Here is a 71,821-nt window from a genome sequence, read left to right on the forward strand (position 1 = left end):
GAAAAACAAACAATGGACATTAGACTGGTGGAAATCTGTCCTTTGGTCTGATGAGTCCAAATTTGAGATTTTTGGTTCCAACCACTGTGTCTTTATGAGACGCGGAGTAGGTGAACGGATTATCTCCGCATGTGTGGTTCCCACCGTGAAGCATGGAGGAGGAGGTGTGATGGTGTTTTGCTGGTGACACTGTCAGTGATTATTTAGAATTCAAGGCACACTTAACCAGCATGGCTACCACAGCATTCAGCAGCAATACGCCATCCCATCTGGTTCGCGCTTAGTGGAAATATATATATATTTCTGGGCCTATTTTTGTTTATTCCCTCCAGCTCCTTGAAGAACGGAAACTCACCATCCAGTCCAGATAGGCAACATTGGTATGGATGTTTGTAGTCTGTGGTAGTCTGTGTGAGTCCTTTTGAAGGTCTTCATGGCTGAACTGCCCACTTCTCTAATGGACATAGCAAGGGGAACCATCCACTTCACACACTCCTCAACGTTGGACCACGTCAGAGCTGCACAGATCAAGAGGGTCTGGTTCGGGAACAAACACTGACTAAACAACCTCGGTAGATATAGGTTATTGGTATAGGCATGCATTGCAAACCAATAGTGCTCAACTAATAGACTCATTGAATATGTTGATCGATATGAATCATTTCAAAAATGCAATACTGCATGTGGGACTATGGGAAACCTGAACACGTGATGAATATCAGTGCTATTTTTTTACTGCTACCCCCCTGCCTTGCCTCAGGGATGAAAATGTGTCATCAAGTGGCTTATTTGACAAGACAAAACACATTTCTATTGACCCTAAAGTGTCACAGTCAGCCTCCCAATTGAAAAATGTGACCAAATTTGAATTAAGAGTACATGCACCTTTTTCTTGATCAAAGCAGGATTATTACATCAATTTAGTCATTCCAATGTTGACACATGGTGCCATTTTAATTGCAATGTTTGAATGATATAAAACACAAACGCTGGCCTAAGACTGTTACTATATGTAGGTGGAATCCCTTCAACATTTTCAGTGATTGGTGTCTACTGTACCCCCTATCTAGGTGTGAACTCTTGTGCGGCTGGTGGCTTAGCCAATGGGCACCTGCTGCTGCCACAAGCGTCTGAGCTGCGAGAACAAAGGGGCCATTGAGCGCATAACAGCTGTTGTGCTGTTTCCTGCCTGGCTGCCTGAGGGTCCCATGCCCCAAGAGCCTGTCTGATGGGTGAAGCCCCCCTCTCTTTGAAGAGACAGCAAGGGCCGCTGCTGCTTTAATGCAGCGTTAATCACTGAACATTGATGCAGAACAGTCGATGTTTGTGAAGAGCACCAGAGCAGAAAAGGAACAGTCCATATTTTTTCAACAATCGTTGGAAATGGTTGAAAAATAATATAGGGGATAACTTCAGATGGCATAGTTCATTCACATTCTTGCCATTAGTAAAATAAAATAAAAAGAGTGAAGAATTGATGTAGACTGAATATCCAATTTTTTAGTAAGACAATGCTATCAATCCATTTGATAAATGCATCTGATAAATTCAGCTGGCCAAAGAAAAACAAACCCTTAGGTGATCCAATCTGGTTTGTGACAAAGTGAAGGACCAGAGAATTAGACAAGTACAAGAATTACTCCCAGCAGCATCTGTCGAGTCGTCCCCGGCAAGTCTCACAAGAGAGCAGCTTTGACAGTGAAAGCGTCATACTGACATCTAGTGGATTAGTCCTGTGCATCTTTAAGCACACACTCCTTGACTGCAAGCAGAGGGCACTGTCTGTCAGTGAACACATGAAAGAGACAGCCATTATAGAGGCCATCCCTATGCTCCATTTTGTTTTCATTCAGATCACTTTCCTTTTTGTCCCCTTTGATTCCAAATTGTGGCAAGTTACAGTGAATAAGAATACAAACAAAACGACACGGAAGATGTCTACATCTACACCTTTCACACACCTCCTCTGTTTTCTGTACTTTACATTAGCCCAGTGCACCACCTCAGATGTCATCTTTGTGACCAATCCATTAAACTTTCTACAATATTTTGTGAGTTTAAAGAAAAGCAGATGTTTCTAGTGATTTATATTTTACAGAAACATGCATTTATCGCACTCTTCTCTTAAACAGTTTAAATCTTATGTTGTGAACTTCAATAACTTTCAGCATAAACTTTAGTTTAGCGAGAGGCACGTATAAAAATGGTACGGCTTTAAAAGGAGCATCTAAGCAGCCACATTGAGAAGCATGAACACTAATGAAATGGTATAGTAAGTCAAAAGTATGGACACACGTTCTCATTCAGGGGTTTCTCTCTTTTTACTATTTTCTACATTGTAGAATAATAGTGAAGACATCAAAACTATGAAATAACACATGTAAAAAATAAAAAGTTAAAATCAAAGTATATTTTAGATTCTTCAACGTAGCCACCCTTTTCCTTGATGGCAGTTTTGCACATGCTTGGAATTCTTTCAACCAGCTTCACCTGGAATGCTTTCCTAAAAGTCTTAAATGAGTTCCCACATATGCTGAGCACTTGTTGGCTGCTTTTCCTTCACTCTGCGGTCCAACTCATCCCAAACCATCTCAATTGGGTTGAGGTTGGGTGATTGTGGAGGCCAGGTGATCTGATGCAGCACTCCATCACTCTCCATTTTGGTTAAACGGGACTTACACAACCTGGAGTTGTGTTGGGTCATTGTCCTGTTGAAAAACAAATGAGTAACACTAAGCGCAAACCAGACGGGATGTCGTATTGCTGCAGAATGCTGTGGTAGCCATGCTGGTTAAGAGTGCCTTGTCTTCTAAATAAATCACTGACAGTATCACCAGCAAAGCACACCCACACTATCACACCTCCTCCGTGCTTCACGGTGGGAACCACACATACAGAGATCTGTTCACCTACTCTGCGTCTCACAAAGACACGGTGGTTGGAACTAAAACAAATCTCATATTTGGACTCAGAACAAAGGACCGATTTCCACCTGTCTAATGTTCACCGCTTGTGTTTCTTGGCCCAAGCAATCTTGGTGTCCTTTAGTGTTTTTTTGGTAGTAATTTGACCATGAAGGCCTTATTCTCACAGTCTCCACTGAACAGTTGATGTTGAGATGTGTCTGTTACTTGAACTTTGAAGCATTTATTTGGCCTTTCATTTCTGAGGCTGGTAACTAATGAACTTATCCACTGCAGCAGATGTAACTCTGGGTCTTCCGCTCCTGTGGCGGTCCTCGCGAGAGACTTCTCATAATAGCGCTTGATGGTTTTTGCGACTGCACTTGAAGAAACTTTCAAAGTTCTTTATAATTTCCAGATTGACTGACCTTCCGGTCTCAAAGCAATGGACTGTCATTTCTCTTTGCTTATTTGAGCCGTACTTGCCATAATATGGACTTGGTCTTTCACCAAATAGGGCTATCCTCTGTATATGCCCTACCTTGTCACAATAACTGATTAGCTCAAACGAATTGAGGAAAGAAATTCCACAAATTAAAGGCACACCTGTTAATTGAAATGCATTCCAGGTGACTACCTCATGATGCTGGTTGAGAGCTTACAAATCTGTCAAGGCAAAGAGTTGCTATTTTGAAGAATCACAAATATATCGATTTGTTTTACACTTTTTTGTTAGTATGATTCCATGCGTAATTTCATAGTTTGTTTTGACAAATTTTGCACGGAAACAGTAAATTAAAAAAAACCTGGAATATGTTGGTGTACAAATTTAACTGGTACGGCACATCATTGCCAGTGACACATTAAACTTTGCTCTATATATATATATATATATATATATATGCGTTACATATCTACAAATGTTGTATGCGTTACATACAACATATTGTACATTTTTCATTAATCCAACAAAGATGTTTTGACAATTTCAAAATACAACCACATGGATAACGCATTTAAAACCGATGACAAGTTGATTTCCATTGTGGGCCTATTAAAATGGTAAAAAAAAAAAAAGGCTAGGTCTACTGTAGCATAGGCCTACTTGGGTTACACATACAGCGTAACACAAATTATAGGATGGCGTCGTAGGCTACAGCAGGATTTCATCAGTAGATTAGCAAGCTCAGGCTCCTAAACTGAATTAGATGGTGGTGCCAGATGGTGATGCTGTTGGCTAAAAAGCTGTTATTGGCCTCTCCAGGATGATGAATCATTGGCTCCATCCAGAATATCCAGACAAATCTCAAAAGTGGCAACACCCTAAAGTACAAGGCAGACCAACGCAGCCAACCAGCCAATGATCTACTGTGCACAGCCGGCATGCATGTTGGTCCGTCTTGTCCTTAAGACCCATCCCTGGCATGGCCAGGCACGACTCCAACACCATCATTAAGTTTGCCGACGACAACAGTGTTAGGCCTGATCACCGACAAGACAGCCTATAGGGAGGTCAGAGATCTGGCCGTGTGGTGCAAGGACAACAACCACTTCCTCAACGCGATCAAGACCGAGGATCGTCGACCACAGGAGAGGAAAGAGCACGCCCACATTCTCGTCGACGGGGCTATAGTGGCGCAGGTTAAGAGATTCAAGTTCCTTTGTCCACAAACTACCATAGTACAAACACACCAAGAGAGTCATGAAGAGGGCACAAAGCCTACCCCCCCCAATCCCAGGAGCTTGAAGATTTGACATGGGTCCTGAGATAATCAAAAAGTTCTACAGCTACAACATCGAGAATCCCGATTGGTATGGCAACTGCTCGTCCTCCGACCGCAAGGCACTAGAGGCTAGTGCGTCCAGCCCAGTACATCACTTCAGCTCTGCCTGACCTCTATACCAGGCGGTGTCAGGAAGGACCTAAAAATTGTCAAAGAATCCAGCCACCCTAGTAATAAACGGTTCTCTGCTACCACACAAGCTGTACCAGAGCACCAAGTCTAGGTTCAAAAGGCTTCTCAACTTCTACCCCCCAAGCCGTAAGACCCCTGAACAGCTAAGCAAATGGCTACCCAGACTAGTTGCATTGCCCTCCCCCTTTACACTGCTGCTACTGTTTATCATCTATGCATAGTCACTTTAAATATAGTACGTACATATTACCTGGACTAACTGGTGCCCCTGCACATTGACCCTGTACCGGCCTGGTAGAACCAGCCTGATCATAGAGTTCGCCAAGCTATTTCACACGCAGTAAAACAGAATAGTGAACACAGCAGTCAGGGTGTTTCAACCAGGCTACAATCCCTGGACAAGGCAAAGACCCACGACATTGTAAAACATAAAAGCTGTCTGCGACAGTGACTTTATTTAAAAAATAAGTAGCAGCATCTCATTTCAAAACAAATATCATACATTTTGGTAAAAACTCAAATGCAAGAGAGAAAGTTGCAGAGTTAATATCTTAAAATACAATCCATATTTTTGCTTCTGAAGCAGGCTGTTCCACTTGTCCATTTTGGCAGCAGAGCTACTGGTCCCCAAACCTGGCAGTATTATCTTTCTCAAAATGGCAAGCGTGAGCTACACACACACATTCATCCACTGTTCCATCAATCCAAGTCCACCTTCTTTAGCAGCACTCAGAGCCGGTGACAGCTCTGGGTTTTTGGCAGGTGGTCCAGCTTGGCAACATTCCAATTAAAAATTGTCAATCCCTCAAAAAAATGGCATTCACCTTAGCACAATAAACACCTGCACGCATGTAGAAAAAGCATTTGAGCACATGTTGGTGTAATGCCATGGATTTCTCCCAGTCCTACAATAGCTTGGTCCCCATACTAACCCAATGGAAATCAAGAGACGGTGCCCTCTGGTTTCTCGCTGCTAGGGGGCGGAGTGAGCACTCCGGACGGTATTGGGGAACTCTGGCTGCGATCTACATCCACTTGTGGGTAGGAGCATGCCTTCGCCTAAAGAAACCAACAGAACTCTCAATACAGGCTGCAACTCAGCTGTGTACCACTGAACACAAGAAACAAGCCGAGGGGGGGGGGGGGGGGATTATTCACTCTAAACAGCCTGATACAATGTCCACCATCGGCATAGAAAACCATACAAACGATGCCCTCACCATCCAGTCCAGATAGGCAGCATGGGTCTGGATGTTATGCATGTCATCTGCTGGGATTCCTTTGAAGGGCCTCAGGGCTGAGCTGCCAACTTCTCTGATGGACATGGCAAAGGGGACCATCCACCTCACACACGCCTCAACGTCTAACCACTTCAGAGCTGCACAGATCAAGACAAAAGGGGTCTGGTTAGGGCTAAAAACACCCATGGCAAGTCCACCGAACCAATACAACTCAGTGGTTGGATTGAAGACGTTGATTGACCTGAACAGCTTCAGAATGAAACTCCCTACCTGAGACTTTCTCCACCAGCTCCAGCGAGGAGAAATGGAACAGGGCAGAGGCAGCCAGCACTCCGTAGCAGAACTCCAGAGATTTCACATCCAACACACACAGGTCCAGGAGCTATAGAGAGAAAACAATATGAAAAGGAGATATCGGTGTTGTGCTCGTGTTTTCAGGCAACGAGCCATTCTGAGGAAATGTGAAAACATTTCCTTACAACACCATCGTGTATAAGCAAAAGCGGTGTAGTCTGTGAGGACATATTTTGCCTTGAGGTTCTTAGTATCTTACAACAAAATATACCTATGAATCACATGCAGTGGCGGGAAATCAGTTGTAACCTTTACCTCAGCAATCTGTACAAACGTGGTTTGTGGGTACTGTGGGATGAGAACCTCCTCGGACTCTTTCAGGTAGGCAATCTGCATGTAGATGTTTAGCCAGGACACAGATGTCAGGGGACTCAAACGCCACTTCAGCTCCTGAGGAAAAGGGGACACAGTAGGAAGAAGAGCCACATGATGATTTCATTCCACAGAGAAGAGTCCCCCAGCTCAGATAGTAGGAGACTCGGTACACATGGTTCTTCTATCAAGTTAAACAGGAACTACCATTAGTGACAGAGCATCATTAGGAACACATGTGGTCATGTTTTACCAGTAAATGGCTAAACGTTGATCACATCTCAACGAGCTTCAGACAACAATAAGGCTGTGTGACCCATCCGTACTGAGAAACACTGGGACGTAAAGCGTTTGAGGCATACCTTCATAATGATTAGCTCCATACATAAGATATCATCCTCAGTGCAGGCACCATCAGTAACATAGGCAAATTGATGCACCTTTGGAGGGTAGATTTCCTGAAAAGGAAAAGGGGTAGTGAACATGTAAAAAAATCTCACTGACATACAAAATGGAGAAAACGACTTAACAGGTTTGTAGAAGAGGCTTCTTCCTACCTCCATTTTGGCAGCTATAAACAGAGAAGAGATGCCGATGAGCTGTAGTGTTGACTTGAAAACATTGGTCTGCGTGGCCATGAACCTATCAAAGTAATCCTGAGCCAGGTAGAAGGTTTCTCTGTGTAGCTTGTACACCTCGCACACCTGAGAGAGAAAACAAGGTTGAGAACCCAAGGTGTAGGCAATGTCACAGAGTAGCTATGGAAGAGATGCCCCACATAAAAGCATTGATCATGGTTCTCTATACCATAGGTCTAACACGACCCAACTTTAAAGATCAATGCTGATTCAGAAGAATTGGGTTAAAGGCGGACGACATTTCGTTTTAATGCATTCAGTTGTGCCGCCGACGAGGCTTCCCCTTAGAATATGTTAGAGCTTAGCCAATACGCATCACCTGACAGCCATATCTTCTGTCTAGCCACAGTTGACTTAGATAAACTGGGGCCATACATCTATTGGTAAAACTAATACACTCACCACCTTAAGATAAACATGGATGACACTGATCAAGTAACATGAGGGTTTTGATCAAAGTAGTAGATACACTGTGGGAGACAAATTTAGGCGGTTGCTACAGAGAGCAACAAACCTCTATTAGCCAGTCCAGAAGAATAGCCCTCATCTTGGGTTGGAGGTGTGGGTGTTTGGCCATGATGTGGATGTCTCGAGAATACGTCTCGTCTTTCCTCAACAGATTGTTCCATACATCGTCCCTGCTTGCCCAGCTACAAAGAGAAACATCTATTTCAAATGTGTAATTATCAATCTAAAAAAAGGGGATCAACGAAGAACCCCTCAACTTGATTCAGAGTGCAAATAGAGCTGTGAGGTTTAGTATACAGGTACACATAATGAGTGTCAAGGAGGGAGCTGTTCTTATAGCAGCAGACTGTACTCTTAGAGAGACGATAGCAGTGAGACTACATGGTCTGTTACATTCAAATGAAACAGGTGAACACATTGGTTATCATAATGCTTGGCCTTGGACAGTGTAAGTGCAGAGCTTAAGGTAAAGAGGCCGTGCAATCTCCTAGTGAAACATGTCAAGTAACCACGCCTGCTCTTTAGCAGCGTCACTGCATCTTGCCCATGTTGTCCCAGGTACCAGAAGTGACTCACCATAGCACAGGAAGAGGGGAAGACCTGGTGGGGGTGACAAATATGTTTTTGAAGGTGTACCGAGCGGAAAAGCCAGTGGTATTCAAGGCAACTGGTTGATCGACTTCATTGTCAGGCGCAGGGGATCCGCCTGCACGGGCTTGTGAAAACCGACTCAGGATTCCAGCATACCTGCACAGGAGAGGGATAAGAAAAGAGAAGAAAGTCCAACGACCGATAAAAACAAAACAGCACGAAGAGGATTCCGAGACTGACACCGATAGCAACCGATTAAAACACAATTGTGTCATTTATTGAACAGTCCTGATTAACCTGTGTAGGTCACTGACTGGTGTGTGTTGCTAGCTAAAGCCAACAAGTGCATGGTCTGCAAGGGAACGCATGTAGTTACCGGAGTTCCACACTGTTTCTTTTTGATCATCTCTGCCACTTCATCTGGGTCTTGCAAATACTGAGGATTGAATAAGGAAAAATGTTCATTCTGATAAAACATATTAAAAAGACATAGCCAGGTAACCCATCTCGCCACAGTAGCAATAACTTACAATGGCAACGTCTGCTTTTCTTTTCCTGGACCTCACTGTAGTTTCCTTGGGCATCTCATGATCAATAGACTTGGATTCCACATTTGTCCTGAAATGACACAGTAAACATTGAATTCTAATATGCATCCTGCTGAAAATGCTAAGAAAATTGTTAGTTATTGCTCGCTAACTACCTAAGCCGCGGCTAGTTAGTTAGCAAGCCAGCTAATGTTACCTAGCATCAACTTTTTGTTCGTCACCTAGCTACATTGACTGACAAGATCAGGTCAAACTGCAAAACTGAAACTTACCCCTTTCTTAGCATTATAGCCCACGTGTATCACTCCAATATAGAGGACCTGCAAACATTAAACATTTTATTTGTTCAGATTTTTTTTAGGTAATAACACCACAACCCAACCCCCCACGTAAGACTCACAAAGCCAAGTCGTCAAAAGCTCTGGGCGGGGGCAAATGGAAGTGGGACAATGTTAAAGGACGACAAACCATATGAAATACTGCAACAATTGTCACAAAAACCACGAATACATCGACAGCAGATTCCACACTATCGCCTAAACCTAACAGTTTGACATACAGTCGATGGAAACTAGTTCATTTATTCTAAATGAGAGAGAAGCTGGACAGAAAATGGCCGAGACATCAAGTATGCCATTTTCCATTCACCCGCTCTAACAAGCTTTCTCACAACAAAAAAACGATCCATCCAATGTTGTCCACCGCCTATCAAATTCAGGATATTTACAATCGTATCACTTTTTTTCGAATCACGTTAAGGGAGTTTGATTGAAAAGTTGCAAGACTACTAGCTAACAAGAGATGTTTCAATTATTTGCCAGCTTAACATTACCTAAAAATATCCCCTGCGAAGAAGTCCACACTTGGCTGAAAGGATCAGACAAAATATAGCTACGGTTACGAGCTAGCTATTTCAATTACTGTTCGATTCGTGGCCTCTGTCATCAAAAGGGAGATGTGAACTTTGCTAGCTACTTGTTCTTCGCTAGTGCGGTGAGTTTTGCGCCTTGGCTTATAAACTGCTTGCTGTCTACAAATCATAAGGGGCGGTCCGAGCGGGTGATTTAAATGCTTGGCGCTGTTCAGTAATCATTCGCCGTTACATTTCAATGAACATTATTATTAGTCATTAATTGTTCAGAAGTGAAGAGTGAAATCACCTGAAATCGTATGTTGTGTGAGAAATGTACATTATAATGGTGTTCCAAATATTGCATATTTATCCGGCAAACGGAAGGCGTGGCTTGTGCGGGGGCGGTGCTTAGAATCCGGAACCACAAAGTACCGCGTGGCTAGGGAAGACGGATGTAAACAAAGACTGTGTCCTTCTCAAAAACCTGCAAATCCGGACGTTATGCTGATTTTTCCTGACATTTTTGAAAATGTTTCTCTGTCAAGCCGACAGAATGGACCTTCGCTGTCCATAATCCAAGAGGTATGTCATTATTTTAAAATCAAATTAATGCCGCGCAATTTGCTAAACGAGAATGGTGATGGCGCCCTGCACTAGTGCATTAGCTACGTTTAGTGGCTTCCTCTTGTCTACACTAATGATTTGTTGGAAAATAACAGTGCAGGTTTAGTAAAATACATTTTAAGCACCATCTTATGCTTTCATATATAATTCATACATGTGTGTTTTCTTATCAGAAGAGGAGGCTAAATCTGCACATGTGCCTTTTCTCAGTCATAACTGTTATTTTAATATGTTTCATGAGCCACACGAAGAAAACACTGGATTGGCTGACAATCACTCATAAATCTCGAAACCTGCATAAACGTATACTTTGACCAGGAACGTGATCAAGCTAGCAGCTATATGGGAACGAGTCTCATTGCAAAGCCACTGTGCCTCCACATTGCAACTGGTTTGAAACAATCACAGAAATGAAGTTTCTGAAACTCGTTGGACGTGCCAAATCTGTGGTTATTGGAATGATTAATGTTCAAGCCTTACCAGATAAAGATTATTGAGACGCATATGTCGTTTTTTACTCTCTTTTTGTTTTTAACTTTGATTTTTACGTTTTTCAGGCACACCTTTTGGAAGCATGGCCTCAAATTATTGAGGAAGCACGCCACGAATCTATCACAATGCAGGAATTGTAAGTATAAGCAAAGACAGAAGAACTCCTTACTTTTTGATGTTACTAATATTGTAGCCTATGTAAACCACAATAGTCATCCTCAAGGGTAACTGGAAATTAATTGTCTGTTGATCTTTTGAACAGGATGGGCTGATCATTGAGAACATGCATGACGTTCTGTACACATTCTCAATTGGACCAGAGGTGTGTGCCTCTATGACAGCAGTGTGTGCAGTGGTGAGGGGGATCTGTCCATCTCTGTTCAGATCCTGTCTGCAGCAAACAGCTCTTGATGTTGCACTGGCTTCAGGTTGATATAGCTGGCTTTGCTTATTACTGATTAATACATGCAGGCAAGAGTGTGTCAGGCTAGCCTGGAATTTTAGTTTAGTAGAAAGATCTGTATTAAGAGGTTGGGAAAATCAAATGTTTAGCTACCTATTTCGTTGTCTATTTCCAAGGTATGGATTTTATCAGGGCAGAGGGATATGTCTTCTCACATGTTGCTGATTGAAGGCCTTTTGAATGCATGTGTCGGAGTCCTTTTGCAATACGGCAAGCAAATAAAGGCTGAACATGTACAGATCTTCACTGATATAAAAAAGAAGCACAACAGGTGAGCAATCGTTCAAAAACATTCCAGTCAGACAACCCCACTGGCTAGCCTAATGTCCTGATATGGTATTTCAGAAGGTTTTCAACGTGCAAGTATTGCAGCTAATATTATCCGTACTGCAAGGAGATGAAAGGTACCATTTCTGACTTTTTTGTAGTAAGTGTAATTGGATGTTTTATGATTTGTGGGTTTGTGTTCCAAGCTCCCATGTCCTTACTTCAGATGTGAGCATAGTGGAGACGGCCAGAGCAACTGAGTTTTTTCCCTCTCTGACGGGGTCATTATCACTGGAACAGCCACAGGGGTTCAGGCAGATCCAGTGGAACTCAGAGGTGTGTCCTGTCTCTGAATGCTTTGACACATACAGACATGTATGTACGGTATGACACATACACACATGTATGGTATGACGCACAAACATACTGACACATACAGTAATATAAAAAGACCCCCAACTCGTTATAATGAATACCAAAAAAACAAATAAGGCATAGGCTATTACTGTGTAATCACTATTTTACCACTTGGATCAAAGGGCAGCCGACACTCACATACACACATACATTATATATCTGGGGCATAATGCTAGGTGTATCATTTTAGGAATGCTCAGCGTGCACCTTAGTACAAACAGTTTTCACATCTCTAGATAGTTTACTTTCCCTTTTTAATTTTCTCTCAAACATGCCTGTAGTCTTGGTTAATAAGGGAGTGCCCTTTTTCTAAATGTCATCCATTCTCCCTAACCATAACACACACCCTAACAAAAGTATGTTCAGTCACCTCACTCAATTCCATACCACTCCCACTGCATACGAGTCTATGGCATACTTCCTACATACTTCCTACATTTGAAAGGGCAGATAGTTCCTGGCGTTAGTTTTTCATGTAACCCAGAGGTTAAGCTTCCCTAAAGCCCATGGAGCCTCTGAGACTCGCTGCTGGCCTTGTAAAGAGCAGACTCGTCTGGGGAGAGGATGGTGGCCTCACAGTCCCCCCAGTCTGGATCATGCTGACCATGGGCACACAGCCCGGTCCTGCCCTTGCCTGCTTGGCTAATATAGACACCAACATCGTCTGCTATTTTTAAGCAAAGCCTACAGATGGCTGACTTAGACAGAAGGCTGTAAACACAGGCAGGCTCTGGCCAGACTGCCGCACAACCCTGCTGCCTAGTTCGGAGGTGCTCCTACAGTCTCCCAGTACGATTTCATTGGGCTGGCTCTGTTGTCAGATTGGTATATGGAGCTGCCAGAGTCTGGATTGATCTCTTTCCTCATGCGTTTTTCCCATATCATCTCTGAACATACTTTGACCATTTACTTATTAGAGATGATGCATGACACTTGCAATGCATTCCTGAATCTAACCATTTAGGTATTTGTTTCATATAAGCTCTTGCACAGCTTTCCAATATAATGAACTCAGTAAACTTAATGTAACATCTCAAAATATTTACTCAACAACCTTTTATTTTCTATTTGCAGATGTTGCAGAGTCTGTAAGACTCCTAGTTCTTATTGGCTCAGGAGTAACCCATGACAACGTGGAACAATACCTTGATTCTATTGCAATGACAATTGGCTCTCATTTCAAGAGGGGAAGCGTTTGGGCAGGAAAGCGTTAAGAAGTTCATGGGGAAGGTGCGTTTTCTTCGAAAATGAAATCCACTAAATGTGCTACTAAAATAATTTAATGCAGACCAATGAAATACATTTGGTGGTAATAATACATGTAATTACTGAAGTTGTCTCATGCTATTTAATAAAACACAAATAATACCCAAACAAAACAGACTTGTTTAACAATTTTTAACATTTAAATATACACCAAAATAGCAAAAAAAAATCTGAATATATTTACAAACAGGTCTTGTAGCAGTACAGCAAACATAAGAACACACTGGGAATAAATGTATGAAAACAAAGTGAATCACTCAGTACAAAACATACATTAGAAACAGTGTCCATCATTATTTGCTAATCCTTCCATATATTGTATTTGTTCCGAGGTCCAATTACTCAAGAGTGATGTTTTCTATCGTAACATATCATATACAAAATAGCTTTTCATAGCTATGAAACTTAACAACTTTTCCTTCAAGCAATATACCCACAACGTATCTAAATCTAAGGCACAAAAAATAATAGCAAAAAGTATACCATATCCAATAAAATTCACATTTGCAAGTGCTATAAACCTTTTGCATTTCATACACTAAATACAAGTTTATCAGAGCCATAAGACTTAACAGTAACAAGCCAGTTATAATACTTTTCACATGCGCACACACATCTACTCAAGGCTATTTCACTCTCAAACTGGGCTCAGCATGTTAATAACATACTCAGCAAAGGGGGGGGTTTCCTTGATCAGGGTAAAGAAATTGACACCGGTAATATGTCTACGGTCTGTATGTTAAGTGGCTTCAGACAGTGACGTTACTCAGTAGAGTTACTCAGTAGACTACCGTAGAGTTACTCAGTAGAGTTACTCAGTAGAGTACCGTGCGGCTACTCAGTAGACACTCAGTAGTTGTACAGGCGCTGGCAGGGTTGTTTGAAGTGACCAAAGCGTCTGTCAGAGGGGGAGAATCGCATCTTGGCAAGGTTCTGTCTCTGGAGAGCACTCCTGGTCAGCTCCTTGCACTCCATGTGAGTCCTGGCTCGCTGTATGGCAAGCAGTTGGACGTTGCATGGAAGCGGGCTGCCCCAGGCAGCTAACCTCCAGGACACGTGCTGTTTCACTGGCACAGGCCTGCAGGGAGGGGGGGAAGGTCAGAATACGTGTAAAATGTGGCGCTCCTTTCTCTAGGATAATGGTTGTGTTATCACACTGACTAAGTAGATGGATCCCCTGGATGAAAACTGACCTGGGAGAAGCATCCTCTTCATCTGAGTCTTCCTCATCACTGGTCTGGTGTCTGATCTGGTATACAGACATACTGGGATGCTCAATCAGCAGGTTCTCCAAAGGGTCTTCCTCAGGTGGGGTCAAGGAGTTGTTCTCTGGAAACAGACCACAAATGTACTAAACCGAGACCAAAGAGGAAAAACACTAGTGAGACCTCTAATAGTGACCATTAGATCTACTATCCAAATAACTACAATTCTACCATTTACAAAAAAAAGTAACCGCAGACAACAATGCCCATACCAGTTTAACAACTAACTTGTGATTTCAACTTTCAGGGAGCATAATTATCGGCTTACCTTGAATGTTGATAATGACCCATCCTCCCTCCTCAAACTCAATGAGCTCCTCATAGGTTTCATTGTCATCTGTGGAAAAATCATCATCTGTGCTACCAAGGAAATGGGCAAATATCTTTCCAATCATTGTGTATATGTTTTGCCTCCCTTGGCCCTCTTATTGCAGTCTGCAAAGAAAATGAGTTAACATAGTGTTACAATATGTCAACCCCATAAGGTAAACAATTGCATAACAGATGCACTTATTGCTAAACTGATCGTGGTAAAACATTGCATCAAATGCAAGAAAACAGCACAACCTGAAATGGCATGTGTAGTTTAATGGCATGTGTAGTTTAATATCCACATTGACAGAAAATAGATCAGAAACTATTCCCGGGAAGCAGACTCTGAACAACACCTTACATTATGACCTTTAGTTTTTAACATTGGGTCCTGGGTTAATGACCCTGCCAGCACAGCAGAATGAGGAACAGCATTCCCCTTGGAAGCTATCTGCAGACTGGAGGACATGGTATCCTTTCCGACCAGCAATCTAATTTCAAGACAGAATCTGAATCTTAAGATATGTTCTGAATAAACTAATGTAGTGAATATGAAGCCAATTGGCCAAACTATGGTGAAAACAGCTGGTTTGTAAAAAAATAAATAAATATATATATATATACATTTTAGTGTATATCATTTGATTCAAAGGGCTTACATTTCTAGTCAAATAGGCCTATTAAAAACATAATCAGGTATAAACAGTATGTGTATGTCGTTCAGGCTTGATGTGTCATAGACTAGACAGAATAACACAACGTCCACTTTTAGACCTTGGGCTGTCCAGACAGCCATGGTCTTTGAATGCCTTGGTGTACTTGTCAACCTATATTGTCAATAAACAGCTACACCCCAGACTGCCAGCAAGGGAAGATCCAATGGTGCCCAGACAGAATTAACTCATAAGGTGCTATATGTATTGCATATCTTTTCTGGTGTGCCATCAAAAAGTCCGTAAGTCAGAAGTTGTAAGACAATCCTTACATTAGACCCTATTCAAGATATATACATGTGTGATAGAAACTATTAAATCATGAGAAAAAAACATAGGAGAGTAGTTTGGGTGGACTTGATATGGCATTAATTGCGTTTAGACTTCTTCAATAAATAAGTCAATAATTAAGAACTGCATTTACTATATGTAATTCACTGACAATCAAACAAAAAAACCTACATACAAAATTACACATGACATGATTACAATTACATGGTAGTCTACCAAACTAAAAAGTTGGTTTAATAGGACACTTTGGGAATGTAGAAATCAATACAAACACCCAATGGATAGATAAATTAGTAGGCTAAAGAAAAGTGTCTAGACAACACATTAACAAAGGCTGCTACACGGATACAACCTCTCGCACAATGTTGAAGGCTACGATGTATTTTGTTTCTTACCTGACAAGTGTATATTTAACGGGCGGTGGCCGACGGCTAGCTCGAAACTATAACTGATCTGTAATTGTTTTGATACAGACTTGTTTATGAACACCAACTGCTTCCCTTTGCTTTGGTGGGTGGTAAACAAAAATCCCAACTCGAAGGCGGAGCTTCAGTTGGTTGCGCACTTACTAACCTTTGCCATCATATTTTGGCAACTAGCTGTCAATTTAACAAAAGTGTCCTTCTTTGAAACATACCTAGATACATGGTTTCAACCTATGTCCAATCTTTCAAATAGTCTAGGCGTGTGGTCTATAATAACAAGTCAAAATACATAAGAGTGGAAGATTTTTTTTTTTTGTACAGCTGTCTGCAGTCCGCCACAGTGGTCGTCTTCGTTTTGCATGGCCCGGTGCCCCGTAAGGGCGGAGTTGGTTATTTTAGATTATTTCATTGATTCTTAAGAGGAGTCTCCACCAACCTTGAACACTGGGCCTTGCAAAACGAGCCCCAACAATATGACGAAAAGGGGGGAATTGTATCAATTACTTTTCGTGCAACTTTGTTGCAAATATTTGTCGCGTAAACGACTTTTATGCCAGGTTGCCCTACTGAGACCTATTCATTTGGCTGTGTGTTGTTTTGTGCTTCTAACAAACCACAGCGAATCGTTTTAACAGATGTGGGCTTGTTCTAAACGAATGTCCCGTCATTCACCGCGGTCCTATTTGTTTTTTACCAACGCTCATTATACACAAACAGTTACACATCATCGAAGTGCGAGATCTGACGGTAGGGATTCACCACCAATGTTTACTTTAGGCTATTTTCATGTAGGACAACGTGAGAGTCCGTCCTGTGTATTGGGGACAACTATGTCGTTATGTAAAGGTTATTGCCGCACTTTTAACGGAGAGAGAAAGCTGATGGCCACACGATGACACACACTAACAATATGTCGTCTTAACGCCATTATAAAAGGCCTACATATCAGAAGTGAAGTAGAATTATTGTTATCTGCGGTCGTTATTATTGTGGTTATAACATAAATCCGAGGGAAGCATGTCGAATATCTTGTGTGAGAAGTTTTTGACTCATGGCAATGGTCTGCATTAAGTCATCCGTTATTTTCCCAGTTTCTGTATGCTAAATATGATAACTGAATTGATTACAATAATATAGTTGCCTGGTTTCGTTAACATTTGGAGTGAAAAAGGCCTATACCATTCATGAACAATAGTTTATTTTACTTTCGGTATAGGCTACTCTCAGCAGTGTAAATGCAGTTCATTACCAGAAGATGGCATACTCCTAGTCTTAAGGGCATTTCACAGAAGCCAAGTCATACATCTCTTCCAGTGTAGTGGCTATTTTTACTCGTATACTAGAGACAGATGAGTTGGCTTGGTTGCATGTTGATCTTCAGTGTCCCTCTTGCCATAACACCAGGGAGAGAAGCTACAATGGCTCCACGTATGGATGATGTCATGCAACTATGCTGTGACCTGTCTGCAAATCAGCAGATAAAAGCAGCAGTGAAGAATTCTGGGAAAGGATCAGCAGTGGCAGGAGGGACTGCATTTTTAGGAGGTCTTCTAGGTGGTCCCCCAGGGATTGCTGTTGGTAAGGATCCTATCAATTAAGTAACTATAATTATAATTGTCTGCATTTCCATACTTCAACCAGAAGGTGGAGCCATATCCTTTCTCAAACCAATTGTATTGAGTGCAGCTATGAGATGTTCAGTGTATATGCAGTAGGCCTATAAAGTATGGCATTTAGGGTAGAATAATTCTCAGCCAATGTTGTGTTATGATTGGTGAGGTAGATTTGGATAAATATGGGTGTTTATTTTTATTTAAGGCAGCAGCCACTCTTCCTAGGGTCCAGCCAAATTTAACTCTCCTTCCAGACTCACATTAAGCATCTCCAATCCAAAATTCAATCTAGAATCGGCTTCCTATATCGCAACAAAGCATCCTTCACTCATGCTGCCAAACATACCCTCGTAAAACTGACCATCCTACCGATCCTCGACTTCGGTGATGACATCTATAAAATAGCCTCCAACACTCTACTCAACAAACTGGATGCAGTCTATCACAGTGCCATCCGTTTTGTCACCAAAGCCCCATACACTACCCACCATTGCGACCTGTACGCTCTCGTTGGTTGGCACTCGCTTCATACTCGTCGCCAAATCCACTGACTACAGGTTATCTACAAGTCTGCTAGGTAAAGCCCCGCCTTATCTCAGCTCACTGGTCACCATAGCAGCACCCACTCGTAGCACGCGCTCCAGCAGATATATCTCACTGGTCACCCCCAAAGCCAATTCCTCCTTTGGTTGTCTTTCCTTCCAGTTCTCTGCTGCCCATGACTGGAACGAATGAAGCTGGAGACACATCTCCCTCACTAGCTTTAAGCACCAGCTGTCAGAGCAGCTTACAGATCACTGCACCTGTACATAGCCCATCTGTAAACAGCCCATCTATCTACCTACCTCATCCCCACACTGGTATTTATTTATTTTGCTCCTTTGCACCCCAGTATCTCTACCTGCACATTCATCTTCTGCCAATCTACCATTCCAGTGTTTAATTGCTATAATGTAATTACTTTGCCACCATGGCCTATTTATTTCCTTAACTTACCTCATTTGCACTCACTGTATATAGACTTTTTGTTTTCTTTTGTTCTACTGTATTATTGACTGTATGTTTTGTTTATTCCATGTGTAACTCTGTGTTGTTGTATGTGTCGAATTGCTACGCTTTATCTTGGCCAGGTCGCAGTTGTAAATGAGAACTTGTTCTCAACTAGCCTACCTGGTTAAATAAAGCTTAAATAAAATAAAAGGCAGTTATACATTTAAAAAACATTACAATACATTCATAACCGATTTCACAACATATTAAGTGTGTGCCCTCAGGCTTCTACTCTACTACCACATATCTATAACACAAAATGCATGTGTACATGTGTGTATAGTGCATATATTATTGTGTGTTTGTATGCATGTGTCTATGTTTCCTTGCTGTTCCATAAGGTGTATTTTATCTGTTTTTTAAATCTAATTTTACTGCTGGCATGAGTTACTTGATGTGGAATAGAGTTCCATGTAATCATGGCACTATGTAGTACTGTGCGCCTTCAATAGTCTGTTCTGTACTGCATGGGTGTCTGAGCTGTGTGCCAGTAGTTGAAACAGACAGCTCGGTAAATCATCAAATCAAATTGTATTAGTCACATTCACCTTACAGTGAAATGCTTACTTACGAGTCCCTAGCCAACAATGCAGTTTAAAAAAATATGGATAAGAAATAAAAGTAACAAGTAATTAAAGAGCAGCAGTAAAATAACAATATCGAGACTATATACAGGGGGGTACCAGTACAAGATCAATGTGCGCTAAGTTGAGGTAGTATGTACATGTAGGTAGAGTTATTTAGCGAGCAGTTGCCATACCAGGCAGTGATGCAACCAGTCAGGATGCTCTCCATGGTGCAGCTGTAGAACCTTTTGAGGATCTGAGGACCCATACCAAGTCTTTTCAGTCTCCTAAGAGGGAATAGATTTTGTCGTGCCCTCTTCACGACTGTCTTGGTGTGCTTGGACCATGTTAGTTTGTTGGTGATGTGGACACCAAGGAACTTGAAGCTCTCAACCTGCTTCACTGCAGCCCCGTCGATGAGAATTGGAGCGTGCTCGGTCCTCTTTTTCCTGTAGTCCACAATCATGTCAATACCTCTCACAAATACAAGTAGTGATGAAGCCAATCTCTCCTCCACTTTGAGCCAGGAGAGATTGACTATGTTAGCTCTCTGTGTGTGTGCAGCTATGAGATTTTCAGGGTATATGCAGTCTGCTTATAAAGTATAGCATTCGGGTAGAAATGTTCTGTGCATCCAAGGGACAGCTGTGCTGCCCTGTTCTGAGCCAATTAAAATGTTCCATCTTTTTAAAAAGTCCCTCTTTGTGGCAGCTGACCGCACGACTGAACAGTAGTCCAGGTGCGACAACTTGGGCCTGTAGGATCTGCTGTGTTGATAGTGCTGTTAAGAATGCAGAGCAGCGCTTTATTATAGACAGACTTCTCCCCATCCTAGCTACTGTAGTATCAATATGTTTTGACCATGACCGTTTGCAATCCAGGGTTATTCCAAGCAGTTTAGTCTCCGCAACTTGCTCAATTTCCACGTTATTCATTACAAGATTTAGTGTAGGTTTAGGGTTTAGTGAATGATTTGTCCGAAATACAATACTTTTCGTTTTTTTAAATATTTCGGACTAACCTATTCCTTGCCACCAATTCTGAAACTAATGGCAGCTCTTTGTTAAAGTGTTGCTGTCATTTCAGTCGCTGTGGTAGCTGACGTGTATAGTGTTGAGGCATCCGCATTCATAGACACACTGGCTTTACTCAATGCCCTGGGGAATTCCTGTTTCTACCAGGATTTTGTTGGAGTGGCTTCTATTGTAGAACACCCTCTATGTTCTGTTAGACAGGTAACTCTTTTTTTAATTTTATTTTTTTAGAGGGTGGATCAGCTTAATATTGCGGAAAGAATGTTGCTTCCAATGTAATTGTCTGCATCATTTCCAATCCCCCATATTTTTTGGGTAAATATATATATCCATACACGCATGCATACATATATACATACACATACCTATATAGACATACATACTTTTTTAAAGAATATACTTTTATTATTATTCCCTGCAAACCCTACCGCCGATCCCCCCAATTGGAGTAAACGAATAAACACTTCTGCTTCGACCTTCAATTTATACATCTTATACACATTTTACAGAAACAGTCTACTTTACAATAGTTCTCTCTTGTTTGTTCTTAGTCCTTCCTCTTCTATTTGTAACTATATATTTCACAAAAGTTCCGAACCTATATACATTTTACAGATCCCGTATGCTTTACATTGTTTATCTTGTTATTAGTCTCACCCTTCAGCTCCATTCAACCCCTCCCATCTATATCTCAATATCATCCATTTCGGATTTCTATTTGCCATATATTTTTCAACTGTGCTGTGATGCTTCACAAAATAATTGAACCTTCCTATTCTCATAGATTCTACAGATTGTAAATAAAAAATAAACATTTTTGCTAAAATAATAATTATATTATTGATTGATTGACTATGGCTTTTCAAATCACCCAGTATTGCTATCTGTAGCGTTAGTTCTAGGCAAATGTTGCAATTCTTCAGTCATTCCTGGATATGTGACCAAAAACGAGCTACATATGGACAATACGAAAATAAATGATCTAATGACTCTGCCTCCTCACAGCAGAATCTGCAGAGCTGGGAAGATTGTATCCCCCATATATATAACATTCTATTAGTTGCAAGAATTTTGTATAGTAATTTATATTGAAAAATTTGAAGTTTTGAATCCGGCCTTGTTTTGCATATTAATTCAGAAACCATGTGCCATGGAATGGGTACATCGAAAATCTCTTCCCAACTATTTTGCCATTTATATGGCACAGCTGTCAGTTTTTTGGTCCTTAAATGAAATTGGTATATGTTTTTATTTATCACACTTTTCTTTAACCATTTATGTTCTGTAATACATGGCCGACATACAAGTTCCTTACTTTTTCCCCCTTCTACTTGCCTCTTCCATTTTTGTGGTAATGCTGCAATTAATTGGTTGTAATTTGGGGTCGCGCAATACTGAATTAACACTTATTTTAACTTAAAATAATACATCAATAAAATCAATTTAGCCTCAAATAAAATGAAACATGTTCAATTTGGTTTAAATAATGCAAAAACAAAGTGTTGGAGAAGAAAGTAAAAGTGCAATATGTGCCATGTAAAAAAAGCTAACGTTTAAGTTCCTTGCTCAGAACATGAGAACATATGAAAGCTGTTGGTTCCTTTTAACAGGAGTCTTCAATATTCCCAGGTAAGAAGTTTTAGGTTGTAGTTATTATAGGACATATAGGACAATTTCTCTCTATACGATTTGTATTTCACTGACAATTGGATGTTCTCATAGGCACTTTAGTATTGCCAGTGTAACAGTATAGCTTCTGTCCCTCTCCTCGCCCCTACCTGGGCTCGAACCAGGAACACATCGACAACAGCCACCCTCGAAGTAGCGTTACCCATCACTCCACAAAAGCCGCGGTCCTTGCAGAGCAAGGGGAACAACCACTCCATGTCTCAGAGTGAGTGACGTTTGAAACGCTATTAGCGCGCACCCCGCTAACGAGCTAGCCGTTTCACACCGGTTACACCAGCGTAATCTCTGGAGTTGATAGGCTTGTAGTCAGAAACAGCTCAATGCTTGAAGAACAGCGACGAGCTGCTGGCAAAACGCACAAAAGTGCTGTTTGAATGAATGCTTACGAGCCTGCTGGTGCCTACCATCGCTCAGTCAGATTGCTCTATCAAATCATAGACTTAATTATAACATAGTCCCACACAGAAATACGATCCGTAGGTCATTAATATGGTAGAATCCGGAAACTATCATCTCGAAAACAAGACGTTTATTCTTTCAGTGAAATACGGAACCGTTCCGTATTTTATCTAACGGGTGGCATCCATAAGTCTAAATATTCCTGTTACATTGCACAACCTTCAATGTTATGTCATAATTACGTAAAATTCTATCAAATTAGGCGGCCCAAACTGTTGCATATATACTGACTCTACGTGCAATGAACGCAAGAGAAGTGACACTATTTCACCTGGTTAATATTGCCTGCTAACCTGGATTTATTTTAGCAAAATATGCAGGTTTTAAAATATATACTTCTGTGTATTGATTTTAAGAAAGGCATTGATGTTTATGGTTAGGTTCACATTGGAGCAACGACGGTCCTTTTTTGCGAATATGCACCTCATCGATTATATGCAACACAGGACACGCTAGATAAACTAGTAATATCATCAACCATTTTTATTTCACCTTTATTTGACCAGGTAGGCTAGTTGAGAACAAGTTCTCATTTGCAACTGCGACCTGGCCAAGATAAAGCATAGCAGTGTGAACAGACAACACAGAGTTACACATGGAGTAAACAATTAACAAGTCAATAACACAATAGAAAAAAAGGGGCAGTCTATATACAATGTGTGCAAAAGGCATGAGGAGGTAGGCGAATAATACAATTTTGCAGATTAACACTGGAGTGATAAATGATCAGATGGTCATGTACAGGTAGAGATATTGGTGTGCAAAAGAGCAGAAAAGTAAATAAATAAAAAACAGTATAAAAACAGTATGGGAATGAGGTAGGTGAAAATGGGTGGGCTATTTACCAATAGACTATGTACAGCTGCAGCGATCGGTTAGCTGCTCGGATAGCTGATGTTTGAAGTTGGTGAGGGAGATAAAAGTCTCCAACTTCAGTGATTTTTGCAGTTCGTTCCAGTCACAGTCAGCAGAGTACTGGAACGAAAGGCGGCCAAATGAGGTGTTGGCTTTAGGGATGATCAGTGAGATACACCTGCTGGAGCGTGTGCTACGGATGGGTGTTGCGGAGCTGCTCTTCCTCCCGGGGAAGGACTGCCCGTTCCATGATCTCGCCATCACGGTTGACAACTCCATTGTGTCCTCCTCCCAGAGCGCTAAGAACCTTGGCGTGATCCTGGACAACACCCTGTCGTTCTCAAATAACATCAAGGCGGTGGCCCGTTCCTGTAGGTTCATGCTCTACAACATCCGCAGAGTACGACCCTGCCTCACACAGGAAGCGGCGCAGGTCCTAATCCAGGCACTTGTCATCTCCCGTCTGGATTACTGCAACTCGCTGTTGGCTGGGCTCCCTGCCTGTGCCATTAAACCCCTACAACTCATCCAGAACGCCGCAGCCCGTCTGGTGTTCAACCTTCCCAAGTTCTCTCCACGTCACCCCGCTCCTCCGCTCTCCACTGGCTTCCAGTTGAAGCTCGCATCCGCTACAAGACCATGGTGCTTGCCTACGGAGCTGTGAGGGGAACGGCACCTCAGTACCTCCAGGCTCTGATCAGGCCCTACACCCAAACAAGGGCACTGCGTTCATCCACCTCTGGCCTGCTCGCCTCCCTACCACTGAGGAAGTACAGTTCCCGCTCAGCCCAGTCAAAACTGTTCGCTGCTCTGGCCCCCAATGGTGGAACAAACTCCCTCACGACGCCAGGACAGCGGAGTCAATCACCACCTTCCGGAGACACCTGAAACCCCACCTCTTTAAGGAATACCTAGGATAGGATAAAGTAATCCTTCTCCCCCCTTAAAAGACCTAGATGCACTATTGTAAAGTGGCTGTTCCACTGGATGTCATAAGGTGAAAGCACCAATTTGTAAGTCGCTCTGGATAAGAGCGTCTGCTAAATGACTTAAATGTAATGTAAATGTTGCCATAAGTGGGTCTGGCCTATCATGGACTTGTAGATGACCTGGAGCCAGTGGGTCTGGCGACGAATATGTAGGAGGGCCAGCCGACTAGAGCATACAAGTCGCAGTGGTGGGTGGTATAAGGTGCTTTGGTGACAAAACGGATGGCACTATGATAGACTGCATCCAGTTTGCTGAGTAGAGTGTTGGAAGCCATTTTGTAGATGACATCGCCGAAATCGAGGATCGGTAGGATAGTCAGTTTTACTAGGGTAAGCTTGGCGGCGTGAGTGAAGGAGGCTTTGTTGCGGAATAGAAAGCCGACTCTTGATTTGATTTTCGATTGCAGATGTTTGATGTGAGTCTGGAAGGAGAGTTTGCAGTCTAGCCAGACACCTAGGTACTTATAGATGTCCACATATTCAAGGTCGGAACCATCCAGGGTGGTGATGCTAGTCGGGCATGCGGGTGCAGGCAGCGATCGGTTGAAAAGCATGCATTTGGTTTTACTCGCGTTTAAGAGCAGTTGGAGGCCACGGAAGGAGTGCTGTATGGCATTGAAGCTCGTTTGGAGGTTAGATAGCACAGTGTCCAATGACGGGCCGAAAGTATATAGAATGGTGTCGTCTGCGTAGAGGTGGATCAGGGAATCGCCCGCAGCAAGAGCAACATCATTGATATATACAGGGAAAAGAGTCGGCCCGAGAATTGAACCCTGTGGCACCCCCATAGAGACTGCCAGAGGACCGGACAGCATGCCCTCCGATTTGACACACTGAACTCTGTCTGCAAAGTAATTGGTGAACCAGGCAAGGCAGTCATCCGAAAAACCGAGGCTATTGAGTCTGCCGATAAGAATATGGTGATTGACAGAGTCGAAAGCCTTGGCGAGGTCGATGAAGACGGCTGCACAGTACTGTCTTTTATCAATGGCGGTTATGATATCGTTTAGTGCCTTGAGTGTGGCTGAGGTGCACCCGTGACCGGCTCGGAAACCAGATTGCACAGCGGAGAAGGTACGGTGGGATTCGAGATGGTCAGTGACCTGTTTGTTGACTTGGCTTTCGAAGACCTTAGATAGGCAGGGCAGGATGGATATAGGTCTATAGCAGTTTGGGTCCAGGGTGTCTCCCCCTTTGAAGAGGGGGATGACTACGGCAGCTTTCCAATCCTTGGGGATCTCAGACGATATGAAAGAGAGGTTGAACAGGCTGGTAATAGGGGTTGCGACAATGTCGGCAGATAGTTTCAGAAATAGAGGGTCCAGATTGTCAAGCCCAGCTGATTTGTACGGGTCCAGGTTTTGCAGCTCTTTCAGAACATCTGCTATCTGGATTTGGGTAAAGGAGAACCTGGAGAGGCTTGGGCGAGGAGCTGCGGGGGGGGTTGGCCGAGGTTGGAGTAGCCAGGCGGAAGGCATGGCCAGCCGTTGAGAAGTGCCATGTGTAGTTAACTAGTGATTATGATTGATTGATTGTTTTTTATAAGATAAGTTTAATGCTAGCTCACAACTTACCTTGGCTTCTTACTGCATTCGCGTAACAGGCAGTCTCCTTGTGAGGCAGGTGGTTAGAACGTTGGACTAGTTAACCGTAAGGTTGCAAGATTGAATCCCCGAGCTGACAAGGTAAAAATCTGTTCCTTCTGCCCCTGAACAAGGCAGTTAACCCACCGTTCCTAGGCCGCCATTTAAAATAAGAATGATTTCTTAACTGACTTGCCTAGATAAATAAAGGTGTAAAAAAATAAATAATAATCAGTGTCCAAAAATACCAATTTCCGATTGTTATGAAAACTTGAAATCGGCCCTAATTAATTGGCCATTCCTATTAATCGGTCGACCTCTAATGTGTAGTGTCAGCATTTGTTGCTGGCATGTCATGCCTAAGTTTGCTAATCTTGCCAAAGAAAAAATCATTAAAGCAGTTGGCATTATCAGATGGTTTTATGATGGACTGATTCAATCTGATTCAATGAATGATGGAGCGGGGTTTGCCTTTTTGCCTGAAATTTCATTTAAGGTTCTCCAAAGCTTTTTACTATCATTTTTTGTAATTTATCTTTGTTTTATAGTGTAGTTTCTTCTTCTTTTCTATTGAGTTTAGTCAGATGATTTCTCAATTTGCAGTACATTTGCCAATTGGTTGTACAGCCAGACATATTTGCAATCTTTTTGGCCTCATCCCTCTCAACTATAACATTTTTTTCAATTCCTCATCAATCCATGGGGATTTAACATTTTTACAGTAATTTTCCTAATGGGTGAATGCTTATTATTAACTGGGATAAGCAATTTCATAAATGTGTCAAGTGCAGCGTCTGGTTGTTTGTCATTACACACCACGTACCAACAAATATTCTTCACATCAACAACCTAGGAATCACTACAAAACATATTGTATGACCTCTTACACACTATATTAGGCCCAGCCTTTGGAACTATGCCTGCTATATTGTGATCACTACAGCCGATGGATTTGGATACTGCTTTCAAGCTCATTTCTGCAGCATTAGTAAAGATTTAATAAATACATGTTGATGATTTCATTTCTGTACTGTTTGTAGCTAGGTTGACTTACAACCTGAACCAGGTTGCAGGCACTTGTTACAATTTGAAGCTTTCTCTTGAGTGGGCAGCCTAATGAAATCCAGTCAATATTTAAATCACCTAGAAAGTATACCTCTCTAAAGATATCACATACATAATCAAGCATTTCACACGTTATCCAGATACTGACTGTTAGCACTTGATGGTCTTTAGCAGCTTCCCACCAGAATGGGCTTTATGTGAGGCAGATGAACCTGTAGCCATATTACTTCAACAGTATTTCACATGAGATCCTCTCTAAGCTTTACAGGAATGTGGTTCTGAATATAAACAGCCACACCTCCACCATTGGTATTTCTGTCTTCTCTGTAGATCTTAAAACCATGAGTGTTTAACCATCTGTGGGCTGCAGCTCTTCTCCCCTCTTGATCTTCTAACACAGATCTCGTTTGTGTGGCTCTTTAGGTGGTGCAGTAGGTGGCCTGTTGGGATGGTGGATGACCAGTGAACAGTTCAGACCTCTCCCTCAGATCATCATGGAGCTGCCTCCCCACCAGCAGCAGAGGCTCTATGCTGATATCATGGCCGTTTTGGGCTCACTGGACTGGACAGACCTGGCCCAGCTGACCGCTCTGGTCATAGGGAATGCTACTCTCCAGCAGCAGGTTACTGCTGCCCTACTCAGTTATATCACAAAGGAACTGAGAGCAGAGGTGAGATATGGGGACTGATCTACACAGACGGAATATCTGGAGGAACTTAGAACACACATTTGCTGCCTTTTGAAAGAAACAACTTTTTGTACTCATTCAACTCCAGCTTATTTTTGGAGACTGAAATAACCTTCACTGGAAGAGGCCTTATGGAGTTAATACATTGAGGCTCATGTCAGACCTGTCATGTCACCCAATATCTGATCATATTCTTTGATAAAGCACTTAATGGGCAATTCCACCACTTTTTCACGTGATTTTCATTATCTCCAGACCAATACCAGTGTCTACATATGTGAAAATATGAAGTTAAAAGTTCTACCCAATGACATCATCCAAAGTTAGAACATATTTAAAAACAGTGATTTTCAAACACTTTGAGACTCGCAGTGACGTGAGGAGCAAGAAAATACCCTCTGGCTAGAAACTTTTTTTGAAAATCACGGTTTTGTTACTTTTACTCCTAGCCTGTTATGTCATAGAGAAGCATTTTTTTTATGACCTTTCTTATCTTTTTAACCACAGATCATAAAAACACGCTGGTTTTACATACTGCATGTAAGACACTGGTATGGCACTGGAGATAATGAATGTGAGGTGGAAAAGTGGTGGAATTGCCCTTTAATGTACACATTTGTTTGGTTTTAGATGAGAATGTTTTACCTCTGAATGTAGCGGTATGATTGAATCTTCTCTTGTATGAACAGTCCAGCAGTTAATCAATATGGTGCACTTTATTTGTACTGTAGGGCATCATTTGTTGCCAATATTCTGCACTGAAATGACATTTATTTGCAACAAAGACAATGACAAAATAACCCTGATCACTCCTCTTGTAAGTGTGCCTGGGATCTCAAGCGACTCATGTGTTGTGAACATGGTAAGAGATGAGTACTTCTGAGAAACCGGCCTTGATACTTCTGGCGCATAATGGTGATAAGTCCCACCTAGTCCTAGAATGAACTAATTGGGAAAATCTTGGACACTTTTTGTAATGCTCTGTACTGAAGTGTTTATATGAAAATCATGATAAATTAAGTAAAGGTCAAAGATGACTTGTATGATCACCACAAACTTTTAGTATGACATCATTAAGCCAGAAAACATGTTGTTTCAGTGAATCCACTGACAGTTTCGTAAAGGGAAATTCAACCACTTAACACGTTATTTGGAAGAAAAGGAAGACAATGCTACGCAATGTAATCTCGCCTGGACAGATGCATGCACGTAACAGAATGGTATCTCATCTGACGCAATTACGCAGTATTTTTGTTCTGGCTTTCTGAAATGGTACGCAATGTGACATAGTTCCTCTTTTTCAATGTTTCAAATGTAGACTTTTGAATAATACTAGAATCTTAAGGTATCAAAGCACTTTTTGAAGTATGTGCAAAGGTTGTTTGTTATGATGCCTCTGTGCATTTTTCTTTCCTAGACGTTTCCTTGTTCCTTCTTTGCAAGCAAATGTAGTCATGGAGGTTGTCATAACATCATACAGAGAAAGATATGAAATTTCTCCTCGAGATTAATAATCTAAGAAGTTATGTCATTCGTTTCTGAGAGATGGTTGTTAGTCTTGTAGGAGTGGCTTACTAATAAACAGTTTAATCGCAGCTTTTTCAAATTCCAATGGTTTGAAGTCTCACGATATCATATTACATCACCACTTTATTGGTAGTCTGGGATGTGAGAGCAGTCTTACATCTTCGTTGAAAAACCTTTTAGACAGTAGACAATTTAAACTGATTTTGTTTGAAATGCCTTTGAAGTGTTATTTTGTATTTTTTATTTTATTTCACCTTTATTTTACCAAGTAGGCCAGTTGAGAACAAGTTCTCATTTCCAACTGTGACCTGGCCAAGATAAAGCAAAGCAGTGCGACAAAAAAACAACACAGAGTTACACATGGAATAAACAAACGTACAGTCAGTAACACAATATAAAAATATATATAGAGTGTGTGCAAATGTAGTAAGATTAGGGAGGTAAGGCAATAAATAGGCCATAGTAGCAGAGTAATTACAATTTAGCAAATTAACACTGGAGTGATAGATGTGCAGATGATGATGATGTAGAAATACTGGTGTGCAAAAAAAAGTAAATAAAAACAATATGGGGATGAGGTAGGTAGTTGGATGGGCTATTTACAGATGGGCTGTGTAAACTGCTCAGATAGGTGATGCTTAAAGTGAGTGAGGGAGTTTTGTCTCCAATTTCAACCCCCAAAAAATCATTTTTCCTACTGGTGGGTGTTGTTATGGTGACCAGTGAACTAAGGCGGAGCTTTACCTAGCAAAGACTTCTAGATAAAGTGTTCATGATAGACATGTTGCATTTGAATGTTCTTTCCAAAATGTCATTGGCAGTTGGCCTGAGTATTGCCAATGACAACACTAGAGTTAGGAAAATCAAGTGACGGAAGAACTTTCTCTGAAGGCTTATTTACTGCACCTGTTGCCCCAGGACTGTTTCATGTGTCTGCTGGACTTTTGTAACACTAAGCACTTAATAGTTTGATTACAGCTGTTTGGAGGTCAACAAAGCAGTCTTACCAGGTGTTCGGGACAAGGATGACAAAAGGTTGCTATCAAAATATTTTTTATTTTATAGGTAAATGGTTGATGTGAATGTGATAAACAAGTATAGGTATTGTCATTTAGAGTTATAATTGCAGGTACACATAATATGGGCACGTTATCTTAGTCAACATGCCTTTTTTTTAGAGAAGATAAGTATAGGATGAATATAAAAGTATTCAGTGCAAAATATTTCATGTAAACAAAGATGCTGCGTGTGTGTATATTGGACAGTCAACAATGCATAATACAGGTTAACATTTATCAAACGGATCACACAAATAAGCCCCCCCCCCCCCAATACACTCAAAGGTATATTAACAGGAATATATTGATCCAGTAGTGTTCATATTTGCACAATATTTCTGATTACATGTGATCATGTAACGTCTTGATTTGACACTTCTCCACCACATACTCATTCAGTAAATACTTTTCAGTGTCCTCTCACATTGTCCAAAAGTCCAATTCAAGTCAAGTCAAGTGGCTTGACAAGCCAGTGAGATTGGGACTTTGATGGTGCGGTTTTAAATAGTTATACGGGGACCGAGAGTTGATCTGAGACTCAACCCACTTGTGTGGTGCGTGGTCATCTACCCGCTCATCTGCCTCATTGACGATAGTCGCCTCGTACTCAGGCATGACCAGTTCGTATTCATCAGAGCAGTTCCTCCCATCACTGTCCCCCCGTAAACGCACCTCGTCCTGGGTCAGCGCCCCATGGTCCTGGAGACTGAGGTGACACAGTCGACATACCCTCACAGGCTTAGTAGAGATGTGGCAGATTACGGCCCGGTTCTTGGAGCAGGTGTTGCAGACGACGAAGCCGCAGCGACGACAGTGGTGGCGACGTTTGTTGACCCGAAATGTTTTAGAGCAGCGCATGCAGATGGCGGACGCCCGGTCAGGGATCCAGGTGGTGGCGAAGGTGCATCCGGGCTGGCAGCCGGCATGCTGCAGCTGCTTGAACTTGCAGTCTTCGATGTGCTTCATCCAGGCATGCTTCTCCTCAGCAGAGGCAGCTGACACGTAAAATGACTTCCGTGGGGTGCGGATCAGCCACTGGTTCTCCATGCTGACCCCGTCCTCCAGGTCCTCTAGCTGGATATCCTCCAGGGAGATTATCTGCTGGTTCTTGTGCCAGTGTCCATGAAGGATGATGCTACCGTAGACCAAAATGTCATTAAACAAGTAAAATACTTTGGGCTGTGGGCGGCGTCGACACAGCTTCATCAGCCGCCCCTCGCCTATCAAGACCCGGCCAGGTCTGAACAGGGACTTCCCAGAGGGGCCAAAGGAGTTCTCCACTGCCTGGATCCGCTCTCTGTTCTCTTGCGTGAAAGCCAGCTGGTCCACCATGATGAGCTGGATTACAACACTACAGGAAATTCACAAAACATTCACAAATTGTAAATACAATGTAAATAACAATAAAATGACATTAAGTTTACACATGAGACAAAATGGTAGGCCTATGTCACTAATGATCGAATAAATGTATAGTGAAAAATAATAAATTGTACCTTTTACTTTCTGTTTTGTGATTAATATCTTGTTTACGCTGCAGCAGTCTGTGTCTCGGTAGTAAATCGCTTAGTTCCCGTTTGACCACCATACAGTAGGTTTTGTCAGTGTCAAGTAGTAGTTTCTGTAATGAAGAGTGAGTTGCCACAAGAGGTCCTTTATATGTGAAACTCACATTTCCTGTTGAGTCGCACAGCATGGGGAGTTCCAAAACAACTTGACTGGGAGCGAGAGAGAGAGAGAGAGAGAGAGCAATTAGAAAGAAGGAAAACAGGCAAGACCAGATTCCAAAACATGACGGGATGTGACTCGGGCATAGAGATCCTGTTAAATTACAGTAAATACAAGTATTGTAAATGCAAATTCTATGACTAGGACTATGAATACAGGAAAACCCCTGTTGGACAGCATTAGAGCTAGCATCCTTAATTGAAACAATAATAAAGCTGTCTTCCCGCCAGTGTTTTGGTAAAAAGCTGAGGGATGGGCCTTGGAGAAATGTAAACACTCTCACATTCATAGAGAGAGCTATGGATGCAAGGACTGATCATCCATGATATCACCATGTTTTGAGGCTATACGGTGTTTGTTTACATGTACAATGTTTACAAACACTGGAGTAAAAAACAGTTAACCTAAGCTCATGTGGCATTTATAATTCTTCAAGAATCAATGGATATGAGTGTACAAAACATTAAGAACGGTTCTTTCCATGACAGACTGACCAGGTAGATCTAGGTGAAAGCTAGGATCCTTTATTGATGTCACTTGTTCAACCCACTTCAATCAGTCTAGGTCCAAAAGTATTAACAGCTTCTACCCCCAAGTCATATGACTCCTGAACGGCTAATCAAATGGCTACCCAGACTATTTGCATAGAACTGCAATGCTGCTGGGTTTTTCAGAATCAACCTTTTTCCGTGTGTATCAAGAATGGTCCACCACCCAAAGGACATCCAGTCAACTTGACACAACTGTGGGAAGCATTGGAGACAACATGGGCCAGCACCATGTGGAACACTTGACACCTTGTCGAGTCCATGCCCTGCTGAATTGAGGTGTACAAAACATTTGGAACACATTCCTAATACTGAGTTACACCCTCTTTTGATGGACCATTCTTGATAAAACACAGGAAACTGTGGAGTGAAAAACACAGCAGTGTGCAGTACTTGATACACTTAAACCGGTGCACCTGGCACCTACTACCATAACCCGTTCAGTTTATCATCCATTTATAGGTCCAAAAATGTACGTAGCAACCAAGGATTCCAGCTTTAAGCAGAAATATGAATAACAATATAATGATAGGAAAAAAATCACATGGCTATAAATTATAGGAATATAATGACGGTTAGTGATACTAGCTAATGGTTGCAGCTGAAAAACAAAACAATGAACTTGCTATAATTGAAAAGCAGCATTGAATGGAAAATCACAAATGATTTTGCTGCATGTTGATCAGACACTCGCTCTGGGGAAAACCACAAATATTCGGTAGTATGAGAAAGTGTTCTCTTGATGGATCACTCTTATGGAATGTTGTTTAAACTAGGACATAGGCCTACACAAAGACCAACTTCTGATAGGGAAGCATTGAAAACATTTAATGACTTCACAATCACAAGTGATCTTCTCAGGCCACCTTACGATGGAACACGCAGATTAAAAAAGCAAATGCACAAAGTGCCATTTTCAGAGGCCATATCTTCTTTAAACACAACTATCACAACTAAGAATGAGTAAACAATGTAATAGTGTTGTGTTAGCTCAAATGTGTGTATCATTGAACTAGGTGCAAGAGTAGTTACAGCTAACAAGGTTGGCCTTTTTTCAGTAGAAAAAAAACACATGAAAGTACAGTTTAACTGTGCCTGATGTTTACCAAAAAGGCATCATTCTATTTTTAAAACAGACCATCATCAACTGACTGTCAACAACCAACATTTAAAGAACAACCCCAATTTTGTCTGTCTGGTTGAGCAGAATACAGCAAAGACTGTACAGGTGGAGAAAAAGATTAAGACATTGTTTCAAGGAATACTCTTACCGGCCATTATACCATGACAAATATGACAGATTTCCAACCAGCTCTACGCTTTACAAGAATACAGAAGTAGAACAAAAGAATTGTGAAATCTGGTTAATGTGCATCCTGTGTTTTTTTTTTAATGAGGGAACACAATATGCCCCAGTATGGCTATTCTTTAGCATGGAATGCCAAGTCACCAGGGCTGAACAAATAAACATAGCACATGCATGCTAGAAACAGTGGACTTGAATATTACACATACAAGGTTGAATAAAAAATTATGCTTTTTGCAGCATCAAATGAGGTCATAGACGCATGTGTTGCATTGCACGGACTGATTCACCAGCCCTCTTGACCAAGACCTTACACCCTGTGAAAAGAAAGTAGAAAGCATATTTGAAGTCCCAGTGAAGAAGGAAGTGATGACAATAAGTGGTTCCCTTCCAGTCAGTCTCATACACACCACCTGCCCAAAAAACTAAATATCTCATGCATCAGCACACTACTTAGAACAGGGATAGGTTTTTTACTGGGAAATGAGGGAAATAAAATGTTACAATATTTTACAAGACAGACAGCAAATGCTTTGTCTATTAAATTGATTAAAAGATATATATAAATTCAATTACTCAGTTGTCATTATTGTAATAGCATAAAAAGTTGACAAAATCACACTCATGGTTAAGAAACAAATATGAGCAATCCAAACGCCAACAGAGATACCTACTTGTCAATGCAACTCAACTACCAAATGAAAATTTCAGGTCAGCAATGTTTAGTATCTACGCCACTTCAATTGACAAACCAACATCCAAACCAACAATATACAACAGGTACCTCATAAAAAGTTGAGCAACTAGGAAATTCCCAAATTATCGGGAAATTAAGCATCTTGCATGCCAAAGACAGGCACATTTTCAGTTTCCACATAGTAGTATCATTGTATTGTAACTCATTGTGTTACTTCAAACTAGGTGATCAAGGAAATGTAATCTGTCATTTGACAACAATTTATAGAGATAGATATGTTTATTGTACATACATTGAAGCAGATTGATTTAGTGCCACCTTGTGGACATAGGTAGTGTTGCTCAAAACAGATCAATGTATTTACAATTAAATCATTGACCAATCAATGGACACGTTTACAAAAAAAGAAAATACCAACACAAATGCTCTCTAATCACAACTATGTTCTGATTGCTTTGAGTTTGTCAGGTCTTCTGTCTTTGCCACAGTATAAAATGCTATAGAACAGGACTTGCATCCAAAACAAGAAGCCGAGGTTCCCGTATGACTTGAAAATAAAATTGAAGATGGTGATAGTCCTTATTATAGATCCTGACAGGAGTTGTTTACTTCTCTGTCCTTTGAGCCTCTGAGCTCAGTCTCATTACTACACTCCAACAGGATCACAGGTCTATGGTTCCTTTGACTTTAAATTTCTTTGCGGATCGCTCGCTTGAGCGGAGTTCAAACTTGCTACCGTAGATATGGGAGACAAAGCCATCGATCTCCACAGCAAACACACTGTTTCGCTTCGGTATGACTGCAGAAGAAGGAGAGATAAGGAAGAAAATAGAATGTCAGTTTGGCAGTTGAAAAACAGTTCAATAACAGCAGACTTAACGAATACCTAAACAAAAAGGTACTGAAATGTGGCGTACAAACCTTTCAGTTTGTCCTCCTTTGTGATGATTTTGAAAACATGTTTCATCTCCTGCACTAGGATTCCTGTGGTGCCTACATACGAGGGGCATTTGGACCTGGCCACTGTTTCACACACGCAAAAACGTTGGTGATCATTACATACACATGAATATATATACAATGTGCCATAGATGTGCTAATTAAGATCCTGAAGACTGGCATCGATTAGTGACAGTAACAGCAAACGTTTTTGGACCAAATAAACAAACTCTCACCTGTAAGAATGGCACCATGAAAATCAGCCTTCAACAGCCTCTGCTGAATTGTCTGTGGGTTGCTTCAACATAGATGTCATGTTATTAGGATTTAACATTCTAGCCATACAAAAAGCTTTGTCCTACATGAACCAAACAAAATGCTTTTCTTACCTCTCTGGTTTCAATCCGTTGCACAGATCTCTGATGTACTGTTCCCATAGCTCATGCAAGGGCAAGAAAAGCTCATATCTGCAGAGATAAAAAAAATAATAACAAGCGTGTAAAAAAATAAATACGCCTTATTAGGATGTAAACCTCTAACATGTCTGAGAAGTATAAACAACATATTTAGTCCTACTACAAGGAAAAAGCATGTACAAACTTTTGATGCTCTGGTTTCAGCTGAAAGACCTTCATCTCTCTCCTTTGTTTAGCATTGAGACCCTTGGCTCTCTTTTTGTTTTTCTTTTTCTTCTCCTTTTTCGCATACTTTAGAACCACAGCCTTGCGAAGCATGAAGTCGCCGATTTCCTTCTTGCTCATACCCGGTAAACTGTTCTTCAGAAAGCCATTTGTGAACATCTCTGCCTGCTTATCACTCTGAGACTGTATGGGCACCAGAACAGACATATCCCATCATGAGACAACTATAACTAACAGGCTAGTTAGGCTATGTAGCTAGCTTGTCTGCACAACTGAAAACACTTAGGCTATGTGACAGCATATTTAAGTGATAATGCCTGAGAAGCTGGTGTTTGAAGGATATATTCGTAGAGGGCCCGGCAAACCATGCCATTATATCCTCCAAACACTGGCTTTGAAAGCATTATCACTTTTATACAACGGGTTACCAACATATTCAAATAATGAATGACATAGTATGAATTTACTCATACTATTCCATCCTTCCACAAGATATAGTTCCAACACAAATCTAGGGCTGCTACCCGTTCATTCTATTGGTTCGTTTGCGAACCACCCAGTTTATAATGGTGAATATGTTAAAGAGTGTCTGTGATTAGATCCTAACAGCAGACTACCTAGTTGCAGTGGAAGGCTTTCTATAAATGCCTGTCTCAGGTTGTGTCCAACCTAATTCCTGGCTACATAATGATAGCGAACACGACAGTATCACAACAGCACCGTAGGATACCCACCACTATACCCAGAATGTGTCCCTGATCAGGAGGTAGGCTAGCCTGCACGAGTCCTAGAAGATAAGAGAACAAATGTTACGTTATCAGTTAGCATTTTAGCTAATGTTGTGAGATGTAGCTAGGAACAACACATATGCTAACGTTCGTAAACGTGTAGCTAGCTAATCTTTAAATAATGAACAACGAATGGATTCATGTTCATAGTTCGTTTAAAAAAGACAGGTTAGGATACTCACTCTCCATATTCCAACTGGTACGCAAGTATGTCTGTAGAAGCCACAGCTCCAGTTGTAAAATAGCTAGCTAGCACTCAACTTTGACAATGCATGTATTCACAACACATGGGACTACCGTACGCAGGCGCACAGCTGCAACACTGACTTAGGCCGGAGAGAGGCTATGGCTGTTGCTATATGGGATCCTTGAGACGCTCCTACCGTAAAACCTAGCCCTTGATCATGACTATTTGTTCCATTACATTACACATAAGAGTCATTGGAGGAAGGCGTCTTCTGTATGGGGGTGTTTTGTTAAAGAACCCTAATGCTTGGTCTGAACATTAACACGCACCGCTTACGGTCATAGCCGCGTGAAGTAGGTCTGAAAACTTTCTATACACTACGTTCAAACGTTTGGGGTCACTTAGAAATGTCCTTGTTTTTGAAAGAAAAACTTTTTTTTTTTGTCAATTAAAATAACATCAAATTGATCAGAAATACAGTGTAGACATGGTTAATGTCGTAAAGGACTATTGTAGCTAGAAACAACAATTTTGTTATGGAATATCTACATAGGCGTACAGAGGCCCATTATCAGCAACCCTCACTCCTGTGTTCCAATGTCACATTGTGTTAGCTAATCCAGGTTTATCATTTTAAAAGGCTAATTGATCATTAGAAAATCCCTTTGCAATTATGTAAGCACAGCTGAAAACTGCTGTACTTATTAAATAACCATTAAAACTGGCCTTTAGACTTGTTGAGTATCTGGAGCATCAGCATTTGTGGGTTCGATTACAGGCTCAAAATGGCCAGAAACAAAGAACTTTCTTCTGAAACTCATCATTCTATTCTTGTTCTGAGAAATGAAGGCTATTCCATGCGAGAAATTGCCAAGAAACTGAAGATCTCGTACAACGCTGTGTACTACTCCATTCACAGAACAGAGCAAACTGGCAGCTTCATTAGTGCTAGCAAAACAGTCCTGTAGTTTAGCATCTGCTTTGTCTGACCACTTTCTTATTGACCGAGTCAATGGTGCTTCCTGTTTTAGTTTTAGCTTCTAGGCAGGAAATCAAGAGGATAGAATTATGGTCAGATTTGCCAAATGGAGGGCGAGGGAGAGCTTGTATGGGTTTCTGTGTGTGGTGTAAAGGTGGTCCAGAGTTGTTTTCCATCTGGTTTCACATAGTGTGGTCTTCAGCTTATCATGAGATACTCTACCTCAGGTGAGCAAAACCTCGAGACTTCCTTAGATTTTGTGCACCAACTGTTGTTTACAAATATGCATAGGCCGCCAATCAAAGCTACTGTACATACAACTTGATTCGACTTCATTTTATCTGTGGCCAATGGCACTTCTAATGTAACTCTATGGCAGCACCCAAGGGGCTAGAATTTTCTAGCTCTACCCATAGACTTGGCGGTGACGTAGTGTCACAATGAGTGACAGAACACTGAGCCAATCACGGCGCAACGCTCCATATTTTCTGCTGGCTTGCCCCACCACCACAGAATACACTGAGTTAGGGTGGAACACCTGCATTTTGGAGATGCCTTACTCAAGAAACCAAAAAAGAGACCATGTTTGTTTGTGGCTTTATTAATGCAATGATATATATTTCTTTTTACATTGTTTGCAAGCTGATATATCACATTTTCAAAAGTACCCAAAATGATAAGACAAGATGCTTGCATGGGGATGTCCACGTCTCCTAGAGCTATGCTCATGCTGTAGAGATACACCTAGTGGACTCAATTGTCCAAAAAGGGTTCTCCAATTGGAACAGCTGAAGAACCATTTTGGAACCCTTTTTTTCTAAGAGTATACTGTATGTTCCCCTACAAAAGAAAAGCACATAGCCATAGGCTTCCAGACAGTATCCCAAGAACTATGGTAGAACTAAGAGCAGAATGTAATTGGAAGCTAAAAAAAAACTAAAATCTCGGCATATTGAATAGGGCCGTAATTGACACTATTAATCACATGTAAAAATGTCTAAATAATTTAAAGCTTGATATCCAAGGTCATCAATGATTTAGGAGGACTCAAATGTCTGTCACAATGAATGAGCTGAACAAATCTCCCTGACAAGCAAAATAAAAATGTAGAACCATGTGTCTGGCTATAAAAGTCAGTGGTTTTGTCTTTGAGGAATTCTTCAAATGTAGCACCAAGTAGAGGGTGTTTTGTTAACTACCTGCTCACATAAGAATTCGCATTGGTTCATTTTAAGAGCCCTGCATTTCTGTGACAGCAATACCGATGAAGAAGTGATGCAAGATGCAGGGCCTTCAAAAGGTATTCACCCCTTGACTTATTCCACATTTTGTTGTGTTACAGAATTCAAAATGGATAAAAAAACATGATTTATCCGACCCATTTACACACAATACCACATAATGACAAAGTGAAAACGTGGTTGTAGAAATATATTCAACTTTTATAGAAAATTAAATACAGAAACGTCTCATTACACAAGACTTGAGCCAATGCTTTGTAGAAGAACCTTTGGCGGCGATGACAGATTTGAGTCGTCTAGGGTATGTCTGCATCAACTTTGGAGATCGGGATTTGTTTTGTTTTTTCCCATTATTCCTTGCATATTTTCTCAAGCTCTGTTAAGTTATGAAGCAAAGATCAATGATATAAAGAATTATTGAATTTTAAATGAAATGATGGGCAAAAAGCCAAATTCAACTCTACCTTTCATTGAATCAGATGGCTTATTCATCACAAAACCATTTGATGTTGCCAAATATTTGAATGATTACTTCATTGGCAAAGTGGGCAAACTTAGAAAGGAATTGCCAACAACGAACAGTGAGCCATTGTACTCATGCATTAAAAAAACGAATAATAGAGGCATTGTACATTTGACTTTTGTAAAGTTAGTGTGGGAGAAGTGGAAAAATGATTGTTATCGATCACTAATGACAATCCTCCTGGGATTGACAACTTAGAGGGAAAGGTACTGAGGATGGTAGATGACTCTATAGCCACTCCTATCTGTCTTTAATCTGAGCCAAGAGGAAATTCTTTGTCCTCAGGCCTGGAGGGAAGCCAAAGTCATTCCACTACCCAAGAGTGGTTTAGCGGCCTTTGCTGGTTCTAACAGCAGACCTATCAGCTTGCTGCCAACTTTTAGCAAACTGTTAATTTTTTGGTTTTTGTTGTATTTGTTGACCAAATATAATGCTATTTCTCTGTAAACAAATTAACAGCAGACTTTCAGCATGCTTATAGAGAAGGGCTGTCACGATCTGACCTTAGCTCCTTTGTTATGTCTTTGTTTTAGTTTGGTCAGGGCGTGAGTTGGGGTGGGTAGTCTGTTCTTTTTTCTATGTTGTGTTTATGTGTTTGGCCTGGTATGGTTCTCAATCCGAGGCAGGTGTCGTTCGTTCGCCGGCGCTGCGTGCTGTGTCTCCAGGGCGCTGGGAGGGTGCAGTGCGTCTTATGCCTGCGCTCCGCCCATGCCGGGTGAATGTAGGTATTGAGCCTAAGGGAGAGGTGCGAGTGGTATGCACCAGATCTCCAGTGCTCACCCACAGCCTGGTTCAACCTGTGCCTGCACTCTGGATGGTCCGGGTGAAAATGGTCATCCAGCCTGGAGGAGTAGTGCCAAGGCTGCGCACCAGAGCTCCAGTGCTCCTCCACAGCCCGGTCCATCCGGTGCCTCCTCCAAGCACCAGGCCTCCTGTAGGTCTCCCTAACCTGGTGGGTCCTGTGGCAGCCCCACACACCAGGCTGTCTCTCCGTCTCCTCCCTTCAGGTCCGCCTGTCTGTCCTGAGCTGCCAGAGCCGCCCGTCTGTCCTGAGCTGCCAGAGCCGCCCGTCAGTCAGGAGCTGCCAAAGTCACCCGTCAGTCAGGAGCTGCCAGAGCCGCCCGTCAGTCAGGAGCTGCCAGAGTCACCCGTCAGTCAGGAGCTGCCAGAGCCGCCCGTCAGTCAGGAGCTGCCAGAGTCACCCGTCAGTCAGGAGCTGCCAGAGTCGCCCGTCAGTCAGGAGCTGCCAGAGTCACCCGTCAGTCAGGAGCTGCCAGAGCCGCCCGTCACTCCGGAGCTGCCGGAATCGCCCTTCACTCGGAGTCTCCTGCCTGTCCGGTGCTGCCGGAATCTCCCGTCCATTCGGGACCCATGGCAAGGGTCACCAGTCCGAGGTCGGCGGCGAGGGTCGCCTCTCCCAAGGCACCAATTAATTGGGCAGAGACTATGGTGGAGTGGGGTCCACATCCCGCGCCAGAGCCGCCACCGCGGACAGACGCCCACCCAGAACCTCCCCTATAGGTTCAGGTTTTGCGTCCGGAGTCCGCACCTTTGGGAGGGGGGTAATGTCACGTTCTGACCGTAGTTCGTTTGTTATGTCTTTGTTTTAGTTTGGTCAGGGCGTGAGTTGGGGTGGGTAGTCTATGTTCTTTTTTCTATGTTGTGTTTATGTGTTTGGCCTGGTATGGTTCTCAATCAGAGGCAGGTGTCGTTCGCTGTCTCTGATTGAGAATCATACTTAGGTAGCCTTTTCCCACCTGTGTTTTGTGGGTGATTATTTTCTGTTCAGTGTTTTTTCATCACCGTACAGGACCCCCGTTTTGTTGTTTTGTTCAGTGTTCAGTTATTTTATTATAAAATATGGACACTTATCACACTGCGCATTGGTCGTGACAAGGGCGACGATCGTGACAAGGGCACTCAACATGTTCTGCACTGACACAAATGACTGATGATTGGTTGAAAGAAATTGATAATAAGAAGATTGTGTGAGCTGTACTGTTAGATTTCAGTGCAGCCTTTGATATTATTGACCATTACCTGTTGTTGAGAAAAAGTATCTATTATGGCTTTTCAACCTCTGTCATATCGTTGATTCAGTGCTAACTGTCTAATATAACTTAAAGGGTTTTCTTTACTGGAAGCTTTTCTAATTTCAAACATGTAAAGTGTGGTATACAACAGGGCAGGCATCAAGGCCTTCTACTTTTACCAATGATGTGCCACTGGCATTAAACAAAGCATGGCTGTTGATGTATGCTGATGATTCAACCATATACGCATCAGCAAGCACAGGAAAGGAAGTCACTGAAATCCTTGCAGTCAGTTTTGGAATGGGTGGCCAGTCATAAACTGGTCCTGAACATCTCTAAAACTAAGAGCGTTGTACTTGGTACAAATCATTTCCTAAATTCTAGACCTCAGCTGAATCTGGTTACAAATCATTTCCTAAAAACTTCTAAACCATGACCTTGGGAGAGGTCTGTAGCTGATATTTTTTTTGACACCACACTTAACAAAGCAAGTCCTGCAGCCTTCAGTTTTATCTTATCTTGATTACTGTCCAGTCATATGTGACCGACTGCCTTGATTCGGTCTTATGTTACAAAATTTGAAATTGTGTTTTTTATGTAATTATGCTTTGAAAGTTGATAAACTTTTAAGAAAATGGCCTTTGAATGTTTTGGTACATACTGGAGAGCTCTTCTTTGTCTACACCCATTCAGCATGGTTCACACCCTCTTAAGCTTTAGCCCCTACCCAAACTCGGACCATTTTACTCTCCCATGCAGAGCTGGTTAGGCTGTTTTCATGTTATCCAAAGTGTTGGTGACTGTAACTGTGCTACTGGCAACAATTGAATTACGCTTTTTTGCCAACATTTACAGACACCGGCCATATTCAACGGGTGTTGAGCATTTTATATTCATCAGTTATTCTGCGCTCTGGCACACTCAGACAAGAGTACTCTGAAATCTGAGTTTCTGAATTTATGAATTTATGAACGCACCCGAAATGGTTACTTGCATAGTGGAGTCTTTTGTTAACTTCTTGGTGCACCAATCCCTTTAGCGGGATCCTTTTCGTCAACATCCGCTGAATTGCAGAGCGCCAAATTCAAATTAAATTACTAAAAATATTTAATTTTCATGAAATCACAAGTGCAATATAGCAAAACACAGATTAGCTTGTTAATCCACCTGGCGTGTCAGATTTTAAAAAAGCTTTTCAGGCGAAAGCTATCCAAGCGTTTATGTAAGGACATCTCTCTCAGCAGACAAAACATTACAAACAGCTAGCAGCAAAGTAGATTGGTCAAGAAAGTCAGAAAAGCAATCAAATTAATCACTTACCCTTGATGATCTTTGGATGTTTGCACTCCCACTCCCACAATAAAATGTTCCTTTTGTTCCATAAAGATTATTTTTATATCCAAAATACCTCCATTTGGTTGGCGCGTTATGTTCAGAAATCCACAGGCTGGAGCGGTCACGACGGGGCAGACGAAAATTCAAAATAGTATCCGTAAAGTTCGTAGAAACATGTCAAACGTTTTTTATAATCAATCCTCAGGTTGTTTTTACAATAAATAATCGATAATATTTCAACCGTACCGTAGCATTTTCAATAGGAGAGAGAGAGAAAATGTCTGCTCTAAGCTGCTCGCGCATGCAAAACACTGCTGGCACCCAGCCATCCACTGATGCGATGTGATCTTTCTCGCTCATTTTTCAGAATAAAAGCCTGAATCTATGTCTAAAGACTGTTCAGACCATGTGTAAGCCATAGGGAAAGGAATCTGGTTGATATCCCTTTAAATGGAGGGAAGGCATGCAATGGAACAGGGAGCTTTCAAAATAGAAGGCCCTTCTTCAGGTTTTCGCCTGCAATATCAGTTCTGTTATACTCACAGACAATATTTTCACAGTTTTGGAAACTTTAGAGTGTTTTCTATCCTAATCTGACAATTATATGCATATTCTAGATTCTGGGCCTGAGAAACAGGCAGTTTCATTTGGGTACGTTTTTCATCCAAACATCAAAATACTGCCCCCTACACTCAAGAGGTTAAGACATGAAGCTAGCTAGCTAGCTAGGTAAACAATTAACCATAATCCCAACTCCTGATGTTACTACACTGCATGAATCTGCAGGTAGCTAACCAAAATGTATCTAGCTAGACTTTCTTACCCATATACATCATGGATGGATGTGTCTCCCTGTCACGGGTGCCATGGTTGCACTTAGTTTGAAGATGTAATCTGGAGACATGTGTTTTCTCCATCTCCTTAGCTATCATACTCGAATTCCACTGATTTCAAAACTCAGTCCTCCAGAAAGTGGAGCGTGACACTTATGCAGTTTTACTAGGCAATATATATTTTTAAAAGCTGTGTTAAACAAGATTAGCTACACATACTGACCAGCTTAAATAGACAGAAGCGTGGTATATGGCAGACAAATCCAAACTCATCTCTTCGACATGTCCAGCACACTCATTATCTCAGTCAATTATGGCTAGCGGGAAGGTTGCTGGCTTTTTCTGTGGTTAAACCAACTAGGCTCGTAATTTAACAATTTAATTCCTATTTACAGATGGCATACAAGTTTGTTTTTAAGGCACATGAAAGTTCACATGATCGAGATGGCATTTCTGCCAAAAAACACATTTTGATTTAAAGAAAAGTTTACATTCATAAGGCTCTCCTGTGAAGTAGTGACCCGCGACACATGCCTAAATTCCTGACACGACACACATATGGTAAAGTGCTGCAAATAAAGACCTTGATAAGCTGCAACTGGCCCAGAACAGAGCAGCACATCTTCCTCTTCTTTTTAATCAGGGATAATATCAGTCAACTTTATTTATAAAGCCCTTCTTGGCCTCCCGGGTGGCGCAGTGGTCTAGGGCACTGCATCACAGTGCTAGCTGTGCCACCAGAGACTCTTGGTTCGAGCCCAGGCTCTGTCGCAGCTGGACGCGACTGGGAGGTCCATGGGGCGACTCAAGTGATGCACCCCTCCTAGGGACAGCATGGAAGAGGACCAGTAAGCCAGTGACTCAGCCCCTTTAATAGGGTTTGAGGCAGAGAATCCCAGTGGAGAGAGGGGGGACCCGCCAGGCAGAGACAGCAAGGGCGGTTCGTTGCTCCAGTGCCTTTCCGATCACCTTCACACTCCTGGGCCAGACTACACTCAATCATAAGGAACTACTGAAGAGATGAGTCTTCAATAAAGACTTAAAGGTCGAGGCTGGATCTGCTTCTCTCATATGGATAGGCAGACCATTCCAGAAAAATTGAGCTCTATAGGAGAAAGCCCTGCCTCCAGCTGTTTGTTTAGAAATTCTAGGGACAGTAAGGTGGCCTTGTGACCGTAGCGTACGTGTAGGTATGTACGGCAAGACCAAATTGGAAAGATAGATAGGAGCAAGCCCATGTAATGCTTTGTAGGTTAGCAGTAAAACCTTGAAATCAGCCCTAGCCTTAACAGGAAGCCATTGTAGAGAGGCTAGTGCTGGGGTAATATGATCAAATTTTTTGGTTATAGTCAAGATTCTAGCAGCTGTGTTTAGCACTAACTGAAGTTTATTTTAGTGCTTTATCCGGGTAGCCGGAAAGTAAAGCATTGCAGTTGTCTAACGGTAATAAAAGCATGGATACATTTTTCTGCATCATTTTTGGACATAAAGTTTCTGATTTTTGCAATGTTAGGTCGACGGAAAAAAGCTGTCATTGAAACAGTCTTGATAATATAGTCAAATATTAATACTTTGCATGCCAGTCTCCCTTGGCTAAGAGTTGTTTTTGTAAGAAACATTCATTCATGTGTTGGAAATTCCAAATGGTTTGCATAGTCAACTCATACACAACACTGACACACACACTACCCCACCAGACTTGCCACCAGGGGTATTTTCACAGTCCCCAGGTCCAGAACAAATTCAAGGAAACGTACAGTATTATACAGAGCCATGAGTTCATGGAACTCCCTTCCATCTTATATAGCGCAACACCTTCATGGGACAACGCCTCTCCCCCATGTGACCTACTTGTTGTGTGTATGTACTGACATGCATGTGTAACTGTCAGATGCTGTCACGCCCTGGCCATAGAGAGTTTTTTATTCTCTATTTTGGTTAGGCCAGGGTGTGACTTGTGTGGGCATTCTAGTTTCTTTATTTCTATGTTTTATGGCCGGGTGTGCTTCTCAATCAGAGGCAGCTGTCTATCGTTGTCTCTGATTGAGAACCATACTTAGGTAGCTCTTTTTTCCACCTGTGTTTGTTGGAAGTTGACTTTGTTTAGGGCACATAGCCTTGGAGCGTCACGGTTTTAATTGTTGTAGTGTTTATTGTTTTGTTCTGCATCATTTTTGATTTAAATAAAGAAAATGTACGCTCACCACGCTGCGTCTTGCTCCTCATCTTTCAAAAGCCGTGACAGATGCATACTACATGTTAATGTTTTTAAATGTATGTAAATTGAAAAGAATGTTGTCTGTAATGTCTTTTTCTTTATGTGTCAGACCCCAGTGAGACTAGCTGTTGCCATTGGCGTCGGCTAATGGGGATCCTAATAAATGTATTCCAAATCAAATCAAATGGGGAGCAGCGGTGAACAGCAATCTTGGGTGTTGGTGAGACGGTGGGTTGGGTGTTGGTGAGACGGTGGGTTGGGTGTTGGTGAGACGGTGGGTTGGGTGTTGGTGAGACGGTGGGTTGGGTGTTGGTGAGAAGGGGTTGGGGAGAGGGGCCGGAGAGGTGATGAACCAGGCTGGGGAGATGATGAATCAAGGGGCGAAGAACCACCTGTAGATGGGCCCTCTTTGGACTGTCCAAAACACCACCCCCTCCAACACTTACAAGCAGATGGCTCCTGAGTGGCGCAGCGGTCTAAAGCACTGCATCTCAGTGCTAGGGCCATCATTACAGACACCCTAGTTCAATTCAGGCTGTATCAAAATTGGCCCAGCATTGTCTAGGTTTGGCTGGTGTAGGCCATCATTATTAACTGACTTGTCTAGTTAAACAAAGGTTAAATATTTCAAAAATACATTAGAATGGAATGCAATCTTAAAACATATCCATGGGCTCCTTTGAGTTAAAATGTTTTTCCCAAGGAAAAGATTTCATAAATATTTCAATCTTATTGACACACAACACACTGTCTGTTTTTTGATGTTTAAACTAGCCCTGCTAATCGTTATGATAACACAGGCACTGACTATTTCCCACTCAATTTCTACCATCCACGAAAGTGTTCACATGGTCTACCTAGGTCTGCTAAACATAAGATAACAAACTGACTGTACAAAAGGGCTCGGCTGCATGACCAGTATATACCATATCATGCATACAGTGCATTCAATGTATTCAGACCCCTTTACTTTTTCCACATTTGATTACGTTACAGCCTTATTCTAAAATGGATTAAGTAGTTTTTTCCCCCCTCATTAATTTAATTAATCTACACACAATACCCCACAATGACAAAGCAAAAACCGGTTTTTAGAAATGTTAGCAAATTTATAAAAATAACATTAATAATAATAATAATTAATAAAATAAAATAAATAAAATATCACATTTATGTAAGTAATCAGACCCTTTACTCAGTACTTTGTTGAAGCACATTTGGCAGCGATTTCAGCCTTGAGTTTTCTTGGGTTTGATGCTACAAGCTTGGCACACCTGTAATTGGGGAGTTTCTCCCATTCTTCTCTGCAGATCCTCTCAAGCTCTGTCAGGTTGGATGGGGAGCGGCGCTGCACAGCTATTTTCAGGTCTCTCCAGAGATGTTTGACTGGGTTCAAGTCCGGGCTCTGGCTGGGCCACTCAAGGACATTCAGAGACTTGTCCAGAAGCCACTCTTGTGTTGTCTTGGCTGTGTACTTAGGGTCGTTGTCCTGTTGGAAGATGAACCTTCATCCCAGTCTGAGGTCCTCAGTGCTCTGGAGCAGGTTTTCATCAAGGATCTCTCTGTACTTTGCTCTGTTCATCTTTCCCTCAATCCCTGACTAGTCTCTCAGTCCCTGCTGCCGAAAAACATCTCCACAGCATGATGCTGCCACCACCATCCTTTGCCGTAGGGATGGTGCCAGGTTTCGTCCAGACGTGACACTTGCCATTCAGGCAAAAGAGTTCAATCTTGGTTTCATCAGACCAGAGAATCTTGTTTCTCATGGTCTGAGAGCCTTTTGGCAAACTCCTAGTGTGCTGTCATGTACCTTTTACCGAGGAGTGGATTCAGTCTGGCCACTCTACCATAAAAGCCTGATTAGTGCAGAGATGATTGTTCTTCTGGAAGGTTTTCCTACCTCCACAGAGGAGCTCTGGAGCTCTTTCAGAGTGGCAATTGGGTTCTTCGTCGCCTCCCTGACCAAGACCCTTCTCGCCCAATTGCTCAGTTTGGTGGTTCCAAACTTCTTCAATTTAAGAATGATGGTGGCCACTGTTCTTGGGGATCTTCAATGCTGCAGAAATGTGTTGGTACCCTTCTCCAGATCTGTGCCTCAACACAATCCTGTCTCACCCCTCTACGGCTAATTCCTTCGACCTTGTGGATTGATTTTTGCTCTGACATGCACCGTTAACTGTGGGACCTTATATAGACAGGTGTGTGCCTTTCCAAATAATGTCCAATCATTTTATTTTACCACAGGTGCACTCCATTCAAGTTGTAGAAACCTCTCAAGGATGATCAATGGAAACAGGATGCGCCTGAGCTCAATGGTCTGAATATTTACGTAATTAAGGTATTTCTGTTTTTATTCTGCATAAAACTTTTTTTTAAAGAAACTGTTTTTGCTTTGTCATTAAGGGGTATTGTGTGTAGATTGATGATAAAAAAAATATTGAATACATTTTAGAATAAAGATGTAACGTAACAAAATGTGGAAAAAGCCAAGGGGTCTGAATACTTTCTGAATATACTGTATGTGACCGACCGCCTCGATTTGGTCTTATGTAGCAAAATGTGAAATTGTGTTTTTTTACATTGGATAAAAGTAGCTAGAAAATAGTATATCATACCCTGCAGTTGAGGAACAATGGGAAAGTAATTCTGCTTTGAAAGTTGATAAAATTGTAAGCCCACATTTGAGAAAATGGTCCTTGAATTTTTTTGTAAACCTACTGGAGAGCTCTTCTTTGTCTACCCCATTCATTATCGTTTACACCCTCTTAAGCCTTAGCCCCACCTATCTCTTTAACCTTTTCATGCCTGAATTCCAAATATCTCTAACGGTCACCCAAGTGTGAGTTTTTTTATGCATGTGATGTTAGAATGTTCTCTCCATTCCAGAATGTGATTGTTACGCAACAGTACATTTAATCTGCGCTGCCCTCAAACCAAGGCACGCAGCCTGTTTTTATTTATAGGCTGTTTTCAACTTGTCACTTTCAAATGAATTTCTAAGAACAGTTTGAATTGAGGTGTGTTCCGCCTCATTCATTCACATAAAAGTAGTAATTTTTACTTTTGCGGACCAATACATTTTTTTGACATTTCTAACCCGGACAAATTTACCCAAAAACTTCCCAATTGTCTGTGTAGTTCAAGTCTGCAGTCATTTGCTCATCTCCCGTCCTGCACACACGTGTTCACATTTTCCGTCTGTTATAGTTGTTTACGTTACCAATAATAACTTTGGAAATGTGTGCGTTTCTATCAAAGTTGTGCCTTATTACGTTATAATAGTTTCTGCATGTCGTGTTATGTCGTTTCTACTGTAACATAATATTTTTGTGTATATTCCTTCTAACTGCGGACACACGAGGTAACGTTACTCATTTCATAACCTTTATGGTGTTATATTCAATCCTGCTTATGTAGCTAGCTACATTCATCTAAAGCAATACTAATTGCATCAGAAGTATTGACTTGTTGTATTTTGAAGCTAGCCTGGAAAAATGGAAAAATATCTTCTTGTACCACTTGGTCGTTTTCCGAGAGCATTCCACAAAGCTGTTTATCATGTCCGCCTTATCCACTGCCCCCATTTTGAGGTTATAGTCAAGCACACAGTCTGGTTTGATCTTTCTCTCCCGTCAGGTGGTCCACCTTCCCTGTGACCGACATGGTTGCTGTATGGACAGTGAAGAGGACATGGATGTCTCCTTTGTCATGCCACTTTACTGCCAGCTGTTGACATTTCTTATTTTGTATAACGGGTCATTTAGGATGGAAGTAGCATTGCATTTCGATTCTTGCATAGATTGTAATGGGCACATGTTATGTGTGTAAAATACTTTTTTGAGGGTTGTACTGATTATGATGAGCTAAGCTTATTCCAGCTATGTGTGTGGAGCCATGTTTGTTGACATGAATTGTGGGTTTCACGTAATCGTCTGTCGGACCAAAGATGCTATAACAAAATGAGGTGAGTAAGGGTTCACAAATTCAGGAAATGAACTTCAGGAAATGAATGGTGGGATGTGAACAATGGTAGATGACACACCCCTTCAAAATGCATACTGTAATGACCTGACTAGATCATAAAGGAACAATGGTCCAGACAGAGGATTGAGTTTACGAATTGACGGTTTATTAAACCAACTTTACACAGGCTACTGTTTGGCCGTAGCCTACGCCAAATAAACACAAGATAACCCACAAGCCAATCGTAACCTTCTCTTGTGAAGCCCAGACGTAAGAGATAGAACAAAGGCTAAACCTGGTCTTAACTTCCAATGCTCCATCCCCCTGCCCAACCCCCCTCCACGCCACTCCGCCAACTGCCAGGATGCCCGGCATCAGAACATTCCAGGCATTCCCGTGATTAGCAGATAGCAGGTTGATTGGCATGTCGGACCCCGCGAACACTGGGTACTGGTAAGTACAACACAACCACCTACTAGCCTAACACATAACACACAGCTGTCTGTGCGGGTCGCTACACAGCCCCCCCACCACAAAGTCCCTCGTCTCCGCGGGAACAAACAAAGTCTTTGAAGCGACCCGGAGGTCTCCTTTGCCTGCGTGGCCGTGATGGTCGTGATGGTGCCCCTCTGGGAACCAGGGGATGAAGGCAGGGATATGGGGGATAAGGAAGCGGGAACGGGTAATACAGTCCCTGGCTCTGGGGAACCACGTGGTGACACAGGGGGGGAGACAGGGGGAGTGGGCTGTCTGGAGCCTTGTCTGCGGCACCTGGGGGTGGGTGCCTGGAGAATATCATTGCCAGAGAGGGGAATTGTGGGGGTTCCTGGGGTTTGGGGAGAAGAGGCCCCTCTGTATGGGGCTAACCTGTCCCGGTGCAGTGTCACCTTTCTCCCCCTAGTTAGCTAGGTAGCTAGCTAGCTAAACAATGAACCGGCATAATCCCAACTCATACTACTACCAGTACAAACAATGTCATAGCTGTAGTATGAATCTGCAGGTAGCTAAAGCTAAAACTAGGTTCAATGTTAGCTAGCTAACATTGAAGGCAATGGATTTCTGATACAAATAATATTACTACACAGATCGTACATGTAACGTTAGCAGTGGTGGAAAAAGTTCCCAACTGTCATACTTGAGTAAAAGTAAAGATACCTTAATAGAAAATGACTCTAGTAAAAGTGAAAGTCCCCCAGTAAAAATCTACTTGAGTAAAAGTAAAAAGGTATTTGGTTTTAAATATAGTTCAGTATCAAAAGTAAATGTAATTGCTAAAATATACTTAAGCATTAAAAGTAAAAGCAAAAGTATAAATTATTTCAAACTCTTTATATTAAGCAAACCAGGTGGCATAATTTTCTTGTTTTTTAAATTTACAGATAGCCAGTGGTACACTCCCACACTCAGACATAATTTACAAACAAAGTATTTGTGTTTTGTGTGTCCGCCAGATTAGATACAGCACAGATGACAGAGGATTTTCTCTTTAAGTGGATGAATTAGACCATTTCCCTGTCAAAAATGTAAATAGTAAATTAAAGTACAGATACCCTAAAATACTTAAGTAGAACTTTAAAGTATTTTTACTTAATTACTTTACACCACTGAACGTTAGCTAACGGGCCAGCAAGATAACACTTGCTAGCTAGCTAACAGTATGTTTTAACTTTTAACTACCAGATATTAGTCAGCAAACCATTGCCAGCGGTCATCAGCTAACCTTCAGCTCGGAAAGCTCTCGCCAGTTCGAACAACGTGACTCTAACCAGAGCATAACGGACCTGTTATTTTTATCCCCGGATTCCTACCGTAAACTGAACATTTTCATCTGGATCTTCCCAACTAGCTAACCGCAATCCCGGATGACTACTCCTGGCTAGCGTTTCCATCCCAGAGCAAGCACCAATTTAGCTTGAAGCTAGCCCGGCCAGGGTTCCTGTGCTACCACCGAAGCATACTCCTGGGCTACAATATCGGCCTGTTAGCTACCTAGAGCTACTTGGAACCCTACTAATTCCACGACTGGTCTGTCAACGTCACAGCATGAAGAGGCAAAAACAGACTTACCCCCATCACGACGTCCCCCCCCCAAAGGCTAACTTTCTAGTCCCTGCTATCTGCTTGCTTGCTAACCCGGTCTGCTAACTGCTAAACTGCCGGGCCCTGGTCTGCTAACTGCTAGCTTGCCTGCCCGGTCTGCTAACTGCTAGCTCTTGCTAACTGCTTGCTTGCTAACCCTTTCTGCTAACTGCTAGCTTGCCCTGGTCTACTAACTGCTAGCCCATGCTAACTGCTTGCTTGCTAACCCGGCCTGCTAACTGCTAGCTTGCCCTGGTCTACTAGGTGCTAACTTGTTTAGCTCCGGCCTACTAACTGTTAGCTTGTTAGCCTGCTAACTGTCTGAATCGCCGTGTACCCAGCCAGCACAACCACTCACTGGACCCATATGTTCACTTGGCTACGCATGCCTCTCTCTAATATCAATATGCCTTGTCCATTACTGTCCTGGTTAGTGATTACTGTCTTATTTCACTGTAGAGCCTCTAGCCCTGCTCAATATGCCTTCACCAACCATGTTGTTCCACCTCCTACATATGCGATGAAATCACCTGGTTTAAACATCTCTAGAGACTATATCTCTCTCTTCATTACGCAATGCCTAGGTTTACCTCCAATGTACTCACATCCTACCTTACCTTTGTCTGTAAACCTGCTCCTTTTACTCTCTGTTCTGAACGTGCTAGACGGCCAGTTCGTATAGTCTTTAGCTGTACCCTTATCCTACTTCTCCTCTGTTCTTCTAGTGATGTGGAGGTTAATCCAGGTCCTGCAGTGCCTAGCTCCACTCCCACCCCCCAGGTGCTCTCATTTGTTGACTTCTGTAAATGTAAAAGCCTTGGTTCCATGCATGTTAACATTAGAAGCCTACTCCCCAAGTTTGTTTTACTCAATGCTTTAGCACACTCTGCCAACCCAGATGTCTTTGCCGTTTCTGAATCCTGGCTTAGGAAAACCACCAAAAACCCTGAAATCTCCATTGCTAACTATAACATTTTCCGCTAAGATAGAACTGCCAAAGGGGGCGGTGTTGCAATCTACTGCAAAGATAGCCTCCAGAGTTCTGTATTACTTTCTAAGTCTGTACCCAAACAATTTGAGCTTCTACTTCTAAAAATTCACCTTTCCAGAAACAAGTCTCTCACTGTTGCCGCTTGCTATAGACCTCCCTCTGCCCCCAGCTGTGCCCTCGATACTATATGTGAACTGATTTACCCCCATCTATCTTCTGAGCTCGTGCTACTAGGTGACCTAAACTGGGACATGCTTAACACCACGGCCATCCTACAAACTAAGCTTGATGCCCTCAATCTCACACAAATTATCAATGAACCTACCAGGTACAACCCCAAATCAGTAAACACGGGCACCCTCATATATGTCATCCTAACTAATTAACCCTACAAATACACCTCTGCTGTTTTCAATCAAGATCTCAGCGATCACTGCCTCATTGCCTGCATCCGTAATGGGTCTGCGACCAAACGACCACCCCTCATCACTGTCAAACGTTCTCTGAAACACTTCTGCGAGCAGGCCTTTCTAATCGACCTGGCCGGGGTATCCTGGAATGACATTGACCTCATCCCGTCAGTAGATGATGCCTGGCTATTCTTTAAAAGTGCCTTCCTCACCATCTTAAAGAAGCATGCCCCTCTCAAAAAATGTAGAACTAGGAATAGATATAGTCCTTGGTTCACGCCAGACCTGTCTACCCTTGACCAGCACAAAAACATCCTGTGCCGTTCTGCATTAGCATTGAATAGCCCCCGTGATATGCAACTTTTCAGGGAAGTTAGGAACAAATATACACAGGCAGTTAGAAAAGCTACCCGCCAAAGCCCCCACCATTTATCTTTTACCCAAATCCAGATAGCCGATGTTCTGAAATAGCTGCAAAATCTGGACCCCTACAAATCAGACGGACTAGACAATCTGGACCCTCTCTTTCTAAAATGATCTGCCGAAATTGTTGCAAACCCTATTACCAGCCTGTTCAACCTCTCTTTCGTATCGTCTGAGATTCCCAAAGATTGGAAAGCTGCCGCGGTCAATCCCCCTCTTCAAAGGGGGTGACACTCTAGACCCAAACTGCTACAGACCTATATCTATCCTACCTTGTCTTTCTAAGGTCTTCAAAAGCCAAGTTAACAAACAGATTACTGACCATTTCGAATCCCACCATACCTTCTCCGCTACAATCTGGTTTCAGAGCTGGTCATGGGTGCACCTCAGCTATGCTCAAGGTTCTAAACGACATCATAACCGCCATCGATAAGAGACATTACTGTGCAGCCGTATTCATCGACCTGGCCAAGGCTTTCGACTCTGTCAATCACAACATTCTTATTGGCAGACTCGACAGCCTTGGTTTCTCAAATGATTGCCTTGCCTGGTTTACCAACTACGTCTCTGATAGAGTTCAGTGTGTCAAATCGGAGGGTCTGTTGTCTGGACCTCTGACAGTCTCCATGGGTGTGCCACAGGGTTCAATTCTCGGGCCGACTCTCTTTTCTGTATACATCAATGATGTTGCTCTTGCTGCTGGTGATTCTCTGATCCACCTCTATGCAGACGACACCATTCTGTATACTTCTGGCCCCTCCTTGGACACTGTGTTAACTAACCTCCAGACGAGCTTCAATGCCATACAACTCTCCTTCCATGGCCTCCAACTGCTCTTAAACGCAAGTAAAACTAAATGCATGCTTTTTAATCGATCGCTGCACGCACCTGCTCGCCTGTCCAGCATCACTACTCTGGAAGGCTCTGACTTAGAATACGTGGACAACTACAAATACCTGGGTGTCTGGTTAGACTGTAAACTCTCCTTCCAGAGGTAGATTTGGATAAATATGGGTGTTTATTTTTATTTAAGGCAGCAGCCACTCTTCCTAGGGTCCAGCAAAATGTAACTCTCCTTCCAGACTCACATTAAGCATCTCCAATCCAAAATTAAATCTAGAATTGGCTTCCTATATCGCAACAAAGCATCCTTCACTCATGCTGCCAAACATACCCTCGTAAAACTGACCATCCTACCGATCCTCGACTTCGGTGATGTCATCTATAAAATAGCCTCCAACACTCTACTCAACAAACTGGATGCAGTCTATCACAACGCCATCCGTTTTGTCACCAAAGCCCCATACACTACCCACCATTGCGACCTGTATGCTCTCGTTGGTTGGCCCTCGCTTCATACTCGTCGCCAAACCCACTGGCTACAGGTTATCTACAAGTCGCTGCTAGGTAAAGCCCCGCCTTATCTCAGCTCACTGGTCACCATAGCAGCACCCACTCGTAGCACGCGCTCCAGCAGATATATCTCACTGGTCACCCCCAAAGCCAATTCCTCATTTGGTCGTCTTTCCTTCCAGTTCTCTGCTGCCCATGACTGGAACTAATTGCAAAAATCTCTGAAGCTGGAGACTCACATCTCCCTCACTAGCTTTAAGCACCAGCTGTCAGAGCATTTTACAGATCACTGCACCTGTACTTAGCCTATCTGTAAACAGTCCATCTATCTACCTACCTCATCCCCACACTGGTATTTATTTATTTTGCTCCTTTGCACCCCAGTATCTCTGCCAATCTACCATTCCAGTGTTTAATTGCTATATTGTAATTACTTCGCCACCATGGCCTATTTATTTCCTTAACTTACCTCATTTGCACTTTTTGTTTTCTTTTGTTCTACTCTATTATTGACTGTATGTTTTGTTTATTCCATGTGTAACTCTCTGTGTTGTTGTATTTGTCGAATTTCTACGCTTTATCTTGGCCAGGTCGCAGTTGCAAATGAGAACTTGTTCTCAACTAGCCTACCTGGTTAAATAAAGTTGAATTTAAAAATAAATAAAAAAACTTGCAAAAAAAACGACCTTCTGACAAAATTACAAAGTTATATCTGAAAATGTAGCTAGACTCATACCTGTATACATGGATCAACGCTTCACAAAGACTGGAACCATTTAACTCAATTTTGTTTGTAGCTACATCTTGTTTGGCCAGCGTTGTGTAACATCACTCCAGTTCACACTGACCTTGGCATTTGCAGAAAGTAGCCCATCGCTTTTTCCAACTGATCTGTTGATAGCGGGGCATCAATGTTGTTGAGAAAATTAGCAAAACTTTTGTAGTTCTCCATGGCTAAGGTTATATCTTTCAAAAACGGCACGGTAGAAAGGACTATCAATACATACAGCTCACGTTATCGACATAAGCATGGTACATGGCAGACCAATCCAAACTCATAAACCCGGCATGGCCAGCCCATCCATTATCTCAGCCAATCATTGCTAGCGGGAAGGTTCCTGTCTTTTTCTGTAGCTAAACCAGCTAGGCTGGAATACAAGTTTGTTATTAAGGCACATGAAAGTTCACATGTTGCGGAAGGCATTTCTGCCAAATAACGCATTTTGTTTACTTTCCAATGCCGCTCCCGTGAAGTAGTGACCTGTGACATATGCCTAGTTTTCTGAAGCGAGTCACATATTGGTGTCTGTCTGACGATGTTTCACGTGAACACAAAGTCAATCCAGTTGTCTGACAATCGGTGGGACACACACTAGTGGCAGCCCCACTCCTTGTCTCCTTCACCCTTTTCAGAATGTGAACAAACCGGGATTTCTCCCTACAGCTGTTATCTTTTGCTTTGCTTGTCCGAATACAAACTACATCAAAGGGTTGTAAAGGTTCTTGTATTGTCTCACCAGCTCGCACAGACAGCGAAGTAGCAGAATGTCCATCTCTTCTGTGTTTTTACCAGAAGGGATACCAGAAAAGATGTGATGTAGACACAGGGGCGGGACTTCCATTGCAAAACTCACTCAGTCTTCGCAAGGAATGATACATCGGGTCTCAATTTCCAGTTAGGAAAAAACAGCGTTGAATGACAGGAGCGTATTACTGTTGTCCTTCTGGCAAGTTCTGCCATCTCAACCAAGGAACGGTGTAGTTCTGTCAGAGTGGTCATTGGGTTCTTGGTCCCCTCCCTGACCAATGTCCTTCTTACCCAGTTGCTCGGTTTTGTCAGACGGACAGCTCTAGGCTGAGTAGTTCCATATTTTTTCAATTTCCCAATGATGGAAACCACTGCGCTCTTGGAAACTTTCAACATTCTAGAAATTGTTTTATACCCGTCCCCAGATGTATACCTCATCACAATTCTATCTCGGAGATCTATGGACAGTTCCTTGGACTTCATGGTTATAGTCTCTGCTCTGACATGCCCCAGATAACAATCTAATATGTTTAGATGCTTGCCTTTTCTTCCCTCTTGCTTGTTGCTCTCTCTTTCTCTCTCTCTCTCTCTCTCTCTCTCTCTCTCTCTATGTGTGAAAGAAACCACCTAGTTTGTATTTATTCTTGATTGTCCTCCAGGGGGCAGTCTGACATCACATTTGATAGACTGTCTAGCCTTGTAGGAATGCTGTAATGTCTGAAATACGCATAGTACTGCCTGATTTATTTTGATAGGCAAACAGAGGCCAGAAAATAAACAACATCTTTATCGCTTCATTGTTAAAGGATTACACACAAAATCGTAGTGATTGATTTATAGATAGAACCCACATTGTTTGCAATATTATTTTTGATGATATGAATTTGTAACTGTAAACACTTCATGCAATTTTTTGGCAACAAACACCTCTCTTGCAGATGTCAAGAATCAATTAATCATTGGTTTTTATTTTGTTTTCATTTTTAAATGTAGCCTCATGTACTTACCTCCTATTCTACATTATGTCTCTGACACTGCTTCTGAGCCTTAGCCAGATGACACACACACACACACACACACACACACACACACACACACACACACACACACACACACACACACACACACACACACACACACACAGTGGGGGCTGGCTGATAATGACTCTTGTGCTTGTAGCCAGCCGACAGCCCGACAGCCTCTGCTTAGTGGAAACAAATTCAGACTCAGTAGGGCAGTAAACACATACAGGAATATGCCCTCCGCCTACTTTTAAAAGAGCACATGCATATCCAACCCACATGCATACACAAACAGCCAATATATCAACACACATTAGCCTGACGAGCCACGCACTTATACACAGCACCACACTCAAGATAACAATACCTTACACCAGCACACATTAACTTTGAAAGCAATTGAAAACAGCTTTCCACTTGATTTCAGAAAACCATGCAACTATGTATTGTAGAACCTGACAAAGGCTATCTGTAACTATGAACTTAGTAAAGAATGACATTGACCACAGTCTATGACCTATGGCCAGACTGACTCACTAATGTCAACAGTGCAGTCTGAGAGCCCCAGGCACTGCAGCCACGAAAAGGAATGTTTTGGAAATTTGACTGTAGGAAAACATGCTGCTCGTATGTCAGTACACTTGTGGATCACTTGTGTGATGAAGGTCAGTAGGACCTTGTGAGTAATATGCAATGTGACCAGATACCAGCTCATGTAACAGAGATGAAAACATGAGGAGCCACTTGAGAAGTGTCTATTCCCAAACACTTGAGTAGAATGTATCTAGCTATCTGTCTCACATGTTTTTTGGGGCGTGTTTTAACAAGAGAGGGCGAGAGAGTGTGTGTTATGGAAGCTCCTAAGGTCACAGAGATGTGGTGTGCCACGGTGGGTATTTATTTCTATGTGCTTGGCACTGACAGCTCCTCATGTTTGGGACGTCATGTTCCCCTCCACATGCCTGGGTTAAAGTGCCGGGTTATCCACAGGGTAGGGTACACTGAAGATAACTACCTCTGAGGTTAATCCATATACCAGCACCTAATTTAGCTAAAAGCAACTGCTCTTTCAGAGTAAACTAAATAACAGAGTAAATATGAATACACCCAGTTTTATTGCGACAGGCAGCAGCAAAGTAATACATGTTGAGCAGAAGGCTCTCCTAGGATTGGTATTACTGTCATTTCTTTTATTGTTATATACTGTATGTGTTACTTCACAGAATACTCCTTCACAGAATACTCTGCGAGCATTAGACTCTAGAACAGGGTTCCCCAACTGGCGGCCCCTCAAGTTTTCTGAGCAAAGAAAACAAACCTGGTTGGACATAAAAGACAAAAAACACCAGGAAATCAGCTCCAAGTTATTTTAATTTTGGAAATCTGTTCCCATGTATTCCCACACATAATAGAGAGACACATAATAGCATACAAATGTAAGCAAGGTTTGAAATTGTTATGTTTTAGTCAAATATTGTATCTGTTTTGGCTTCCTGCTGTCAATTTCCAGTGTACAAATTATTTATAATTATGTGTGTGTCCCCCCCCGCCCCCCGACCACCTCTCAAGAAAAAAATGTCCTGTCGCTGAATCTAGTTGATGATCCCTGCTCTAGAGTATGTCGTTATAATAATAGCCATTGTGCTGTTTGGGATCGAGTGGCCCAGTGCTCAGAAATTACATGAATATGATTCTGTTCCTTTTAATGTAATGTCACGGGTCATGGTCAGGTCATGTGGCTTAGTGAGCACAATGTCATATTGATATTGCGTTACATTTTTAAAGTAGATAATCAACCCTCAAGCTACTTGAGGCCTAGTGTTGCTTGATACTGCATGTGTACAGTCTATACTAGACATTAGGTTATAGGCTATAGTTACTGTTTATATCGTTATAGGCTATAGTTACTGTTTATATCAAATGTATTCACTGATTTATGAATTCTTAAATACAAGGTCATTACTAAATGTACAGTAGGCACTAGTTTAATTATTGAAATGTAGCTTACCTTGTGCCAGTTCAGTAGACACATGAACTTCTACTTCCCTTTCTTTCAGTATCAGGCCCCATTCTGCGGTTTGAAAAATGGGCGTATTGAAATATAATCTGCCATTGAACTTCTCAGGGGCATTTGGAAATTATTTATGCCATTTTCACTCAAAGGATTGATTGACATATGGCAGAATCCACTCAGACGAAGATGACAGTTGGTTCTGTCTTCTCAAGCTGCCCTTGCATATGGACAGATTGACAGGAAAGGAAGCTTTCTTTGCATTTCACTCGGCATTTTGTCACAACCTACAGACACATGCATGTCTACACTCACAAGACACATAAACAAAGACGCATGCAGGGTTAGGTAGGTTACTATCTAAATGTTAGTTGCTGGTTACCTGTCCACATTTTTTATCAGTTAGGTAACTTTTGGATTACGCAAAATGTAATCTGATTACTTTGTTACTTTTACATTACTTTCCCTTTAATAAGAGGCACAGGTTAGAAGCTGGCACAGCCACACAGTCATACAATCACATTTTAAACCTTTACCTTAATCACACTGCTAACCCTACTGCCTAACCCTAACTTTAAATTAAGACCAAAAAGCACATTTTTGTTTTCATACATTTTTACAAGAAAGGCAATTTTGACTTTGCACCTAGCGGAAATCGCTCAGGTCTGCCTCAAGGACAAGACTCATCCCAATAAACGTCAACCTGCTTTAGAGGCATTAAAAGAGGACAAAAAATGAATATTACCAACTGAACAATTGCAGGCTAAATCAATGTTAGAGTCGACCATAAATGTATCTTGCATGTTGGTTAAGTACAGAATGTTGGTGCATGTTGGTTAAGTCGGAAGTTTACATGCACTTAGGTTGGAGTCATTAAAACACGTTTTTCAACAACTCCACAAATTTCTTGTTAACAATCTATAGTTCTGGGAAGTAGGTTAGGACATCTACTTTGTGCAGGACACAAGTAATTTTTCCAACAATTGTTTACAGACAGATTATTTCACTTATAATTCACTGTATCACAATTCCAGTGAGTCAGAAGTTTACAAATACTAAGTTGACTGTGCCTTTAAACAGTTTGGAAAATTCCAGAAAATTATGTCATGGCTTTAGAAGCTTCTGATCGGCTAATTGATTTAATTTGAGTCAATTGGAAGTATACCAGTGGATGTATTTCAAGGCCTACCTTCAAACTCAGTGCCTCTTTGCTCGACATCATGGGACAATCAAAAGAAATCAGGACTTCAGATTTTTTTTTTTAGATCACCACAAGTCTGGTTCATCCTTGGGAGAAATTTCCAAATGCCTGAAGGTACCACGTTCACCTGTACAAACAATAGTATGCAAGTATAAACACCATGGAACCACGCAGACGTCATACTGCTCAGGAAGGAGACGCGTTCTGTCTCCTAGAGATGAACGTACTTTGGTGCGAAAAGTGCAAATCAGTCCCAGAACAACAGCAAGGGACCCTGTGAAGATGATGGAGGAAACAGGTACAAAAGTATCTATATCCACAGTAAAACGAGTCCTATATTGACATAACCTGAAAGGCCGCTCAGCAAGGAAGAAGCCACTGCTCCAAAACCGCCATAATAAAGTCAGACTATGGTTTGCAACAGCACATGGGAACAAAGATCGTATTATTTGGAGTAATGTCCTCTGGTCTAATGAAACAAAAATAGAGCTGTTTGGCCATAATGACCATTGTTATGTTTGGAGGAAAAAGGGGGAGGCTTGCAAGTCAATGTAAATTGTCCAGTGGCGATTTTATGAATTCTTCAGCAGTCTTATGGCTTGGGGGTAGAAGCTGTTGAGGAGCCTTTTGGTTCTAGACTTGGCGCTCCGGTACCGCTTGCCGTGTGGTAGCAGAGAAAACAGTCTGTAACTTGGGTGACTGGCGTCTCTGACAATTTGATGGGCTTTCCTCTGACACCGCCTATTATATAGGTCATGGATGGCAGGAAGCTTGGCCCCAGTGATGTACTGGGCCGTTCGCACTACTTACTACGCATTGTTCCCACCATTGTTCCTGTTCCCAAGAAAGCTAAGGTAACTGAGCTAAATGACTACCGCCCTGTAGCACTCACTTCCATCATCATGAAGTGCTTTGAGAGACTAGTCAAGGAGCATATCACCTCCACCCTACCTGACACCCTAGACCCACTCCAATTTGCTTACCGCCCCAACAGGTCCACAGGCGACGCAATCTCAATTACACGGCACATTGCCCTAACCCATCTGGACAAGAGGAATACCTATGTGAGAATGCTGTTTATCGACTACAGCTCAGCATTTAACAACATAGTACCCTCCAAACTCGTCATCAAGCTCGAGACCCTGGGTCTCTACCCAGCCCTGTGCAACTGGGTCCTGGACTTCCTGACGGGCCACCCCAGGTGGTGAGGGTAGGTAACAACATCTCCACCCCTCTGATCCTCAACACTGGGGCCCCACAAGGGTGCGTTCTCAGCCCTCTCCTGTACTCCCTGTTCACCCACGACTGTGTGGCCATGCACGCCTCCAACTCAATCATCAAGTTTGCAAACGACACTAGAGTGGTAGACTTGATTACCAACAACGACGAGACGGCCTACAGGGAGGTGAGGGCCTTCGGAGTGTGGTGTCAGGAAAATAACCTCACACTCAACGTCAACAAAACAAAGGAGATGATCGTGGACTTCAGGAAACAGCAGAGGGAGCACCCCCCTATCCACATCGACGGGACAGTAGTGGAGAGGGTATAAAGTTTTAGGTTCCTCAGCGTACACATCACGGACAAACTGAAATGGTCCACCCACACAGACAGCATGGTTGAGAGAACAAGTTCTCATTTACAATTGCGACCTAGCCAAGATAAAGCAAAGCAGTGCGACACAAACAACAACACAGAGTTACACATGGAATAAACAAACGTACAGTCAATAACACAATAGAAAAAGTCTATATAGAGTGTGTGCAAATGGCTTAAGGAGGTAAGGCAATATATAGGCAATAGTAGCAAAGTAATTACAATTTAGCAAATTAACACTGGAGTGATAGATGTATAGATGATGATGTGCAAGTAGAAATATTGGTGTGCAAAAGAGCAAAACGGTAATAAAAACAATATGGGGCTGAGGTAGGTTGATGGATGGGCTATTTACAGATGGGCTGTGTACAGCTGCAGCGATCGGTAAACTGCTCAGATAGCTGATGCTTACATTTCGTGAGGGAGATACAAGTCTCCAACTTCAGCGATTTTTGCAATTCGTTCCAGTCATTGGCAGCAGAGAACTAGAAGGAAGGGCGGCCAAATGGGGTGTTGGCTTTGGGGACGACCAGTGAGATATACCTGCTGGAGCTCGTGCTACGGGTGGGTGTTGTTAAGGTGACCAGTGAGCTGAGATAAGGCTGGGCTTTACCTAGCAAAGAATTATAGGTGACCTGGAGCCAGTGGGTCTGGCGACAAATATGTAGCGAGGGCCAGCCGACAAGAGCATACAGGTCGCAGTGGTTGGTGGTATACGGGGCTTTGGTGACAAATCAGACGGCACTGTGATAGACTGCATCCAGTTTGATGAGTATAGTGTTGGAGTCTATTTTGTAAATGACATCGCCGAAGTCGAGGATCAGTAGGATAGTCAGTTTTATGAGGGTATGTTTGGCAGAGTGGGTGAAGGAGGCTTTGTTGCGAAATAGGAAGCCGATTCTAGATTTAATTTTGGATTGGAGATGTTTAATATGAGTCTGGATGGAAAGTTTACAGTCTAGCCAGACACATAGGTATTTGTAGTTGTCCACATATTCTAAGTCAGAACCCTCCAGGGTAGTTTTGCTAGTCCAGCGGGCGGGTGCAGGCAGAGATCGGTTAAATAGCATGCATTTAGTTTTACAAGTGTTTAAGAGCAGTTGGAGGTCACGGAAGGAGTGTTGTATGACATTGAAGCTCGTTTGGAGGTTTGTTAACACAGTGTCCAATGAAGGGCCAGATGTATACAGAATGGTGTCGTCTGCATAGAGGTGGATCAAGGAATCACCCGCAGCAAGAGCGACATCGTTGATATATACAGAGAAAAGAGTCAGCCCGAGAATTGAACCCTATGGTACCCCCATAGAGACTGCCAGAGGTCCGGACAACAGCCCCCCAGTTTTGACACACTGAACTCTATCTGAAAAGTAGCTGGTGAACCAGGCGAGGCAGTCATTTGAGAATCCAAGGCTGTTGAGTCTGCCGATAAGAATACGTTGATTGACAGTCGAGTCGAAAGCCTTGGCCAGGTCGATGAAGACAGCTGCACAGTACTGTCTAATATCGATTGCGGTTATGATATCGTTTAGTACTTTGAGCGTGGCTGAGGTGCACCCGTGACCAGCTCAGAAACCGGATTGCACAGCGGAGAAGGTATGGTGGGATTCGAAATGGTGAGTGATCTGTTTGTTAACTTGGCTTTCGAAGACTTTAGAAAGGCATGGCAGGATGGATATAGGTCTGTAACAGTTTGGGTCTAGAGTGTCACCCCCTTTGAAGAGGGGGATGACCGCAGCGGCTTTCCAATCTTTGGGAATCTTGGACGATAAGGAAGAGAGGTTGAACAGACTGGTAATAGGGTTTTCAACAATAATTTTAGAAAGAGAGGGTCCAGATTGTCTAGCCCAGCTTATTTGTACAAGTCCAGGTTTTGCAGCTCTTTCAGAACATCTGCTATCTTCATTTGGGTGAAGGAGAAGCTGGGGAGGCTTGGGCAAGTAGCTGTGGGGGGTGGAGAGCTGTTGGCTGGTGTTGGGGTAGATTTATCGGTGGTGACAGTGTTTCCTAGCCTCAGTGCAGTGGGCAGGTGGGAGGAGGTGCTCTAATTCTCCATGGACTTTACAGTGTCCCAAAACTTTTTGGAGTTAGAGCTACAGGATGCAAATTTCTGTTTGAAAAAGCTAGCCTTTGCTTTCCTAACTGACTGCATGTATTAGTTTCTGACTTCTCTGAAAAGTTGCATATCGTGGGGACTATTCGATGCTAGTGCAGCCCACCACAATATGTTTTTGTGCTGGTCGAGGGCAGTCAGGTCTGGAGTGAATCAAGGACTATATCTGTTCTTAGTTCTTAGTTTTTTGAAAGGGGCATACTTATTTAAGATGGTGAGGAAATAACTTTTAAAGAACGACCAGGCATCCTCTACTGACGGAATGAGGTCAATATCCTTCCAGGATACCCAGGCCAGGTTGATTAGAATGGCCTGCTTGCAGAAGTGTTTTAGGGAGGAGGCTTCTGATGTTAACATGCATGAAACCAAGGCTTTTACAGTTACAGAAGTCAACAAATGAGAGTGCCTGGGGACACACAGGGCCTGGATTAACCTCTACATCACCTGAGGAACAAAGGAGGAGTAGGATGAGGGTATGGCTAAAGGCTATCAAAACTGGTCATCTAGTACGTTGGGGACAAAGAATAAAATGAGCAGATTTCTTGGTGTGGTAGGATTGATTCAGGGCCTAATGTACAGACTGGGGTATGGTAGGGTGCAGGTACAGTGGAGGTAAACCTAGGCATTGAGTGACGATAAGAGAGGTTGCGTCTCTGGACGCACTAGTTATGCTGGGTGAGGTCACCGCATGTGTCACGTTCTGATCTTAGTTCCTTTTTTATGTCTTTATTTTAGGTGGTCAGGACGTGAGTTGGGTTGGGCATTCTATGTTGTTTTTCTATGTTTTGTTCTGTTGTTATATTTCTATGTGTTTGGCCTAGTATGGTTCTCAATCAGGGGCAGGTGTCAGTCGTTGTCTCTGATTGGGAGCCATATTCAGGTAGCCTGTTTTCTATTGTGTTTTGTGGGTGGTTGTATCCTGTGTTAGTGTTTTCACCATACGGGACTGTTTCAGGTTGTTTGTTTGTACTTTTGTTCAGTGTTCTATTGATTTATTAAATATATTATTATGGACACTTTCCACGCTGCACATTGGTCTGATCCTTGCTACTACTCCTCCTCTGAAGAAGAGCAATTCTGTTACAGCATGTGTGGGAGGTGGGACAAAAGAGGTACCTGAGGTATGGTGAGTGGAACTAGGGGCTCCGCAGCAAACTAACACAATGATAACTATCCTAAACAACGGTATACAAGGCATATTGACATTAGAGAGTGAGACATAAAGTGAGGCATCGATGGTGGGATGACGTCATCGATGCACTTATTGATGAAGCTGATGACTGAGGTGGTGTATTCCTCACTGCCACTGGATGAATCCCGGAACATATTCCAGTCTGTGCTAGCAAAACAGTCCTGTAGTGTAGCTACCACGTCATCTGACCACTTCCGCATTGAGCAAGTCACAGGTACTTCCGGCTTTAGTTTTTGCTTGTAAGCAGGAATCAGGAGGATTTAACTATGGTCAGATTTGCCAAATGGAGGGTGGGGGAGAGCTTTGTATCCATCTCTGTGTGTGGAGTAAATGTGGTCTAGGATTTTCTTCCCCCTGGTTGCACATGTGACATGCTGGTAAAACTGTTTTAAGTTTACCTGCATTAAAGTCCCCGGCCAGTAGGAGCGCCACTTCTGGGTGAGCATTTTCTTCTTTGCATATGGCCTTATAGAGTTGGTTGAGAGTGGTCTTAGTGCCAGCTTCACTTTGTGGTGGTCAATAGACGGCTACGAACAATACAGATAAACTCTCTTGGTAGATAGTGTAGTCTACAGATTATAATTAAGGTTAATTTAATAACCCTTGATCTCCAAGAATAGGACTTGGAAATATTGGAAATATAGATTAACCAAATTGGTTTACCTGAGCATAACCCCAAAACTAAGGACTAATTAGCCTACTCTGTTGTTTATGATTTTGTTGTTCTGGAGGACTGGTTGGGCTCATTGCTTTGAGTTGAAAAATAAATGTTGCTCTCAAAATGGCATGATTCGAGCACTACCGAAAAGTACTATTTGTATGTGAAAAACTAGATAGGCTTTTATTTTCTTCATGGAAAATTACCAAACTCGTGGTCTTCTTAAATTAAACTAGTTTTGACAATATGGAGCACAATACCGCGGGGGAGTTAAGAAGGAACTCAAAATTTAATCCCATAGGCTGGGATCTGTACTATACAGCTTTTGCAAGAGCGCATTTTCATTGTTTGTCCACTGGAGCGTATACATTATGCCGATTCTGTTCCAAAATGTTTCTTAAATGGAACTAAACGGGGAGGGACCTAACTGTATTTGTCCAATAGAAACTCTTGTTTTGCTGTTTGCTTCCGTTTGGTTCATAAACGGTAAACGGTTTCTGTAATAAATACACCCCATGGTCGCAAAACAATTGTTTCTGATTGGTTTTTAGAATAATGCAATTGTACCTGAGAGGGAGTGCTAAAACCACTTTTTTTTAGCAAGGCTGTGCACTAAGTCATACGTATGAGGCGGAGTCGAGTACCTTAGATCAGCATAACCATGCTAAAGTTTTTTGCACAATTTTGAATGAACAATCGCTTTTCTACATCCGGTTACCAATGAAATGAAAAACGTTATTTTGATGAATGTATTTATAAGCTACTATTTCATGCCTCAACAAAAATTTGGCCGTTCAGTCTATCGGTTAGGTTGCCAGAGACGCAACCCAGTCGTGAAATCTTTTTGTTCAATACGCGACCCAATCATTCGTTGTCTACGCTCTTATCTCTTGCTTGCTAGCTAGCCAACTATGGCTAACAAAGTCAGGTCGAAACGTGCATCTAGAATAACAGCAAAGTTGCTCCATTTGCATTTGTTTAAGCTGTTTTAGATGCATCCATAATAATGATGCACGATTTTGCCTGGCATTAAAATTTTGCTCTGTCGTCAGGACACTGTTCAGAGGAGCTAGCCAACTACACAGCAAACAGACAGCAATGTTTGTACAAACCTCTATTGTTGTAAAGAAAATGTTAGGCTAGAAGCAAGGGGAAATAATGTCTATATGCTTTTTACAGTGGAGATCAAGTTGAGGATCTGGCTGGCTGGGCTGATAGGACAGTGGATATGCAGGGATTGCTCAGATGGAACACAAAACAAGATACCCATTTTTGCATCATAGGCTTACCTGTGCTAAATGTTTTTTTTGTATGGCTTAGAACGCGTCTCAACCAATCACAATGCTTGTTTTGACCAACAGGATGTCGTGGACATTGGAAATTAAAACCAAATAACAGGACAATGGAAAAGATTTTGACTGTTGGAAAATATATCGGTACACCTTGAAATCATGAAGCAATATGCGCGTAGACATGCAGACCGTACTTGTTACAGAAAGCTAAACCAACAACCACACAAACTGAAATTGTATACATTGTAAACAGAGGTCCAACAAGGAAAAACATAGCTAATTTTCCCCCAATGTCGGCCACCCCTTAACTTCAGACACTCTCTAGCTGTTGGAGGACTAAATCGAGTTGGGGTGGACATCGAGCTCAACATTTAAATGGACTGGAAAATAACGATACGTTTTGCAACGAAAGACACCGTTCTAGCTAGCTGACCACCGATTTTTATTGCAATTTATGTAAGTTAGGTTTTGAGAGTTTTTTTTTAAAAGGTAACATGTATACACATTTTGTAGGACACACTGTATATCATAAATTTCAACAGCGCGACAGACCACACACATCATTCAATATACAACTTTTTACCTCTGAAATAACGGATTTGCTAATGTTGCTAGCTTCATTATTAAATGTTGATATAACTACGAAGTAAGCCAAAAGGAAATAAATTGTAAGTGCTAGATAATACATATCACGAAAACAACTGAATGTTGTCAAGCTTTACCTTTAATCAAAATTGTCCTCTGACGGGGGCGTTTTGCACAATCTGCAAAAAAATATTATTTAACTTTGAACCATGAACTTTTTGACACCTATCACCGTAGGCCATGTTTAATCTTACAACAGCTACATAGAGGCAGTATTTAGTCAAATGTTACAATGTCTGCATCAATATTAAACTAATTGTGACACTAATTTTCATTACAGATAACATAAAATAAAAAAAAGATGGGTACACTTTCAGTTATTGTGAGAACTTTTCATCACCTTTCATTGCCTTAGCTCTGAAATGTAAATGTATATACATATTCAGCTTATATAGTTTTTTTTAATACAGTTTTCTTTTCTTATCTACCAAGGTGGATGGTGGACCTTGGCAGACCTTGGCGAACAGGCTGAGCTGCCGGGAGACCCATAGTTGTCGCAGTGGACCACCCACATTGCTAGCACCAGAGCATGAAAATTCTCTGATGCAGTTGTGTATCTACTGCGCCAGCCATGGGTTGCCCTTCACCAGACAGAGGCTGATGAAATACGCCGGCAAAATACGCAGGTATTTGGTGTTGTTGTGTCTCTGACTGATTAAATTATATGACAGGCTATTTTATCAAATCGATGACCTAACGTTTTTATTGATTACCTGATTCAATTAAACCATGCAACAGTTAACTCGTTAATAACCTGGGGCACCACAGAAGAGTTGAAATTAGCCCTTTTAAATGTATGGACACCAGTCCTCAGGTTGTCGGGAACTAAATGTTAATTTTGTTAGGTTGTATTTGAAATAAGCCCTTTTAAACATATGGACACCAGTCCTCGCGTCATTGGGAACTAAGGTTGACTTCCGTCAACAGGCTTTTGTATTGGGGGAGAGAACGGCGTGTTTCTCAACCAATGTCTGTTCACTTAGACGTGGCCACTGAGTGAGCATAGTTTACTTATGAAAACAATTCTCTCATTTAGAAGCTAAAATTGCATTTAATCTTTTCACAAATAGTTTAATATTTAAACATTTAAATTGCACAACAATTCCATCTGAATCTAATAACTAGAATGTGTAGACTTTCCAAGATACAGTTTATGTCATCCTATCATCAGATATAATGTCCCAGACACCAACTGATCTGACGTTATATTCTTTAAGTACTGACGGATACTTTAACTGGTTGGATTACATAAATATTGTTCCATTCCCAACCTTTTGATGTTACTGTATTGCGAAGTCTCTCTCTGTGGTAACAACGGATTTTCACAAGTCAATTTTTGTAGAGTGGGGGGGGGGGGGGGGGTCATAAACCAGTGGGGGGGAAGAGAGGGAAAGGGAGTTTTATGACACTCACCCAAGAGGGCAAAGTCATGACAGTGTTCTATGTGTTGATTCATGTAGAATGCTGGACTGACTGTTCTCAATGTGTGTGATGTAAATGTGGATGTGGATGGTGATTCCAAAACAAACATTTTCTTCCTGGATGGACAGTTTGGTTTTATATTCTATTGTAGGTTTCGGCACCCAGGGGAAAATCCCACCACTGGGGAAGAGGTGGAGAGAAATGTTCAGGAGGAGGCACAAGAACCTGAGCATGAGGAGGCTGGACACCCTAGATGGGGAGGGCTGAGTGTGCCACACGTCCGACGATGGATACCTTGTTTACTTCTTATGAGAAGCACTTGGAGGAGAGTGGATTGAGGGAGAATCACAGACAAATCTATAACATAGCGACCTGAGCAGGCACAAAGTGCTGGCTCCCCGGGGCGCAAAACATGTGTACCAGCAGGCTCTGGGGACTGAGGAGCACATCACAGTGTTGGCCTGCTTCAACACTGCTGGGGAGGATGTTTATTATCTACCCCAAGTTTTCCCTGGTGGCCACTACACACTGGGAGGTCCAATATGTGCAAGTAATTTATTTTTTACCGGAAGGCTAGCCAACTAGTCAACTATCTAGTAAACACTTTGGATACAAGGTAGGTTTCTCATTTCTGAACAAAATGAAACAGATATACTGTATCTTATAATTGAAGAAAATAGTAAGATGGCCGATAATTGGGGACCGTATGCCGATAATATGGGACGTATTTTTGTTGCTAAGCTGATAGTAGTAGTATTTTGACTGAAATGTCAAACATGCCAATTGCTAAACCGTTAGCTAACATTTTTAAGACACCAATAATCACAAAACATTGATGGCTTGATCACAAGATAACACTGTTGAAGGTAATATATGTCTTAAACGCTGTTGAATATGCCGATAATATGGGGTTCCACGCTAGCTAGCTAACTAGCTGATTTGTTTTTGCAGATACATATTTTTTGTAGCATCTGATGACCTTATGTGGTGAGTGATGAACACAAATTTCTCCGGTCACTATGTTGCAGTCATGAAGCAAGTGGCGCTATCCTGTCAAATCCTGTTATCGGTTATCATATTGGCAGGTTTGCTAGCAGCAAACTATTTAGCTAGCTTCTAGCCTATTGCATTTGAAATGGAATGCTATCCCCTCGTAATGAACAGTGTTGAGTGTCCCTCTTCTAGCTATGCCAGGCAAAATTGGGCATCATCAGCTCAATGTTACGGACATATCCAAATGAATGTCAATAGAAAACAGCTTAAACAAACGCAAATGCAGCTTCTTTGCTGTTATTCTGGCTGCAGAGGTCGTGACTGGGTTAGCCGTAGCTAGCTAGCAAGCAAGCGACAAGAACATTGCCAGCGAGCACGGCAATGGAACATATAGAACGAACAC

General features: G+C 42.1%; 5 protein-coding genes and 1 pseudogene across 5 annotated transcripts; 2 read left to right on the forward strand and 4 right to left on the reverse strand.

The window, feature by feature from the left end:
• Positions 1-5,238: 5,238 nt before the first annotated feature.
• Positions 5,239-9,991, reverse strand: LOC115112114 (G1/S-specific cyclin-E1). Its single transcript, XM_029638928.2, is given in 13 exon segments — positions 5,239-5,878; positions 6,040-6,197; positions 6,331-6,442; positions 6,670-6,804; positions 7,089-7,184; positions 7,284-7,430; positions 7,879-8,014; positions 8,409-8,530; positions 8,532-8,579; positions 8,800-8,859; positions 8,954-9,041; positions 9,244-9,291; positions 9,804-9,991. Coding segments are annotated over 12 exon segments (1,233 nt in total). The 5' UTR covers positions 9,258-9,291; positions 9,804-9,991; the 3' UTR covers positions 5,239-5,761.
• A 435-nt stretch (positions 9,992-10,426) lies between these two features.
• LOC135565351 (uncharacterized protein F13E9.13, mitochondrial-like) lies at positions 10,427-15,867 on the forward strand (annotated as a pseudogene).
• Positions 13,471-15,013, reverse strand: si:ch211-260e23.9 (uncharacterized protein LOC555795 homolog). Its single transcript, XM_029638932.2, has 3 exons — positions 14,887-15,013; positions 14,547-14,682; positions 13,471-14,431 (listed from the first exon to the last, which is right to left on the reverse strand). The coding sequence occupies exons 1-3, from the start codon at positions 15,011-15,013 to the stop codon at positions 14,203-14,205; spliced, it is 492 nt and encodes a 163-aa protein (XP_029494792.2). The 3' UTR covers positions 13,471-14,202.
• A 922-nt stretch (positions 15,868-16,789) lies between the features above and the next one.
• Positions 16,790-29,563, forward strand: LOC115112115 (protein C19orf12 homolog). Its single transcript, XM_029638930.2, has 3 exons — positions 16,790-17,106; positions 17,764-17,937; positions 27,686-29,563. Exons 1-3 carry the CDS (start codon positions 16,995-16,997, stop codon positions 27,949-27,951), a joined length of 552 nt encoding a protein of 183 aa, XP_029494790.1. The 5' UTR covers positions 16,790-16,994; the 3' UTR covers positions 27,952-29,563.
• Positions 29,564-30,514: 951 nt separating this feature from the next.
• Positions 30,515-32,232, reverse strand: LOC115111101 (pleckstrin homology domain-containing family F member 2-like). Its single transcript, XM_029636981.2, has 2 exons — positions 32,033-32,232; positions 30,515-31,887 (listed from the first exon to the last, which is right to left on the reverse strand). The coding sequence occupies exons 1-2, from the start codon at positions 32,230-32,232 to the stop codon at positions 30,984-30,986; spliced, it is 1,104 nt and encodes a 367-aa protein (XP_029492841.1). The 3' UTR covers positions 30,515-30,983.
• Positions 32,233-34,176: 1,944 nt separating this feature from the next.
• pop4 (POP4 homolog, ribonuclease P/MRP subunit) lies at positions 34,177-37,521 on the reverse strand. The gene is made up of 7 exons (XM_029638933.2): positions 37,366-37,521; positions 37,130-37,182; positions 36,355-36,578; positions 36,144-36,221; positions 35,991-36,052; positions 35,737-35,838; positions 34,177-35,614 (listed from the first exon to the last, which is right to left on the reverse strand). The coding sequence occupies exons 1-7, from the start codon at positions 37,370-37,372 to the stop codon at positions 35,478-35,480; spliced, it is 663 nt and encodes a 220-aa protein (XP_029494793.1). The 5' UTR covers positions 37,373-37,521; the 3' UTR covers positions 34,177-35,477.
• Positions 37,522-71,821: the final 34,300 nt, after the last annotated feature.

This window comes from Oncorhynchus nerka, linkage group LG27 (assembly GCF_034236695.1).
Source record: "Oncorhynchus nerka isolate Pitt River linkage group LG27, Oner_Uvic_2.0, whole genome shotgun sequence".
NCBI classification, from domain to species: Eukaryota; Metazoa; Chordata; class Actinopteri; order Salmoniformes; family Salmonidae; genus Oncorhynchus; species Oncorhynchus nerka.

Bases quoted from the DNA above. Each gene is read 5' to 3' on its own strand.
- si:ch211-260e23.9 (XM_029638932.2), bottom strand. From the start codon at position 15,013: ATGATTGGAAAGATATTTGCCCATTTCCTTGGTAGCACAGATGATGAT. The intron at 14,683-14,886 runs GTAAGCCGATAA...GTCTGTTTCCAG, and splicing joins GGTCATTATCAACATTCAAG to AGAACAACTCCTTGACCCCA. The intron at 14,432-14,546 runs GTCAGTTTTCAT...CCCTCCCTGCAG, and splicing joins GAAGAGGATGCTTCTCCCAG to GCCTGTGCCAGTGAAACAGC.
- LOC115112115 (XM_029638930.2), top strand. From the start codon at position 16,995: ATGTGGGCTTGTTCTAAACGAATGTCCCGTCATTCACCGCGGTCCTAT. The intron at 17,107-17,763 runs GTAGGGATTCAC...CCATAACACCAG, and splicing joins TCGAAGTGCGAGATCTGACG to GGAGAGAAGCTACAATGGCT. The intron at 17,938-27,685 runs GTAAGGATCCTA...GTGGCTCTTTAG, and splicing joins TCCCCCAGGGATTGCTGTTG to GTGGTGCAGTAGGTGGCCTG.
- LOC115111101 (XM_029636981.2), bottom strand. From the start codon at position 32,232: ATGCTGTGCGACTCAACAGGAAATGTGAGTTTCACATATAAAGGACCT. The intron at 31,888-32,032 runs GTACAATTTATT...AATTTCCTGTAG, and splicing joins CACAAAACAGAAAGTAAAAG to TGTTGTAATCCAGCTCATCA.
- pop4 (XM_029638933.2), bottom strand. The intron at 36,222-36,354 runs GTTTGTACATGC...TTATCTCTGCAG, and splicing joins CTGAAACCAGAGCATCAAAA to ATATGAGCTTTTCTTGCCCT. The intron at 35,615-35,736 runs GTTTGTACGCCA...CTTCTTCTGCAG, and splicing joins AAAGGAGGACAAACTGAAAG to TCATACCGAAGCGAAACAGT.